Source organism: Fulmarus glacialis, unplaced genomic scaffold (genome assembly GCF_000690835.1).
Source record: "Fulmarus glacialis isolate BGI_N327 unplaced genomic scaffold, ASM69083v1 scaffold16802, whole genome shotgun sequence".
Classification (NCBI taxonomy): Eukaryota; Metazoa; Chordata; class Aves; order Procellariiformes; family Procellariidae; genus Fulmarus; species Fulmarus glacialis.
In genome coordinates, this window is record NW_009200259.1 from 1 (window position 1) to 53,467 (window position 53,467).

At 43.0% G+C, this 53,467-nt stretch overlaps 1 protein-coding gene across 1 annotated transcript; it reads right to left on the bottom strand.

Annotated features, from left to right (window-relative positions):
* Positions 1–3,044: 3,044 nt before the first annotated feature.
* LOC104069627 (neural-cadherin-like) lies at positions 3,045–52,628 on the bottom strand. The gene is made up of 33 exons (XM_009573551.1): positions 52,502–52,628; positions 45,090–45,284; positions 44,402–44,627; positions 42,894–43,098; positions 42,376–42,487; positions 37,832–38,081; positions 36,789–36,931; positions 36,249–36,421; positions 35,735–35,903; positions 34,316–34,486; positions 30,992–31,164; positions 30,709–30,876; positions 29,530–29,779; positions 26,717–26,844; positions 25,365–25,551; positions 25,062–25,205; positions 23,043–23,326; positions 20,482–22,099; positions 18,459–18,552; positions 17,491–17,675; positions 16,656–16,888; positions 15,348–15,625; positions 13,465–13,679; positions 13,043–13,170; positions 12,103–12,230; positions 11,837–11,969; positions 11,574–11,754; positions 8,508–8,674; positions 7,592–7,856; positions 6,614–6,794; positions 5,004–5,257; positions 3,935–4,089; positions 3,045–3,533 (listed from the first exon to the last, which is right to left on the bottom strand). The coding sequence occupies exons 1-33, from the start codon at positions 52,626–52,628 to the stop codon at positions 3,132–3,134; spliced, it is 7,722 nt and encodes a 2,573-aa protein (XP_009571846.1). The 3' UTR covers positions 3,045–3,131.
* Between the last annotated feature and the right edge of the window lie 839 nt (positions 52,629–53,467).

The following is a 53,467-nucleotide window of genomic DNA, read 5'->3' on the forward strand; positions in this document are numbered from 1 at the left end:
GCGCCACTGCAGCCTTGCGTGTCCCCCGTGGCCGTGCCCCCAGTGGCACCCCCTGTGAGCCCTGAGGCCCAGCCCCACCTGAAGAGGTGGCTCTTGCCACCCACCCTCACAGCCACAGCCCGCAGGCCAGGGGCTCGTAAATCCTCCCTTGCCTTACCTCTCCCTCCTTCCCTTCCCCTGCTGCTGCTTAATTAATAATAAATACGTTATTTAATTTGTGGTGACTAGCAGTTACCTAGAGAAGAGGGCAAGAAGGGAGTGCTCAGAGCTGGGCCCTTCAGTGGTCAGAGCAGGCTGCCGCAGCTCTGCCTGGGGTGAAGCGGCTAATACTCCGCCCCGCTCCTGCCCACGCACGCCTTAATGCCTTACGGAAAGGCAGAGAAATTAAGACCTTGATCCATGGAGAAGGGCCGATTCAAATCAAGTGGCAGAAGCAGCTACTTCCTTTCAGCAGTAGCTCCCGCTGTTATCAAGATGTCCACATTCACGTAGTCCATGTCTGTCTATGCCAGGCTCTAAGCTGCAACTAGCCAGGAGCTGGTTCTCCAGCTTTCAGATATCCCTGTTACTAGGATGTCAATGTCTGGGGGAGAAGCAGGATGACTAGCAGAAGCTTTAACTATTTCAGTCATTTGGCTGAATTTCTCAAATATTTTACGAAGAAAAGAGTTTACAAAGGCTGCACAGCAAGTTTTCAATGTAGATATACGATGCACATCTCTTTTGCCCCAGTCATTGCTGTAAGTGACTAGGCCGTTTTTCCTTTCCTACGGGACTGCTACTCATCTACTCAACAGCCACAACTTCTGCAGCAAGCAAAACAGGGAATACTGCATCAAACTAGTACCTGGTGTGGCCCTTTCTCAGTCTCAGTCCATCTAACTATGTAAGCTAGGCAGTGACCTGCCAGCCATAACCATTCTGCATTTTGCTATAAGTGACTCAAGGAGACAGAAGAACTTTCCTCTTTCTCATCTTCCATGATGACAGAAGTCCATTACATGTCCTGACTACAATGCAATTTGTTACCTTCTGTCGTGTGTGTTACTTTGTGTCTTCAGTTATTTGAGGGAAAAAAATTAACTACTGCTTCAGCTTTCCTGAGATATTGTTTAATGCATCCATATGTAAAATGTTCAGTTCCAGAATATGAATTACAAAATAATCCTCTGGGAAATCATAGTTAGCCTGTTAGCATTATTTGTAGCACATTGTTCAAATTAGTCTCTTTTGGAAGAAACAGTTTAACAATAATTATGTTAAGCTTTACTTGATACCAAGTTCAGAAGGGGCAACTTAATAAAGAGCAATAAAAATGGATATGCCCTTCATGAAAATATTCTAAGAGTTCAAGGCTCGGAACAGTCGCCTTACTGAAGTTCTGGGGCTCAGCAGTTTTCATTTGCAGCAACAACATATGTAATATCCCCAGATGGAAGAGATTTTGTAGTTTCTTACCACACCATACATCTTTAGAAAGGCGGAAAAATTTACGTTAAGCAAGATGTGGCTGTATGTTAATATAGCTACAATATTTATTTTTTATGACTTTGTAAAAACAATCAATGCCCAGCCATGTGAGACTTTGGCATGAAGGAGTGGCTCATACTGACTCTTTGCTCCAAATCTCTCTAATAAATATGGCTATTTTAGTACCATTGATATAAATAATTTTATGGAATGAATGCAGATTGTTTTATTCAGTTCACATGGTGTTTTTGTTCAATCAATTTTCAGTGTAAATTATACTTGTTCTAACAGTATCAAAATCTTCCTTCTAGGTACAAAACCAATTTACATTTGCATTTTTTATGCCAAGTAAAATGATGAATAGTGATGAAAGATCTAATTTTAAAACAGTATTTATAAACCAAAGGAAGTGTCAAGACTTCAATAAAAAACAAACGTTGAGTATCATGTTGTACTGGTAATTAAAAAAACACTGAGTAGAAAACAATTAAAAAAACCTTAGCACTTCAGAGCTTTCAAGCACTCCGTAAGCACCTGTTAACATTCACACATCACCCCAGGCATTGGTAGCTGCCCCTATTTCAGAGAGGTAAGAGAGAAAGGGAAAGAACAAGTTGATTTACCCATGGTCACAGAGGTGAGTGCTCAAGTCAATGTCAGATTTCAGAAGCTCCTGACTCCCTTTCCATGCTCAAACCACAGTCCTTTTTTGGGGAGTGGGAGTAGGAGGAGGCAAAGGGGAACAGGGCAGGTTTCCTGTGCTTTCTGTTTTGAGGATCCCAATTTTGACAATGACTGTCCTGACTGAAAGGGTTCAGTTCCAACTTTTGCCTGGATGCCCTCCTAGCTTCTCTTCACACCCGCTATCAGCTCTTCTGTTTTCCAGCTGCAGACTTTGAAGAAGGGTTCCACATGAAAAGCAAAGTTGGAAATAAAAGCTTACTAAATAGAAATTTTTCCAGGTCTTACAACCGCTTTTAAGTGTATAAAATTGTCACACCAGCAAAGTGCTATTCACAGGTAGGATCTTTCCACTCTTTTCCCCTCTTTACAGGTAATTAGAAAAAGGGTCAGACAGAAAAAGTCTCACCCGGGTGGGCAGCCTGTAATAGTGAGTGAGGTGGTGTGTGTGATGTCAAGGGAGATTACAGTTTAGGAGGATAAGACAAAAGCTGACAAGCAAACCAGAAATTTAAAATGTTTTATATTTAACATTTGTAATAATTATTTCACAGCCTAAAATGAATGCAATTTTAAAAAAAAGCCCTACCCATTGTTACCCACCTGATAGGATTCATATTAATACTAGGAAGAAAATAATTCAAGTTCTTGCATCCAGGATAATTCTAGCAAGTCACTGTGGTCTACACAAATAAAAAGGGATATTATAATGCTATTCTATACAAATCCTACATTCCAAAGTTTTCAAGAAAATTTATGCTTTAAAAGTCTTTGCACTTCTACCATTAAATAACTGTTTGCACAGTGCATATAAAAATGCCATTCAGATTATCACTCCTGGGAAAAGTGAGTATATCACACTACTGTAACTAAAAACTTGCATCAAGTAAGTTACTTGATGTACCTCACATATAAAAAAGGGCATTTTTAAAAGTAGTGTCCATATGTCATAGCAATGTATCAAGTTCCTTTAACTCTGGTTACAAATGTTCGTTTGAGACCTTATAGAGTTCTTTAAGCCTGTCAAACTTTGACCCCCACTCTTGGAGGCAACCATAATTTAGATCTTCATCACCACTAATGGAGTCTAAGGAACTAAGGCTCCCTGCTACAGAGCATTGCCCTTCTAAGCAGTAAAAATGAATAGTGTCAGTTGGAAGATTCTGCAGATCGTTGTCTGCATCCCAGATGATTTGAGAAACATATTCCTTGAAGTCTGGGATGCTGGTAACAGCTGATGTTGATTGTTTTTGATGTGCATGTTTTGGGAGTGAGTCTCTTTTTGGGCCAGTGGGTGTCCTGGAGTGTGGAGCAGCTGCCCTCAAGGAGAAGTGGGGAATGGTGTGGAGAGGTTTCTTCAGTTCATCTATATCAAAAGCATTCTGGAAAAAAAAGAATGCAAATATCAGAGAGAAAAAACACAAAAGGAAACAGGTTCCAAAAAATGTTTTAAAACTCAATGCAGCACGAAACTGGATTCTTGAGTTTTCTACAAACTGAAGAAAAGAGAGGGCCTAGTTCAGAGGGCTAAGTTCAGATCATAACAAATCTCTTTGCTTAATGATAGTCTTCAGCTAAAGCAAGAATGCTGTTCCCAGAGCAGCCCCCTCAAAGGTGGCCACAGATGACCACCATCATGAAAGGTACAGATTGGGTTGAAATAGAAGCCTCCCCGTCAAAAGTACTTCAGGTTCAAAAAAAAAAAAAAGTTAAATAAAAGGTCTGGGAAAGGAAGGGGAGGAGAGGTTGGATTTGCAAAGACTGGATTGAAGCTGCATCATACCTGGTCATGTTCTCCACCTCCTTCTTCATTATAATTGAAGACATTTTCTCTAACATCCTCCCAGCTTTCACGCTCTTCAGGAATGTGGTAAATTCCTCCTTTCCGAAACCCTGAACTTCCCCACTGACTCCACACCGTGTAGGAGACCAAGAGTGCTAGAAGAAATAATGACACGTATTTGTTATATGACATATGACAAAGTATGATGCATGATAAACAAGTAGTTATATGACTCCTGAGATAGCAAATCAACTCTTAATTTGACAACCAAATTCCTAGGTAAGAAATGCGTAATTGTTAATACATAAACAACTTATATTCAGGAATGTAAAGAATCATCTATGTATATTACATCATAAACTTCATTAAAAGGGTATTTTACTTACCTAAAGGAATCCATTTAAATAGAAGGCATTTTGGCCAATCTCTGGCCTTTCATCAATCCTGAGTAAATAAGATACCCAAAGTAAGTAAAACACTGTTTTAATGAAGGTTACAAGTGTAATATAATCATGGAGTCTTTACTATTCTGAGATGTGTATGCAGTTTATTAATATGAAAACAGTGTTATTAACTTTTCAGCCAAAGTGCGCCTGAAACTGTACACACTGTAAACATCTCTTTATGTCCCACACCCTTAATGAGGCTTGCCTGTTAAGATCATAAGCTCTCTAAAGGAAGATCTTTTCCTTCCTAACATGTGAATAACAGGTACTAGCTGTAGGTCCTACCTATTACAAATGTAAGGGCTCAGGACAGGTGGAAGTTTCAATTGGATGTGGCTGCACACAGATTTGCACACATAGATGAAAGCTCTTTCTTAAGAAGGATTGAAAATAAGTGATTCTGAAAGACGGAAGTCCTAAATTTGCTTGAATTGGCTTCAAAGCAAGTAAACTGTAACTATGTGCTGATGCCTGTCTCTTAGCATCCTCAAATGAACTCCCAACTGGTGATCTCCAGAAAAATGTGGAAACACTGATCACAACATCAGGGGTAAAGCAGACTCGATTCAATGGAGCAAGGTACAATATTAAAAAGAAAGAAAAAAAGGTACTTGCTTTCCTACCTAGGAAGACAAGGAGGCACATGCTGATTGCCAGAATAGAGCCAGAGCTGAGTCCAACGGGTCTTCCAGCCTTCACCTGGCTAATTTCACACCATCTTCCCTTGTAACCTTCGGGGCACTGGCAGATAGTCTTGTCTTGGGACTGAGCCACACAGGTACCCCCATTCCTACAGGTCCAGTGTCCACAAGGTGATGAGGTACAGTGTCTGAGCCCTGTAAGGTTGTCAGTCACTTCTACTTTCCCAGCTGGACACCTGAACAACAAAAGCAGAAGATATCTTTTAGGGAAGCAAAGTACCTGGAGTTGTATGTTGTTTTGTGCAAAGTTTGTTACTCTTTCTTTAAAGCCAATAATTAAAGTATTTTCAAGCAAACCACAAATCCACACTGAGAGTATGACAAACATGTAAAGTGTAACATAGTGAGCTAGTAGGCTTATGAAAACATGAACATATGTTCTGCTTTCCCTATGCAGAAGATACGCAGAAGAGCTTCACTCCCTCCTTAAAAAAGGGACTCATTAGCTTCTGAACAGACTAACCCTTTTTCTGCAGACGTGTTCAAAACCCCTAGAAGGAAATGGATAGCTGAGATCAATGGGAAAAGGGCTAGCAAGCACTTAGTATAAGCTTTGTAATGTTCATTTGGACCTTTGGGAGAGATGTCATTGACCTCCTCAGAATGACCCATCTTGTCTTTTAGGATTGCAGAGAAAGTGATTTCTTCTGATATGTAATTGGAGAGGCCATGGAGGAATACTGTGAGGGCACAGACCTGCTTTCTGCAATCCAAAGAAGAAATACTAATGAATAAATGGAAGAGCCTTCATATTGTTCTTTCACAAGTAGACTGAAGAAAGGAGTGTCCCCAAGGCACGCTTAAGACCATCTCACAGCCTCTTTAAGCAATGAATCGCCAGGCCTCAGAAGTGCCAAATTTTGGCTGAATTGAAGGAATTCAAGTGGCTCCTTCTCCCAGTCCTGCATTTGGGTTTTTTAAGAGAAATGCCTGTATTTTGATTTGCATATTTTAATATATATTTTGGAAATTTTTTTTAAAGAGCAGATCTTCTCTGAGGAACTAACTGTGTAGGACATCAGCTGGCGGGCTTTGGTTCTGACTGGGCAGCCAGTTTTGTGACAGTCTAATTTTGAAAGTCTCATTGTTTCATACAAAGTATGATTGATTTCAACTTCTTTACAGAAAATATATGTAAATATATATTGTATATGCAATATATATTATATACATATATACACACACACACAATATATATATGCTGTATAAGAATATATATATTTTCACAAAGAGGAGAGATGAAAGCTTTTGCAATCCACCTTTTATCAAAGGGCATTTCACTTCCTCACTGGCCTGTGATCTTCTCACTATGGAAAAAATGGTGCAGTAAATAGGTTCCATGTCAGACTTGCAGGAAAAGGCAAGTTTGGTCCATGATGGGAGATGAGATGGAGAGAAGGATTTGTCCTTGGGATGCCCCTCTCTGGCCAGCAGCAGCAGGGAGTTTCACCGTTAGAAGCAAGTTGCCTGAACTAAGGTGGAAAGAAAGAGCTTCCCAACCACCCCTGGATGAAAACAAAAGCTTAATGTACCGGCATTCATATTTTCTCCACAGGTCTACACAAAGGAAAGGGCTGTAACAGGGCTGGCTGCTGCAGGCACTGGAATGGCATCCCATCGTGACACCTTGCCGTCTCAGAATTAAGCCAAACTCTGTGCTTTTGCCTTCCACGAGAAGCGGCTGACCATTCAGCTGGACATCACGCATACAACCTGCATCAAAGCAGGAGAGTATACAGAGAAATGCATTGAGTTAGCAACTTCCCCACCTCAAGCCTTGCCCCCAACGTATATGCAGGAGACCTTAGAGCATTGTAGAAAACTTAAAACATTTTAAAAAAAGATCCTTATACTGCTTATCGGTTTTATTTTAGACGAAGAGCTACAGGACATGTGCCTATGTGCTCTGGCCAATCTACAGATTGACAATACTTCTCCAGGACAGCTTGGTTGTGCCAATGCAACGATTTAGCAGAACTGTGCTATGAACCAGAACAGCTCCACTAAATTAATCTAGATTTAAAATATAATCTTAAAAGTGGGGCTGAATGAGAAAAAAAAGAATGGAAAAAGCTGTCTTCTTGCTGAGCGACAATCTCCAAGTCCCAGCACCCCACCCCAGGAAATGGAGAAAGGACCACGAATTGCCTTGCAAATCCTTCTCCTCCTACCAGGAGGTGTCGTGTCTGTTCCCTAAACCCTTCCGAGGCAAAAAGGGGTGAAGACTGCAGCATGAGTTCCCTGCTTGGTGCCTTTGACATGGGAAATAAAAATCCGAAGTGCTATTTTTTAATATCTACAGGAAATCTCACATCTTCACTAGGAGCAGATACAATGGCAAACAGGGAGTCGAACATTGGCTCTGAATTCCCTAGTAAAGGAGGTGGGATTTCATGGGCATAGTAGTCTCCATGGGAATTCTTACCTGGGTTTTAGATTCTCCAATACACTCAAAGATGCCCCTTTTAGGTTTTAATTCCCTCCTTTTAGGAACCCGTCATATCATTTACCTTGGAAATCGCTCTCTGAATGATTGGGAAGGTGGTTTCCTAGCACGATGCTTGCCCAATCCATTTCAAACCATCTATTCGTACCCAAGACAGAGGTCACTTCTTGATCACCTCCACCACTGTTAACGCGCAGGGTAAATTCATTGTTGTAGCGCTCCATGGTCAGAAGAACCCACTGGCCATTGTTTATACGTAATGTCCTCATTCTCAGAGAGTGATTTTTGTCCCCCAAGCTGAAGTTAACGCTAAAGAAACCCTCAACCACCTAGAGGAAGAAGATAAAGACCTTTAATAACAGAAATGCACTTCTAAATGTTATTACACAGCCCTGCCTCAAGAAATGGACCTGAGTTTTTAAAAAGAAAATGGCACTCTTGTTTTCAAGTGCTTTATTCCCAGATAAAAGTTACCACAAGAAAACTGCAGGTCCAGGAATTACCAACTTTTTCTTTACAGGCCACTCTTCTAACTCACGTGAACCTTTTTATCAGTCTTCTCCCTTCTGATGTTTACTTCTAAGTCTTCCCAGCTGACCCTCCCGTTACAGTCGGAATAATTAGCCTCTGTCTAGCTAATAGCATCCAGACAGCTTTTTTCAACAGCAACAAAAATGTAGAGACAGATAGAAGCAAAGGGAAAAGGCAAACAGGACAAAACAATCTTCCCCATTCACGTGTATCACATGCACTCACCTGCACATTTTGCAGGCAGTGAAACAACTAGAATCTATGCTATGAAAGGGTAATACTGAAAAGGACAACGCAAATGAGAGTAGTTACTCTCATGTGGAAAATTCTTGTTCTTTATTACATTACAGAATAGGTGTCCTTAATCGGAAACTGCATCTTCTTCTTTTACTAGGGTACTCCATGACAAATTAAGAGCACTGAAACAGAATGGCTTTTGGACTGCTCACCTCCAGTCGGATGTATCCATTCCCATCTGCAGAGGCCAAGCTGAGAAGGGTGCTGTGGGAGATACGGCTGCGCACCATCAGCTGGATCCGAGTGCTGCGAGTGCTGAGGATGCTTCTCGGCTCATAATGGATCCAACTGTCCCTTCCAAAAGCCCATTCTGGAAGAACTAAGCACAACACACAGAAAACCAAAGTGAAAACCTCGGAAATTACTGCTCCCTCAGATCTCTACTGCTTGAGAATTAACCAGTTCTCAATGTCAGAGTTTTAGTTCTTAAGAAACTTTGGCAACGTAATGAAGCATCATGGAAAGCACCCCCTCGCTGCCAAGGGAATGAAGAGAAAAAGAATAAATCAAGGATATAGAATTTAGGCAGGAAAGGGACAGTTAGATACTGCCTTTAACATTCTGCCTGTCACAAGCTACACGTTCTACCCAATCACTCCTACACTGAGCCAAATAACTTTTTTTTTTTTTAAAGATCTGAAACATATCTTCCAGTAAAGTAGTTGGTACTGATCTGAAGACAAAAAAAAAAAAAAAGAGCCTCTAACGTTTCTTTCAGTAGTTTACTCCTATGGTTAATAACCCTCACTGTTAGAAAACATGCATTTTACTTCCCATTCCAGTCGGCACAAGAGAAAGCCTCAGGGCAGCCACAGTCAAAAGTCATGGGTTTTTTTTTAATTACAAAGAGAGATTAAGTCAGTGTTCATTATTTTAACTAGAGAAAATGCACTGAAATTAATTCTTTCCTCATCATCCTGGGGAATCCATCTGAGAGTCATCCAGCAGAGAGTTTGATGAAGTTGCACTGCACACTTCTGTGGAAATCAAAAACCACTAAACCACCCAGACCCTGGTGCTCTTATGCAGCAGGCACCCATTTCAGTCTCACTACCTGACAGGAATCCTAGATCTGCTTGTTCTGGGCACAGCTTAGTTGAAAAAAGAAGTTTCTTCTTACCAAATAAAGACAGAGTCCAAGTTAGTTACTAGACAGGAAGAATGCTGGGTCACCAACAGCTAATCTGAGGTCAGTGTCACGCAAGTAGAAATCCAAAGAGTGCCCAGCTCATCCTGGGGCGTTTCATCTGGTTCCCAGGACATAAAATAGCAAATGATCAAGAGACTTCATTTCTGCACTCTCTTTTCTTCTCACTGTTTCTCCTCTCCCTTTTCTTTCTTGAAGCGTGTTTTCTTTTCTCCTCTAGCTTATTCCCCTCATATTATTCTTCCTAGCCCACTGTTCTCTCTTGTTCACTATCTCTGCAGCTACAGGCTCTAACTGATGAGCAGGGATGGGTTTTCTTGGGACACTACAGTGACTCCTGTCTCCAGCTGTCTGCTCCTTGCTGCAAGCACAGCTCAGCCATTCATAAAAGCACCAGCTGAACACCAGCATTTTGCAGCCCAATATATTAGCAGAAGCTGGAGCCAATCGAAGTTTTCCTATTACATCAGGCTATGACTTACGGATGTTGAATAATTACTTTCTGAGCCCTTGGTTTGTCCCACAGTGGTGAGGGGTAAGAGCCAATACAGCAGTTGTGAGCTGCTGTGGGCTTGTGAGCCAGCATCCCAAGATAATGCAAAACAGAATAAGATTTAAATCTAGGCAGATGTTTATACACCAGTATCATCTGTCTGCAAAACATTAATACAAATAACTGAACTATATTAACCATTTCCGTGGTCATTATAAACACTTTAAACAGTGAAGGCTCCAGGCCTAGAGTGTGCCGATTACTATTCCAGTCCTCACCCCGTTGGACAGACAGAGCTTCCGCTGAGTACTTTACTGTCACACCTTATAAGTCCTGTGTGGCAGACGGAGAAAGGACGAGAGGGTCTGGCTGCCTGCATAGGGTATTATTGTTCCGTATACAAGAAGGAAAAGTAAGTGCGTTGAGCTGAAAGGATACGTGTAATACACCGCCAGTCCTGTCTATTAATCACAACACATTGATTCAACGCTAGCTTGCATGTGCCCCTTTCCAGCTGCTCACTGCTGCTCATCCTCACCCATAGCTCATTCAAACTACAGGACTGAGGGGGCTAATTCTCCTCCCACACTACACAAAGCTCCCAAAGTTATGGGGCACTGGTGCTCATTATGAACCGTTATGATCAACCCCATCGTTTGTACCTTGTACCTACAGGGAGAAGGCAGACACAGGGCAGGTAAAGTCTCAATAAACTCCTGTAACTCACTTCTGATTTCTGCTTCAGAGCAATGGCTGCTGAAGGTATTAAGATAGGGAGGACAGAGCCACCTTCAAGTGTGTGTCCCCTGTACCCTGAACACGGCTGTGGGCTACTAAGAGTTAAATAATTTATTTCCTAAATTTTTAAATTGTGCTAAAATTTTGCACTTTCTCACAATGTCTCTGAGGTTTTCATTACCCACCCTTGCATGCTTTTGTTCTCTACACATATTTCATGCTAATTTTGTATAGGATAACACGTTTGCTGGAGCCAGCCTGATATTATGTCCCCACATGCACCCACTGCTGTGGTCTAGGGGCATTGCACACCCTTCAATTCATTCCAGTGACAGACACAAATGCAATTATCCCTGTTTTATAGATGGAAAATTGGGCCTGAGGATAACTTGAGGGTCATGCCCCCAGGTTTCACAGAGAGAACATGCTAAGCTGGCAACTTCATTACTCTTATAACCACTGCAAGGTGACAAACAGTACCATGTTCCTTAAACTACATTTTGTGATCAGTATGATCAGAGGAAGAAGGCACAACGCAGAATGTTTCATCTTTCACCACTGAGAAATAAGATGCTGTGATGAAAAGGACAAAACAACCCATCTGACCGCTTGCCTCCCCTGCAAAGTAAAGCAGGTCTCAACAAGACCCTCATCTGTGACATTATCTTTATTCAACAAGAGTCAGAGGATCTTTACATCACTGCAGATCTAAATCATTCCCAGAGTACAGCATGGTCTTATCACACTACTCAGTTCAAAGTCATGGCAAATTTAGAGTAGTATGTTTGATGCTGTTCCCACAGATCCTCACCACGAATTTCTCCCTAGAACTTGCAGTACCTTTTTCACACGCTGGTCCAGCATATCCTGGGGAACAGTCACAGCGGAAGAAATCCCAACCACCAACACACTTGCCGTGGGCACCACAGGAGGCCATCCCACCGCTCTGACACATTTCATCCATAAGGACACAGCCAGGAGCGCTGTTCAGGGACTCTGCAGGGTGCTCTAAATCATAGACCTGGAAAAGGACAAAGAGAAGCATCACATCAGGTGTCTACAGTTAACAGCAGTAAACCCAAGACTGCTCTTAGTAGCCCTACCTTACTATCAACAATGACATTGCGTATGCAGCCAACAAACCCTCTGAAGTGCCTTTGTGAATCGTGGTAGGGCAAAGTCTTCTTAACTCCACCCAGCTGCAGGGGCTGATGGCCACTGTAGAGCCCACCCATGCTGAAGGGAAAGAAAGAATTAGTGGCATGCAAAATACAGCAACTTAGCTGATTTCCCCCCTCGCCCCCTTTTTCCTTTGCTCTTTTGAGTAATTATGTTTCCAGTTCTTGTTGTTGTTTGTTTTTTTTTTTACCTTTGAGATCCCACAGTCTCTCCAGAGGCTTCACAGGCAGACAGATCCATTTGGGAGATCTTCTTAATGACACTGTCATTGTCTCTAACTGAGACATTTATGCAGTGGTCAAGAATCAGCTTCACTTTCTAGAGAAAGGCATTATTTAAAACAATTGCATCCAGAGATATGCATACATTTTAATTACAAATTTTCTTTCACTTAGCAGAAGGGGAAATCGTAACTATCAATTACAGTGCAGGAAACTTTATTAAAATAATAAAACATTTCCACATACTAATCTGGAATGTTATTGCACATGGCGTATAACTAAGAAGCCACACAAAAGAAAGATCTGACTCTACCATGACCGTGCCAAGTCACTGACACGGTAGAGGGAAGATGGGATTTTCTTGGAGTTTTCTGCCAAATCAGAACCCAGAGAGACAATCTAGTAGAGCAGACGGCTCCCCATCCCAGATCCTGACAGGCCCCCCAGCTTGTCTTATGTGGGAGAGGAAGGGGGAGCCTAGCAGATGCCTTCACCAGTGTTTTATCAGCAAGATGTGTGCTGCATGTCCTTTGTGCTGCATGTCTAAAGTCACTTGGTTGGGCAGGGTTTCCTGCTCAGAGGAATTAAGGATATTTCACTCCATCAGTTCAGGAAGCATTTAGTCCCTGGATTATCACAGCTGTGTAGTCCAAGCAATAGATAGGATCATTAAACAAAGAAAATAGCAGGGCCAGTTTCAAAATTGGATCGGACTTCTCCAGGCCTTATTCTGCTTCACTCCTTCAAGACTAAGGGGACGTCTGAGCTAACAAACTTCAATCCCTGCTGTGGCAGAGATGATGAAAGACTGATTGATAAAAGAGCTCTACAGAAGGGAGGAAGGATTTGGAAGGAATAAGTAGGTACACGAATTAGTGCTTCCACAGGGTTGTCCATATTTATACTTGCCTTTCCATCATTTATAATTTTAATATTGTGCCAGCGGTGATCTGCAACATTAACTTTTCGTGACAGCTGCAGGAAAAGCTCACCAGAGCTGTGGCTGACGGTCAGCGACGGGACGCCACCAGAGAGCTCTGCAAAAGAAAGACTCTTATAGGATACACACTAACCATGTTCCCACTCAAACTCAGTTGAAACGACTATTGCAGTTAGATTTTAGTTGGAGGAGTTCTTTAGACAACTTAAAAAAATTCAACTTCTAACACAGTGACACAGGGTACAAACTGGGCATACTGGCAAATTGTTCTGCATCCTCCTTGTTCTCCAAAAGTAACTTCTAAACCTTTTTTCTAAAAAACCCTATCAACTGTAAGTAGAATCTCACCTTCACACAAACACAAAGAACAAATACTCTTTAAGGTGCTAACCTAAAGCAAGGAAATCTTCCCGTTCTCCAGGCTGCCCTCGCGCCACTGGTCCGTGGTACAACAGAAGGCCGTCGGCGACTTCAGTGATAAACTCTAAGGAGATGCGGCTCTCAAAGCAAGGCTTAAGAGGAGGGAACCAGGCATAACCGTGGCCTCTGAAGCTGTGTTTTGTCTGCTGGCAGTCTGGTCCGTGGAAATTTGCAGAACATTTGCATCTATTAAAAAAATAAATAAAAGCAAAAGTCTGCCATCCAAGCAGAAGTCGCAAAGGGCTCTTCCCACAGCAGGACTCCCCACTTTAAACACAGGAGCCCATGTTGCCTAGGCCATAGCGCGGGTTAAGCACTAGCAAAACTCCCGTCAAAAAACGTTCCCTATTGACTTGTTTGTACAAACACAATTTAGCTTTAGTTCTAAATGATAGTATGGCTACGCAAGAACATTCTGTGAATAAACAACGGAGCCGTTGTAATACACAAAGCACATGAAAACCTCTAATCTCTTCAGCAAAAAAAAAAGAAACCCACTTTTCACTAGGCTTAGTTATCAGCTTGTTCAAAGACTTCATAATGTTGACAGGGGAAGCAAAGGAATCATAGAATACCAGGTTGGAAGGGACCTCAAGGATCATCTGGTCCAACATGTCTTGGCAAAAGCACGGTCTAGACAAGATGGCCCAGCACCCTGTCCAGCTGAATCTTAAAAGTGTCCTAAGTTGGGGAATCCACCACTTCCCTGAGGAGATTATTCCAATGGCTGATTGTTCTCATTGTGACAAACTTTCCTCTTGTGTCCAATTGGAATCTCCCCAGGAAGGGTGGGGGAAGGTAATATCACCCAGAAAAAGTGAGAAGAGGTGTGACAGTCGTAAATCTTGATATCTTCACTTTTATTGCAAGCTACTTGCTGGTTTATTTCCTTTACGCTATCAAAAATAGATGCTTGGGGTTCTTTCCTTAATACTCTGGGGATTCTGTAGAAAAGAATAATCACAGCAGGACAATAACAAAACTTGTAAGGGGGAAATCAAAGGAGCAACAGAAGGCAGGAGGACAGGGAGGGAGACCAGGTGGGCCCCTATTTCTTAGTTTCTGCTTCCCATAAATCACTAGTACTACTGAGAGCAGAATTACAAGGGTAGGATGCAGAAAAAGATCACTCACAAAACTACTGAAAATGGAGCAGAAGCAAAGAAACCTCAGAGCTGAGCAAATGACAGGCAGCAGAGCTTACCAAGGGTTTCTGGGCAGCAAAATTTCCCTGGTTGATTACATGTGAGCAGCAATGTCCAACTCAGATCTTTACCATGACCAGGGCTTCTGCAGCTTCAGTCTGTCCTGTCACCCCATCAAGGGTGCTCAGAAGAGGCTGGCCAGTTGTTTCTGCTTTCCTATGTTGGGATGACCATTTTTAAGCAAACATGCTTAAAGCTTGCTTTCTGGAAGGGGACCAGGCTCATTCTAAGCCAGTATAGTCCCATGATTTTTTTCATCTTTATACTATTTTATCTACGAGATGTCATTTTTGGAGAAAAAATGAGGCAAGAAACATGGGGAAGAGGTTATTAAGTGACATAAGTGATGTGATTAAAATGTTTCACAGCATTAAGGTAGGCTGCACAAAATAAGAGCATTTTGCAGGGTGGCATTAATGGAACCGGTGCAGCCTGCAAACTTCCCGAGGTTTTCCCGGAGACTATGACAAACCTAAGTAGCTACCTGAAAATAGAGGTTTGTTTGCAAGACCTGTGCGTGAGGTATAACAAAACTCAGATCTGCCACAGTGAGAAGACACGCAATGATGCCTCCCCAAGCTTCCAGTCATCCTCCTTACAGACTGAACTAGAAGCATTTCGTTTGCACACCAGACAACGCTTTACCAACCTGTAGCCCAAATCAGTATCCACACATGTGCCACCATTGAGACAAGGGTTTGTCTGGTATGAGGAGCAGGAGAGATGAGAACTCTCCCGAGCTGCACAGCCACACAGGGCACGACTCAGGACTGTCACAGACACCAGTGAAACACCTCCAGCTGTGGTTATTGTTGGCACATGACTCTGTTCATGCTTGCTCACGCATCCGCTGCTATGAGTGCAGTTTGCAGTCACGCATTCATCAATGCCAATCTGGGTGATATTTATATCCAAGATGTTTTCCAGCTGTGGAGAACAATTGGTTGCATTCATCTGACTTTTCCACAGAAAGGAAACTCACAAATGACAGCAATGAAAAGCCCAAGTCTTACTTATTTTCAAAACTGGTTGCTATGCCACTTCCTTCCAACACCTACCTCACCCTATCCAGCCAAAGGCAGTTCAGCCTGGCATCTGTTAAGGCCAAAGCCTTGGTATAAGTCAATTATAGCATGATCAAACACTTGGAGGACAACAATATCGTCATATTTATCATAAGCTGAGTGGATATATTTTAATCACTGATGGTTCTGATGGATTATTTACATAGCATCTGAGCTGTATTTTTAATTTGTACTTCTGTCTTAAAAATACTGGGAAGGGTAGACAGGCATTGGGCAATGAAGGAATACCTTTGCTGGCAAGAGTGAGTTGGTACTGCAGCACTGATTCGAAACATAACTTTTATTTCAGCCTCTGTGTACCAACAGACACATTTCCAACAGAGCGAGTCATTTAACTCTTATTGATACTTTTTTTGCAAGAGGGGCATGAACTTTACTAAGTTGTCAATGCACATTTCCAACCTGGTTTTCTACTGGAGAGTGGTTATTTTACTGCTTTGCCCTCTTAACTCAGAAAGTTGGAATTTTTGACTGGTTTGTGAGTTTCAGCTACAGAACATTTCTGTGTAGAGGACTAAAAACTGAAATATTAAGACACCATGTAGAAAGGGAACAGTCAACACATCCTTTATAGAGTTTTACAGTCTTTTCAATAGGAAAAATGTTCAATGGGAAAAATGTTCACATTCCTAAAAGCTCATTGTGTTTGGGTGACTTAATATGTATTTATAGGCCGGCTTTTAAAACATTCATATTTGAAACTTAACCTAAGTGCTAAAGGGCTGTTTGACTTTACTGATTAAAACTATCCATTTTTCTCACACGTTAGTCCCTCAGTCATTCTAAGTATGCGCATTCACTAGGCAATGGATATTATCTGAATAGACACAATAAGAGGATGCTGTGGTTTCTTATGTAGTATGGATACTTACCCACGCTCTGGAGGCTGCTACATTGCCATTAAGTTTTTCTGCTTTATAATAAGGTGGACCATAAACTGCAAACCAAACATCAACCCCTCGGATTTGACCTGGGCTATTTAATACACTGAAAATGTGCACGTTTTCCAGTTGGACTGATATAATTTCTGAAAGCAGCTTCTTCATCTGGTAGTATTTACTCTGTTTTTCAGGGGATTGGGATATGAACTCCTCTGGAGTGATATCTGTAACAGAAGTTAAAAACCTGACAAACACGTATCTTGCAACTGTTGTAGCGTAAAAGAGAGGAGCACCACAGAATAAATGTTAAGGTTGCAGAAAATGGACTCAACCACAAATTCAGGAGTATTTTCATTTTTAGGCTCTGAAATTTTCAATGCTGGCTTCTGCTCAGGGTTTGTGTTCTGAAGCTTTTTGACTCTTATTAATTTCTTTTTTTTTTATTCTTTTAAATCAGAAACATGTTTAAGAAGATGTTACTTTTCCACAAAGATTGAAACAATTTGGTGAATTTCAGGCAGACACTTGTTCAAATAAAGTTTTTTACTGCAATATAAATTGCTGTTTTGTTAAAAAGTTGGTGTAGAAATCTTTCATCTTTGTCTTCCGCATCAGACATGCATTTCTTGCTGTCTTTTTTCTCTATAGATGCTCCTTCACATGCAGTGTCAGAGGACCATGCAAATAAAGATGCATTTTCAAACCCTTACCCAGAAAACTACTAACTCTCATCCCATGTCTAAGAGCACTAGAAGTAACACAGCAGTAACATTAAAGAGGTAGATTTCAGTATTATGATCCTAACGTACTTCATCACATTGCTTACCTTTTATTCGCATAGAACCAGCATTATTGAGGGCATCATCTTTGATTTCCTTCACTATAACCTTTACAGTTGAGACAACATCTGGCCAGACTCCGTCAATGACTCTAACTCTTATGTTGTATGTTCCTGGTGGGGTTCCTTCTTTAATAGTCAGCAAACCTGAGTTATCATTAAGGATAAAGTACCTGTAATAAGAGTTAAGCCAAGGAACAAGCTATGAGAAGTTCAAAAGCTAGGCAGTAATTATCATCACTGATGGTTTTTCTGATCCGCTTTATTTTGGGAAAGCTATCAAAGAAAGCAGATGTGTTCCCTCATGAAGGGACAGAGCAGAACAGAACTTTTTTACATTGCCTTCTGTTGGCTCCTAATTATTCTTCACCAGTATATCAAGAAGGTTTCTTCCTGCTTCTATGCCATATTAACTGTGTAGGAAGACTCAGGCTACTAGAGCCGTAACTTTGCAAAGAGTGCAAACTGCTAGTTTAGATACATTCATTGAGAGTGACAGAGTGACCTCTGTCAAAAATGGCACATGTACATCGCAACCCTGGTCACAATCCAGACACTTTGGTGTGAATACATCCAATACAAATAAGGTCTTAAACCCAGTGGTGACGTGGAAACACCAACTCTCCAGGAGCTTGGATGAAGGAGAATGGAAGTTAGCGGGTATTTTTTCTGTAGTGGCTCACTGATACTGATTATGGGTATGACTCTGAACAGGATTTTAGAGTGGTGTTTTAGCTCATTAGGCAATGGGAAGCAGACTGGTTTGGCATGCAGCATTATTTACTGCAGCCTCACACTCAGAAGGGCTTTTTGAGAGCTACACACAAGTGTCTAACCAACAAAATGTTTTTGCACACTTGTTTTCAAAAAAAGGCAGTTTAAATACTTTTTATGGTTTTGTGTGTGGGCAAGGTTTCCATACATTTTACCCAACTCCCATTTTTCTCTCCAAATACCTTGATGTTTTCCCTTCAAATTGGTAGATTTTGTGATCCCAGTCATCATCATCAGGGGCACGGACCTGGCCCAGTACAGTCGTGGGGAGGATACCTAAAACAACATAGCATATAAGTGGCACAGTCGGGCCCCTCACACGTACACAAACAGGTTGGCCATTCAAGTTTTACTGGTTTGTCTTAAGTCTAAAACCTCTACAAAAACAGTTGTGATAGTTCCCGAGAGAAGATGTGCACCAGTTTGCAAATACCACATACTGTCCTGCTTATTGGGTGTTCGCTGTATGGCTGCGCAGATTTAATTCAACAGGTGGCTGCAATGAAAAGCAACGGGAAGGAAAAAAGAAAAGCCACCTCTGAGGAAAATGTAAGAGATATTCAGAATTACTCATTTTTCACTATTTTGGCTGCAGTATCCAACCAACTTACAGAGTGGTTTAGACAGGGATTCAGGTTTGGCAGGATAAACAACCAAAATGCTGACTGGGTTTTAAAGGGCAAAAAACAATAGCAATTTGGAGGAAATTACAGCAAGATCGAGAGGATGTCCAAAATACAGTAACCAGGCCTATTTTGAGTAGATGGTGACTTTGGGGTGAGATGGAAAGCAGCATGTATTCTGCTGGTTTTGCATCCTCTCAGCAAGGCTCACAAATTAGTATTTTTTTGTTTTACAAAAGCTATTTCTGAAGGAAAGGTCCACAGGTATCTGAATTCATAGATCTACCGAGTAAAGAATCAAGGATACACAAAGAAGAGCAAAAAACGTGGGACTTTACCTTGTGAAAGGGAACAGCACAAACCCTGACAACTGAGGGACTGCGTGCAAAAAGGAGACAAAACTGTACCTCTCCTGCAACTGTGGCAACATTCATCGGCTAGTTTGCAGGAGACAGTATACAGGATGCCCTGGTGTTGACTCCCACATTATATGAATGTAACATGCAACATAATAGTAGCCTTTTGATTCTGTCTCTCCTTAATGTTTCAAATAACCAAAGATCTGAAGACTTGAATAGTTCCTCCCAGAAATTAACAGTACATATGAGTTTAACCATTAAAGAGGCAACTAAAAGGGAATTCAGGCTTAATGAAAAGATCTGGTACTTAGGCTACAAGCAGAGTTTCTCAGCAAATAGCAACCAGACTTGGTTTCAACTTTACAATAAGCTGAACTTGAGAGTGAGCATACAACAGGCAGAACAACATTTCAGTACAGATAAATGTCAACAGCATCTACACAGAAGTAGTTTCTAGTGTGCCCACAGTAGACAATCTATTTAATGTGCTATTGAACCACAGGATACACAGCAGAGTAGAAGAGGAAGGAATGACCTGAGCCTACATGGATGCAAGCATCCCAAAATCTTTTTACCTGTGTGGTTTTATTTTGCTGTTGGGCTTATTATGTGGGGACACTGGATCACAAGAGAACTGCTAACTAATTGCCAGAGCAAGAAGGGAAAGGTGGCTTCTCTCGCACTGCCTGCAGCCAACGTTCACAGAAAATTCCCCCACAACAGCATTTGTCAGCTGAAGGCTTAAATGAATGTCTCAGGCAGTTTACACATGAGTTCAGCTTAAGTGTATTCACTAAAACTGAATTCAGTCTGGAGAAGGAAAAAAGTTTAAGGAGAAGGAAGAAGGTTCTCAGCATTCACTCATCACTTCTCAGCAACCTTATGAATTTTGTTAATTTTTTTCCCCCTGAAATGTTAATGCTGCTGGAGAACTGCATCTGAAAACAAGAGGCCATTACTCAAGTTTTATAGAAACATGCACAGAATAGCAGCCAGCTATGCTCTTCCTTCAAGGCTGGCTCAATTTCTTCCACAAACCAAGTGGCCCGGAGTCCTGTGCACCACACACCTACTGCTCTCTGGTGGGACTTTAGCAAACTTCAGTAGCACCTCTACTAAGATCTTAGCTTATGTGGAACAGGATAGCGTCCTCCTGTGAATCTCACAGCTGCTCCTTTGACCTTACTGTCACACTTGGAAGCAAGCATCAAGGAGTGATTTACCATCATAGCTGTAAATGAGACATTCCATGTAGCCAGCAGAATGTGGGTGGTCATTCTGGTCCCCGATATTCACGGTCAGCGTGTTGGTGGAGCTCATTGGCGGGATCCCGCTGTCTGTGATCAGGATGGGCAGGTAGAACACCTTGTGCACTTCCCTGTCAAAGGTACGCAGTGCAGTGAGCGAGGCGCTTCCATTGTGGAAGTCCTGCAAGTTGAAGTTAGTCAGACTATTGAAATCACTGAGAAGGTGAAAGGAGAAAGGTGCTCCATTAGCAGCAGTGTCTCGGTCCTTAGCGTACAGCAACGTAGAGGTCTCGTTCACTTGGACGACCTGTGGAGAAGCTGTGTTTTCCCAGACCACTGGGTTATAATGAGCCTCAAACTCTGGCCCGTTGTCATTTACGTCCTGCAGAGTCACTAGAACGGTGGCACTGCCAGTCAGAGGGGGCTGCCCCATATCAGTGGCAATGACAATGAGTTGGTACTGTGTCACTGTCTCATGATCCAGCAGTTCTGCAACCATCACCCACCCATCACTAGTCACAGAGAACTGGCCAGCTGGGTCAGACTTGTTTAGCAGGTGGAAAGAAAACCTTCCGTTCAGGCCAGAATCCAAGTCAACAGCAGAAACCTGAACAACTTTGGTGCCAACTGGCGCGTCTTCCCCCAGTGCAGCCACTTCATAGAACTGAGGGTAGAAGACAGGAGCATGGTCATTGGAGTCCTCCACATAGATCACACAGTGAGCGATGCTGAAGAAATCCATGTCCTCTACTTTCACAGTCAAATTGAACACCCTCTCATGAGGCTTCTCAAAGTCAATCCGCTTTCGTAGCCGGATAAACCCACAGCTGTTGACTTCATCTGTCTCTATGGAGAACTTGTGGTCGTTGTCCCCATCAAGGATGCTGAACGTCACCATGGCATTTTCTCCCTCATCTCTGTCTGCAGCAGACACCACTGCCACCTCAGTGTTAATACTTGCATTCTCAGAGACAAACGCCGTATAGACCCTTTGCAGGAAGACTGGAGCATGATCATTTACATCGGTCACCAAAATAGTGGCGGTGCCTGTCCCAGTGAGCCCTCCTCCATCTCTGGCCTCAACCACTACTAGGTACTTGTCTTCCTTCTCCCGATCCAGGGATCCGAGCACTGTATAGACGGTGCCGCTAACCGAGTCAATTGAGAACAAGTTCAGATTAATTTCATTTTGGACGTTCTGAATGATGCTGTATGTTAGTACAGCATTCATACCAGCCTTTGGGTCATCGAGGTCCACTGCTGTCATTTCCATGACAGGAGTGTCTGCTGGAGAATCCTCAGGGACGTGGCCCATGAAACAGCCATCCAACACACAGAGGAAAAGGGGTGCGTTGTCGTTCACATCCCTCACTTCTATGATCACATCTGCAAATCCAGTCAGTCCCTCTCCGCTCTCATCCGTTGCGAGAACAAGAAAGCGCCATGTTGATCGCTTCTCACGGTCTAACCTTTTATTTGCGCTGATCTCGCCTGTGTTCTCATTGATACTGAATTCGCTACTGGCCCCCTGTCCGTGCAGGGAATAGTTAATGGCATTTTCATCAGTCGCTTGGTCGGGGTCTGTTGCAGAAACCTGGAACAAACCACAGCAGGTAAGTGTTTATGTAAAAGAAAAGGGGAAATCACGGTTCTTTTATTGATGGCAGTTGGTATTGTGCAGGCTAAAAAAATAGCATGCATTTTAACAGCAAACATCTATTGGTTTGAGTCATTCAGGTCAAGTACTCTTTCAATAAACATCATGCACAGCCTAAAGAAACAAAAAGATCACATTTAGACAGACTAATATATTTTGGAAAGAGGAAATAACTGCAGGAAGAACCAAGTGGAAGTAATAACAGATCTGCTGAGCAAATGTTCCTTGTGAAACTCTTTGGAGCTGGAATACGCAGGCAAACAGGGGCTGTTTCTCTCTGAGTGAACAGAAGGCTGTGAAAACAGGGTGGCCATACATCCAAGCTGATTATCAGCACAGACCAGAGAGAACTCCCAGCTCCTGATTTGCATCCAGGGACTGTTTGGGAGACTGCTAGTTGGGCCAACCAAGCAGTCCTCATGCCAGGGACTGCTCTACCAACAAAACAATGAAGATGATCGAGTTCCAGAGTCAAAGAACAATCCCTGGTAATGTTTATTTGGTAGTACACATGTAGCCAACCACGCTATGCTTATACAGTTACTCAAAATACGCTAACTCTGCCTTGTAAAGGAAAGCCATCACATTTTTCAACATTTAGAATCATAGAATCATAGAATCATTTAGGATGGAAAAGATCCTTAAGATCATTGAGTCCAACCGTTATTTATGCTGGTCAAGGGAGCAAGTCCATCACGCAAATTCAGCCAGGCTTTCTTTATTCTCTTCTTTACAGAAAGTTGCTAGCTAAATCCTAATACCAGGGCTAACCCACACTAAAGAAACTATCTTTAAACTATTTGTGTGAATCGATAGGATTGAGGTGAACAAAAAGTCAGGTTTTGCCTGACTTTCGTTTGCTTTGTGCAAACTGCTTTACCTTTAGGACAAGTACAGGCAGATCTGTGAGCTCCTCCAAGACACTGCCCTGGTATTCGTTCTGAGTGAAGAGTGGTGCTTCGTCATTCTTATTGACAACATTGATGATGATAAGAGTCTGGTTTTCCCATTTTCCATCAGAAGCTACAAGCCGGAGCTCATAACGTTGTTCTTTTTCATAATCCAGAGGCTGAGCAATGAAGACAGTTCCAACCTCAGGTTCCACATCAAAAACTCCTTTCACGTTTCCTGATGTGATCTGATACCTTAGTTTGGCATTTACACCTACAAGAGAAAGCAAATGACCACTGCCTGTCCATTCTCTGAATGCTCAATCCAGCTATACACAGTGGACGTGTATCCAAGAGAAACCTTATCTGCCAGACTGTTACAGTGTGTGTGGGAGATAAAATGCAGATGCAGACACAGCCACAAACAGTATGATCCATGTATGTAATTCAAAGGGTTTGTGTATGGTAGATTGGGAGTTAGGTCTGCATTTATATTTACAAATATAATTTACAGTCACAGACAAGCACCTGTTTATTGATAATGAAGGAATTGTGTGCCTCTAATTTATCGTGCATTCATTTGCCAATAATAAAAAAGTAACATACTATTGAAATAATAGAAGCTATTTTTGCTCAATCTTTCCTAAGCCTCCCATTTCAAATGCCAATATTCCTTAACTTTTTTATTTTTTTAACCACTGGATGGTGCTAAAATATAACAGAAGTCTTCTATTTTCAGCAAGAATTCATCTCAGAAGAACATTCCACCTGTAAAACAGCAGTTGTTCGATTGCTGCAAAACGTTTAGGAACAAAAAAAAAAAGTGTTTGGTGCTTCATGTTTACTTATTTGAAAAGGAAAAAAATACATGACATTGCATTCCAGGATAGAAAGTAATTTCCCTAATTAAACAGGTGAACTGCTAGGAGTAGAAAGAACATTCAGCATTTTAAGTTGTGAGTCAACTGTGGTTGAAAAGACTAGAGCAACATGGATGGCAAGAGAGTGAAAAGGCTTTGCTCAACATTAGTGCTTGGAAGAGCTTGGCTGCCTTTGCAGCATGAGTTTGAGCATCACTTGCTAGTCACTTTTGCCAAATTCTCTCAAGTGCAGCAGATGGTTTTAAATGGCCTCTTTACTCCTCCATCATGGGCACTAAGAAGCACAGGCATTACAGCACTGCCACCAAAAGGAATGGTCAACTCCCACCTGCTCCCAGCAACACATTCCTCTGGGGCTCATTTGGGCTCTGTCACAACACACCAGCTTGCCTTCTTTTTTTCAACGGGTTTGTTTTTCTCCGGCAAGTTGAGCTGGACCAACTCACGAAAGGAGCAAAAAAGCCGCAGCAGAAGCAAAGACAGGAACTGCCTGGTGGTGCATGCTGTCGGACTGGCTCAGCCCGTCTGGTCTCACCACACTGTAAGGGCAGTTTCACACCATCAGAGCTGATGTAAGCGTGAGCCCAAAAAGAAGGTCTGGCTTTCCCTTTTTTCCTGCCTTATTCCTGCCTTCTCCCTGCCTTCATTTCTGGCCATGTCATCCCATGTTTTCCACTGTTCGTCAGATTCTTCCACAAGCACGTTCAACCCACTAACTCAGCAAAAAGCACGCAGATTTGGTTTTCTTGCAATAGTAAAGGAAAACTGACTCCCAGGGAGATCTGGAAAGCACAGGAGTCAGCACAAAGCAAGCACATGCTCAGGAGTGAGTGAGTTTTTATGTTACCTCTTGTGATGTTACAGCAGGGTTGTGACTCCAGGTGATTTCATTCTGCCCCAAAGAGATTGCCAGCTAGCTTAACCTTTGCACTGCGAACCTGAGCACCTAATAAAAGAAAATGCTCCCGTGTGCCCAGAACTTCTCTCCTCACTTTTACAAATGCTTGAAATGCTTAATCATCTCCTGAATGCAGAGATTTGCCCACGTTTGCCCATGAAGGAAGTAGCCCTACACACAACACACAGTAATACTAAGAGGACTTAGAAAGACATGCAAGGTCCACTCACCCTCATCTTCATCATCTGCTGTTGCTGTCACAACAGGACTTCCAACATCCCTGTCCTCATCTATGCTGACCTCATACACTGACCGAGGAAACGCCGGAGCGTTGTCATTCACATCACTGACAAAAATCCTTACGTAGGCTGTGTCTAAGAAGGAGATGCAAGAGGAACATGCAGACTAGAAACGGCAGAGGTGGAATACCTTGTCGTATTCCAGACAGCTCACACACCCCCCAAGCCTAGAAAAGTTAAGGAACCCAATCTCTGATATCTTTTACCCAATATGTAATTCCTTACTAGTTTTACCTGTATTGGGCTGCCCATGAACACCAGGTCTAGCAGATTCTGAAGAGTCCTGAGACTGAACTTCAATCAAGTAAGAGGCTCTTTTCTCTCTGTCAAAAGATGCATGGGTGGAAATAATTCCTGTCTCAGGCTCAATGGTGAAGAATTGGTAATCCTCACTAGCATCTTTCAATATTAAGTAGTGAACCTAAAAAGGAAATAGTTAAGAGAGGTTGCATTTTCCACTTTCATTTGTGGTGCTAAGTGCTGTGGCCTCCCCCTTCCCCAGTAGTCTCCTGGGTCTGTCTGCAACATAGCAACACTCTGAGGAAAGACAGTTCATCTGGACATAATTTTTCTAAGTCTTTTGCCCATTTTGATATAAAAAAACAGAATTCTCAAAAGAACAACATTGGTACCAGTGATATCAAGGCCCTTCAAGCCCAGTATCTAATCTCCAACAGTGGCCAGTAGGAGCAGTTAAGAAAGGTCATGAATAACAGGACAGAGAATGTATGGAATGACACCTTCCCTGGTGTCTCCCCAGCTTCTAGCAACCCACTGTGCTTCTGATCTCAAAAAAACTGGGACTAGCCGAGAGTTTGGGTCCCATTCAACAGCACTGAAAAAATGAAAACCTTCACTGATGAAAGCTATCCACATTTTTCCCTTTAACAAAGGTTTGGCTTCCTCCTCTGAAAAAAACATTTCCACCCCCACCCCCGAGTCATGCCCAGAGGACCGCCAGGCAGTTCTACCACACAGGTCGCTCTTTAGAAGTTGCAAAATGACAGCTGCAGAACAGCAGATCTCTACTAGTCAGAGTTCCCTCCCAGAAGAGCTAGTAGGATTTTTGGAAAAGGCTCAGGAAAATGCACAGAAAATGAGCAGTTTCCTTCATAACACTGCTTTTTCCTAGGGTTGGGTCATTATGACAATGATGGTCAAATGCTGGTTTGACCAACCATTTGACCAATGATGGTGAAATGAAATGTTATTTAATTGACCATACCATAATCACTGATGGTCAATTAAATAATGAGCTGAAGAAGCAAGTGTTTGGAAACACGTTCTGCAGCCACCTCCACTTGTCTTGCCATGGGAGCAACCCTGAGAATCATGCAGCAGTGCTTTGTCACGGTTGCTGGATCAGGATGAGCTGCTGTGATGCAGGATCCCAAGATCGTGAACAGCATCTTTTCTGCCTGCATCCCACATTATGCACATCGGGCATATGCTAGACAAATGCTTGACAAGTGCCGTAAGAAGTGTTTGTGGCTCATTACCCTGTCATCTGCTGTCTGAGCACTCTCACTAATTACTATACTAAAACTTGCCTATTGGGAGCAAAAGAATTGGATGTAAGGTCAAACCTCTCCATGTAGGCCAGAATCCAAGTCCATAGCCAACACCTGAACCACAGATTTGCCAACATCAGCTCCTTCTGGCACAGACACCTCATAGTTAGAAGACACGAAGAATGGAACGTTATCATTGACATCTGCAAAAGGAGGTGATGGGGATCACAGTGAGAAAATGTTTGAAGACTTTTTTTTACTGTTTTTTTTTCCACAGTCATAATTTTGCTTGGAGAAAGAACTCACATTGTTCACAGTAAGAAGCAATCCTGCTTTTGGTGTTCCCATTTTCTTGGCAACTGTCAGGAGGCCTTTTATAGACATTGAGCAGTTTCTGGGAGACAGTGGCCTAATCTCAGCTAAGATACTAGCTAATGATTTGACCAGCAATCTTCTTACACTAAGTCCGTGAATGCCAGGACCAAGAGGCCTTTCATCCACAGTCTGTAAAGAGCTGGTTAACTACAGCAGTAGTTAATTTCAGCATTTTATTAAGGGCTGTTTAACATACAAAGGAAATTAAAATTGCAGAGTCTATAGCGCTGACAAAGAACGTGTGTAAAACAGTCTTTCCTGGCCTTTGCAGCGCTGTATAGCCAGAGTTATGCTAGGCTGTAGGACCTAATGATTATTTAGGGTGCAGTTTCATATTAGCCTCCCCTCATCTAACTACTGGCCAATGTCCAAAGGAAGCATGCTGATCTTCCCACTCTTGTCATCCTGCTCTAAGCCACGGGATCCCCCTTCCCACGAGCTGGATCACGTGGCTCCATGTCGACGGTCCTCATTTTATTGCTCTGAGAGAGACTGACTTTCTGGAGAGAAAAGGGCTAGCTGTGATCTGAGACGCTCTGCAGCTGTGTAATCGCCAGATCCAACGCAAGGGACATGGTGGGACTGTGGAGGTGAAGAAAGGAAGGCCTGCCCCGGCAGCGGCCATCTGCCGTCGGGTCAGATTAGGCACAAGGCAAAGGCACGTTAAGCCTATATCAGTGCTGGTCTTGCTTGTCTTCCTCGCCTGACCCCTGTAGAGACCTAAACTGGAAAACATATGTCCAGTGTTTTGAAGGGCCAGTTTCTGACACGTTTTCTCCCTAAAACTGCTGTGTAGGACCAGGTGAGCACAAGGGACAGGCAGGAGAACTACGGCAGCACTGACTCGGATCCATTTAAACTGCTCTGGAATCACGTCCTCCTGCTCAACCCACGACAAATCAGTCTGGTGTTCCTCTTTATCTGTAAGATGACTAAACTCAGAAATGCTGCATAGTCCCCTACATCTTTTTGCACTTTTCACAGTTTAACAGCCACATTTTAAGAAAGTCATTTTCCTGTGTGTGGCACAGTGCCAAAGCAGAGGAGCTGTAATGACAGTTCCTCGGATCCATCTGTCTTTATGAAGAGCAGACAAAATTCTTAATATCTCATTCTGCAAACCCTTAAGCACACATTTAGTTTTACTACTGCCACATGACTCCATTGATTCCGACACACAACTATTTGCAGGACCCATGTCTTAATTTTTTTTTTTTTTTAAGTTGTCAGTGTGGGCTCCCGTAAATCCCAATTTTCTTTCTTTCTTATATGCACAATCATCTGTGAAAACTTCCTTTCTAATAGGCTTTTTTTTTCATATTTTATAGAAGAGAATGTCTTGTTAGAGATAAGTTTCAGCAAATTCACTGAGCAAGGTAAGGAAAACAAGATGCTATAAAAGACTTCCTTTGCTGTGTGCTTGTGCATAAATAAAGGACAACTCTGCATATGAAACTTTCTGGTGGTTATTTCTCTCTTAAAGGTGTTTAACTCGCTTTTTTCTCCCACTAATGCATACACACGTGTGTAAAACTTTTTTCGTATGAAATACTAAGTTATTGAAGAAGGATTTTTGCTTGTGTGAGCAAAATGAAGTTTCTGCCAAATCCTGATACCAATAACTGCACTATAAAAAAAATCTTTTAGCACAGGGTCCATAACCTACAATGAGGCTCAGACCCTGCTTGAATGACTCTTGCTCTACAAATCTGAAGGGTTTTTGCATTGGTGGACTGCGGAAGACAGGACAATGCTGTGATAGAGTGAAGCAGGAAAGTTGGATTCCCATTCAAATTACCACTTAGGTGTCTCATTTCCATGGTGGTGAGCGAGACAAATGTTTTTGCTGGAGACTTCACTTATTCATATTTTCATCTAAATGACTACATATCAAAAGTAACTCCACTGATGCTTCAAAAAGCAGGGATTAAAATCGGATTTATAGTTTTATGTGGATTTATAGCAAAGCTTTACAAAAAGATCCCACTGTAAGAAGGGTTAGATCAAATCTTTGAAAACTGTACCTATTGTCAGGACCCTTGCATTTTCATTTCTACAGTTTCAACCTCAATGTTAAATAGCAAATTCTGAATGTTACAACAACCCCTAAACAGATTGAGTTTCTGTTTGATATCTGTCTGAGCTGTTTCTCTTTCTATAGCACAGAACATTTCTAGTAATACTCACCTCCTTTCAATAGCTTGGGGACATTTACTAGATTTTTCCTCCTATCAAAAGAAAATCTTTGCAATTACACTTATAAAAGCAGGCACTAGTGTTGCATAAACATTCACACAGCCCATTTTTGCATTACCACATTTTCACATTTTATAGTTGCACTTAGAAATTGTCTCAAACAGACCTTTTTAATGACTGCACAACTTCCTTTTACAGTACAGAAACGTACAAAGCATTCTTAGGTGGCTTGGCATTTCATGGATGTTACCTTAATTCATGGTATTATACTAAAAATAACAAGAATATTGAGCTGCTTTAACAGCAGCAAAGCTTACCTGTTACATTCACACAAACAGTGGTAAAGGAAGCTAAAGGGGTCATTGCTACGTTTTGCGCCCGGACTGTCAGGGTGAAAAACTTAGTTGTCTCAAAGTCGAGTGGTTCAGCGACTAGAAGAGAAGCAGATCCATCAGCTCTGTTTGGCTTCAGATAGAAACGAACTGGCATGTTAGTCTCTGGAACTTGGCCCTCCTCCAGATTATACGTAACCCTGGGATCACCAAGAGGGGATGTGGCTTTGATGGTCTGAAGAAGAAAAGAGCCACCACATACGTTCATGAAGCGCAGGGTTGCAAGTGTTAAATGTTCAGTTTGATGGCAAGAACATACATGCATGTATGTTCACCAAGAACATACACGCCTGTATGAATTGGATAACAGGCAAAAGAGAAACAGTTTACAGAGCTGAGTTTCATTTTACAACATTTAGGTTTGATGCAGATCTTTAATCAGCAGTAAATTTACCTGCTTGTAAATGTGTCAAGCAAGAACTGCATCACTGGCTAAAGGAAATCCCTCCTCTCTCCTCCTTCCAAAACAAAAGCAACCCAAAAAGAGACCATTTCCCCACTGAGTGGTACATTTTACCAGGCAAGGTATGGACAAAACCTAAATAGTTTGCATGTGCTTGGATATTACACGCAGGAGGAGGAAGGCAGGAATTACCTGGCAATTTACGGAAGAGACTATCCTTAAAGAGTAAGTCTGTACAGGTTAAAAAGGAATTGGTTTGGGTTAGAAGAGCCCAAAGCAAACTACAGCCATTCCATGCTGTAGTGCGAAACTGAGAAAAGCTGTAGGAAAGATGCCGGCAGGCAGCACAGTCCACTGAAGATGGAGGAGTGAGGAGCTGGCCTTTTTGGTGGGAACACTCAAGGATTTCCCACACAGGCAGGGCATAGGTCTTGCTTCGGCGGGAGCACACCCTGACAGCCACTGGTTTAAAAATTCACTGGGAAAACTGCTGCCAGCTGAAATGCCAGCCTGTTCTACAACAGGTCGTCCTGACAGACGCTAACGGGGCACACAGCTGTGAAGGCTAATGAGGACACAGCACAACGCAGTAAGGTTGCAGAGTGGGCATCCACGTACTTTTGACATGGAGACAGAGCACAACAGAGGAAGAAGTTGAAATGAAAAGAAGAGGGAGGGAAGTAATTGCACTTTTAACATACCACTATCTTGGTGTCCCGAATGGTGTTTTCGGGGATGGTTACCCAGTATCTGCTCTGCTCCCACCGGGGCGGCTGGCTGAGCGCATTAGTGACAGTTACCGTCAGCTCCACAGTGCTGCTTCTGTTCCCTCCATCTGTCGCTACAACATAGCGACTAATGCGCGTTGTCTGTGAAACAAAGAAGATCAAGGATATTTGCAAACCATTTTGTACAAACCAAGAGATTGCAATTAACCCTCTGCAATGGATTTGCAGGGTCAGAGGTTGCTTTCTTCCACGTTACCTGCGGTAGCAGGCGGTTCACGTATACCCAGCCCGTGCTGGGGTTGATCTGGAAGTACTCCAGCTGATGCTCTAACATTGAGTACGTGACAGCAGCATTCACACCTTGGTCACTGTCATGAGCTGCAACACGGAGGAAACTCGTCCCCACTGGAGTGTCTTCGCTGAGGAAGTCTTTGAAAAGACAAAGGTATTGTCAGCAGGTCTTGCTCTGGTTTACCAGGCTGTGTGTAATAGAAACACTCCTGTAAAACCTCACAGTCCCCTTCATGGGAGACTAAATGTTTCTGTAATGAGGCAGGTTATAAATTATGGTCACTAACAGTGTCTATAGTCCTCTTGTAGCCTCCCCTTCCCTTTCCCCTGACACGCTGTTGTTAAGCAAGCTGCTGGTGAAGCAGGTTTACTCGTCCCTCTCCACGGCGGTGCTGGCAAACCCGCGGCCGCCCGCACACCCGTTGCTTCAGATCACAGCCCAGGCTGCTGGGCTCAGCTGCTGATAAAAGCAGGTTGGCATCAAAAGGAATTCTGTGTGAATTGAATTAATCCTGAATGTGAGTGGCAGCAGCAGCATCGCCAGCGGCAGGCAGTAGGTAATCGCAAAGCATGAAGACTCAGGTCATAGTGAAGATGTCCCCAACATCCCAGTGTTTTGGAGAAGCTGCCCAGGGCAAGGGCAATTATCATTTTATACACGCCCCTTTCCTTAGGTCACTCCCTGTTCCCAGCAATCCATATGAGACAAAGGTCGTGTCTTTGTGCCCATAGTCCTAGACAGACCAATCCTTCTTTGAACCTGCCTTTATAATCACCATCTAAAAATCTGGTGGCAGAGTGTCACAAGCAGTCATTTCCTACTCCCCTCCTCTTTGTGAGGCACAATTTTGTACAAAGCTATCGCATCCCTGCCGACTGCCTCTCTTCCACGCCCCTGACTTTGGCCCTGCTCTTCCCTCCATCCTCAGCCACCCAGCCCCAATTCCTCCTCCAAGTAGCCATGGGTGCTTGCCTGATCGTGTTTTTGAGCCACTTCCATGCACTAAGACTCCATCAGCTCAGTGTATTGAAATGGCCCTGGCAGTGGGAAGGCTGTCGCAGTTAGGTTTAGACAACCCAGTCAGTCTATTTAATCACTTCTTGTTTCATATCTTTGATCTCCCTTGTATGCGTCTCCTTTAGAATTTTTGAGGTGGGACAATCAGAATTGCATACTATTTATAAAGCGGAGTGGCCATTTTTCTCTTTTGGTTTTTGCCCTTAATATCTACAGTCTGTGGCAGTGGGGCAGTGAAACCTTAAACCATCACAACCACTTGCTTCATGAACAATTTGAGCTTTAATTAGCTTCCCTCATTCCCCAGGACATTTAATTGGCCTAGGATTCATGTCCCTGGTATGTCAGTAACAGCCAAAGCTACTCTCAGAAGAGATTTACTGGCACTAAAATAGATCAATGAAAATGGAATTTATTGCTAAGAAACACTGTAAAATATCCTTTTTTGTGTTTAAATCTATGCTTTTATAGTCAAATCCTGTTAAATTGCATTGTAAGAAAAAATACAAAATTACTTGGAAGGGCTGTACTCTCTCATTTCACGTACTTCTGTTTGCTGCTGGCATAACTCTAACACTTACTATACCATCCAAACTGCATAGAGTTAAGCATTTCTTTAATGTCTGTTTTGCAGGCAGATCATAAGATGCATGGCTTAAATCAGGGATTTGACCAACATCCTAGTGCAGAGGAATAAAGAACCAGCAGTTTCCAGGAAGAATAGAAACCTATGACTAATGGCATTTGATCTTGTTAGAGAAGAAGCTATTTTTAATTCTGTGACGTACAAACATTGATTACTTATGTATAGATGCTGGAAAAGTGCTATGCATAAAGTGACCTCATTATCTGCAGTTTCCCCATCCCAAAGGGCTGCCTTTGCTTCAGGACCTTTGCTGGTACCCTGTGTTTGTGAAAAAAGAAAAAAATCTGCCCGTTCCTCGGAAGTGCCGAAGTCACCATAATTACCAAATGCAACCTCTCAGCTTCACTACTTCTGAAGAAAATAATCCTGGGCAGTTTCACCTGAAGGACATGTTTGAAGGTAGAGTAGAAAGGTTCATCTTTGCACAAACATTACCTTTACCTCAAGGACTTCTCTGCTCTGTCTGGAAATATTTCTCTCCAGTGAGACCACTCCCACCTGACTTCTCAGTGCTGCTTTGGCCAGGTTTGCAGAAACCACTGGTAGGAATGCACAAATGGCTATTCCCAATCTGCACATTTTAACCAATTTGGCACTTGGAGTTAGTCGCTGTAAGATACTCTAAAAGGTGCAACACAATTTTCTTTCTGTCCTTGTCTGAGGTGTGGATGTATATCTAGACTATTTCCTAGCAGGTCACTTCTCCTCCTTGTTAAAATCCTGCTGTGCAAGCATTCAACCTCTTTTTGAATCCTGCTAAAAGCTGTGATGCTAAGGATGACTTATGAGCCATCTTATGAGCCATTTTAATAAGGCATTGGTCACTGCTTGGCCCTACGTGACATTTCCAGAGAACTGGCAAAACAGCTCCAAAACTGAGTTGTCGTCACATGCATCATCAATCATTTTTTGCCATTTTGAGGCAATTATGCAAGAAAGGGCCAGTTCTACTCCAGCAACGAGTGAGTACGCTCCTCACTGGTGGGTGACATCAGATGTACAGGGTCCAAGTGTACTGAAGTGCAGGATTCTACTGGAGAAGCATCAAGTAAAATTAAATGAAAGACTGATGAAAAGCACGTCATGTGGGGATGAAAAAGGGAATGGCACCAGGGCAAACTGGAAAAGCTAGCTCAGCAGCACAGTTACAGGGCATTGGGGCTCCCAGCCAAATGCAGGCTAGAAGCCAAGGATTTTGGGCTGTTTGACAAAAGATGAATACCACTCCAGCCTATTCGAACAGAGGTGTTGTGTTAAAGAGACACAAGTGACAATTGCTCTTCTAGACAGGGTTGATGAATTCCCAGTTAGGATGTCATGTTTTGGTTTGGGACATCAAATAAAAATTCAGTGTGCAGAAAAACTGGGCAGGGAAAAGCCGCAAAGGGAAGGGATCAGATCTGTCTCATCTGTGGGAGTGAAGACTGTCAATGTTTTTAAGAGTGTTGCAATGAATAAAGAGGGCTGATCAATTCTGCATATTTCCACTCATGATGGATTAAGTGGTAACTGGCTTAGTGGGCAGCAAAGGAAGACTGGTCACCTAAAAAACTGACCACCGTTGTAAGGAACTACTAACCAGGTTCATACTGCAGTACTGGGACAGGTAGTTAAGAAACACTCACACTGATAGCGACTGTTCTCAAACTTGGGATCGTTGTCATTGACGTCAGCAATAAGGACGGTGATCTGACAGACGCCGATCAGCGGTTCCTGTGCCTGGTCGGTAGCAGTAACAGACAGCATGTACTCCCTCTGCTTCTCCCGATCAAAACTCTGCGTGGTTGTGACGACTCCTGGGAACACAGACACCTCCTGTTCTGCATGTCACAGCCTCAGGACTGAATGTGCAGAAAGGGACCTGCACATCTCCTGCACGAGAGGAAGCTCTGACCGCACGCAGTACAACTGTCAAGCTTAATCCACACCAATCCTGCAACGTGTATCTTGGACGAGACCAACTCCAATTCCCCTGTCTCTCCTCTCCTCACATGTCACACGCTGCCAGCAGTCAACAGCTTTCTCTCCTGCTGCCCTGATAAGGAGCTTCAGTGCAAATACCTTGTTATCTCACTTCTCAGGGAGCACAGAGGGACTTTCTCCTCCTCATCGAGAGGCCTCTCTTAGGTTTACCCCAGTGATAGTCCAAGTAGCTGAATATTTCAAAGGTAGCTCATTATTACTTTGAGGAAGAGTCACACCACAGAAGGCACAAGTGATGTGACCAAAGTCATGTCTACTACAGGAGCTGGAGGCTGCCTCATTGAACAGATTAAAATTGGGTAGAATCACATAGCTCAGTTAATAAATCGAACAATTTTCTCCAAATCTTCAGTTTTTCCTCTCTACTAACCAAGTCTCTCCCTGTCTCAGCTCTTTTTTTCTGGTTGGGAGACTTTAAACTGGCCTTCTTGAGGCCACTTCCAGACCTATGTCTCTACCATGCTGGGGATCAGGATTCTGCTGCTCTGTTGTAGGCCGTTCCAGTCTCCTGCACAGTCCTGGACATGCAAATATCCCACTTTACTGTTTTGACTATAGAAACATCAACAACTTTTATAACTTCATCTGAAATGCATCAAGACTGTCTGTCACTGCCCTGTTCTGGTACGAGGGTTTTGACTCTATACGCACTGCACTGGACCTCCTATTTGTGCATGAGATGAGAAATAAACCATGGCCACACTGAAGGGAAGAACAAACTGAAGCTGTTAGAGTCACACTTTCTGCTCTGCATTTTTATAGCTACACTTGATCCAATAGGAAGATAACTGATACAGAATAGCTTTTTGTCTTCTTACTGAACTGGGGTTTGTTTCCCTACTTAATTTGTCATTTAAATCACTATAATCTTAATTTAATCTATGTGCATGGCTATCCATATACCCTGAACTTTTTCCAGTGTTTATTCTATAAGCTGTTACAGCTAACCCTGCAGTTACACTGTTAAAGCATGAGCCCACGTGGACACACTCATACAGTGGCATTCTCATTACAATACAACGGCATTTTCATTTTATCTCAGTAACCTGAAAGCTACTGACCTGTGTCTGGGTCAACGTTGAAGCCTAGGGAAGCTCCGTCTCGGTGCATAAGCCCATACTTCACCTCTCCGTTGACGCCAAGGTCTGCATCGTAGGCTTCTACCTGTAGCACATACGTGCCTGGAGGCTGATTCTCCAGAACCCAGGTGCTGTCGCTGTAGTAAGTGCACTAAAAATACACCCAAACATCCAACCCTATATATTACACAGAGCCACATGAATTTGCTGCACAGTGTCAATATTTTTTCCAGCACGTCTGAGAAGAACTCAGAAGAAAATCACTTCTATTACTTATGCTCACAAAGAAATCAAGCTCTAAGGGAGAGGAAGGAAAAAAAGAGAATGAAGACTTTACACTTTAAGTATGAAGAAAGCTAGCTGCGTGTTCACTTACAGATTCATTCTGCTCTGCAAACACAGTCCCTTCAGCCCGCCGGCAATCACCAGTAGCCAAGAGGAGTCTAACAACCCCAATTACCGATGGGAAAAGAATATCTGCAGAAAGACATCTTACCTCTCTGAAGACAGGCTTGTTGTTATTAATGTCGTTAACTCCTACAATAACCTCAGCAAAACTGCTGAGAGGGGTGGGTCCCCCGGAGGCATTGTCATCTATCGCAGTGATGTTCAGTGTGTATTGTGGCCCTTTCAAGTTGGGTGGTGGGCTTCTGCGGAGTTTGATGATACCTAAATTTGGAAGCATAAAGTGTCACTTTATTTTACCGTGTAAACAAACAAACAAAATCAAGTGAGCATCACATTTCTCTGCCACTGTATTGTTGGTTCAGTTTGTATTTTGGTTGCAAAGCATAGGAATCAGTCATCTTAGACTGCACAGTCCTTGGACCAGGATCCCAAGTTTTGGTTGATACTTGGAGAAAGGATATTTGGAGAAAGGCCATCATATCAAAGAGCTAATTCTCATTGATACAAAGCATCCCCATTTGCAGATTATAAAAATATGGTGCTTTCTTATGATTTTTGACACTGAGGTGAAGCAGAGTCAATGCAGATTAGACAGTAAATAACTGTGTTCTAAAACCTCTTTCCTTACCTTTCTGACTATCCAGTTCAAAGTTGCCCTCCTCATTGCCTCCTGTAATTAGATATAGCAGCCCATCTCCATCAGGGTCCTTTGCCCGAACAGTAGCCACTAAGGTGCTGGGACCAGCATCTTCCGAAAGGAAAGTTCTGTAACTGATGCACATAAGGGAGCAGTGGCAGCACATTCAGTACCAGAATAACCACCACCATGTTAATAATCAGCCAAGGATTTTAAATTCATTACGAATGTAATTTTTTTTAAGCTTTGGGCATGCAGTCATAGAATCTTTAATCAGCTTAAGACGAGACTTGATCATCTTTGTATGTATTTTAGGTTTGTAACCCTGCATTTTTGGTATATGTAATTTCCAAGGATCTTTTGGAAGATATCAATATGCACCATATTACTTTCGCACTGCAAACCAGGATCACTTGTCTCCTAAAGACGAGAAAAAGGACTAGTATCTGTCATGCAGTGTTTCTTATGTTCCTATATACTAATGGAAAGCATCAGATACTACAGAGATGAATGTAAAACAGTATTTCATTTTGTAAATAAATGTAAGATTTGTATTTAAAACATGTCCATACTTTAAACTTGTGCAAAAAATAGAAATTGTATTCATTCAGGAAAGGAAAGAAGGCATTATAAACAAGCAGGGCCTCATGAAATTAGCTTATAATACAATCTGCTGATCATAAAATTAAGTTTTAATGTTTGCTAACTACCATCTTTATCTGTCATATAGTTATACTTGGACAATCACTTTGAGACCTAGAAGTCAACACAGTCAAAATCATTCCCTATAGAGTTAGGTTCTCTCTCTATAAATATAAAGTCAGTATGCTGGTATCACAACTGGTGTAGTTTTTGGATACAATCTAGAAATGAAAGGGCAACTTCTAAAGCCTTTCTTCATACAAATTACCCCTCGATTTTACTGATACTTATAGTTGCACAAAACAACAAGTTACCGTGTAGCCAAGTGTTATTAAGGTTACATATATGAACAGCATCTGTGGAAACCAAAGCAGGCATTCAAGCTGGCTTACACGGACTGGGAGAAGACAGGAGCCTCATCATTCACGTTGGCCATTCGAATCCGCACAGATGCCGTCCCTGTCCGAGGGGGATGTCCTTTATCGACAGCTATCACCACAAACTCATACATATGGTTTGCTCGCTCAAAGTTCAGCCTCTGGTTAGAATTGATGACCCCGGAACGTGTGATGGAAAAATCAGTGCTCTGGATGAAGTAAGTGATCTCAGAGTTGGAGCCAGAGTCGCAGTCTGTTGCAAGCACTATCAGAGAACACATTTAACAGAACGGTCATGCTGCAGAAGAGGTTTGGTTATGCTATTTCCTACCAAGTCAACTTCAGATACTTTTTTTTTTTTTGAGAACAGACGTCACCTAAATCTGCTTTATCCATAAAGCCCTTATTTTTGTGGTAAGAGTCTGGGAAGTCAGCAGGAGGCTGGGAGTAAAAAAGCAAAACAACTCTTCCCCTCCTCCAACCCAGCCTGAGTGATCGCAGCAAGGCGGGTTTGCAAGAGAGCTGTGATCCCAATACTATACAACATGCTTTGTACAAATAGCAGTCAACACTGGTAATTACCGCACAATCAATATGCATGTTGGTAGAACATTATCAGTCATAAACTGTGTCCTCATTCTCTCCAGGGATGCCGTTCAAATTTAATTAGCTCCCAGTTATGTTATAGCTAAAGTACTTTTTAATTACCTGGCGCTTCAAGGTACAAAGAGTGATTAAACATTCCTCCCCAGCAAGTGTTTATTCAGTGCGTTGGGTGTCCCATCTGCTCAGAAGCAGCAAATCAGCAGAACAAAGAGCTAGAGCTCACAACTTAGTATCAAAAGTGATTTTTAAGAGCAGGAGCTCACCTCTTTAATTACCCTGCCATTTTTCTAGCCAAACAATAAGGCTTGTACTCGTACCCACGCTGGTATTAAACAAACTCCTTATTCTACCAGGAGGACACAGATGCAGCCACCGCGGTAGCACACAGCCTTTTTGAAGCAGAACAGTGATTGCAGTGCATGGACACCATGGCAGAGAGTTACAGCGTCATCCAAAAATGAGACAAAGAAACAAGGACCCATCACTATCAGAACATTAACTCAAAGGGGTTAATTCCCCTTAAAGGGGAAGAGAAAGATTTCAAAAAGCACACTGAAACGCTGTGCCACTTAGTTGCAAAAAACTCAACCACCTCTGCCTGTGGAAAGTTACTCATCTCAGTTTAAAAGGACATTTAAGGTTGTTGTAACATTTTGTTTAATATCTCCCAAAATCCTACTGTGACTAAATGTTTGGGTGTGTAACACACTACAAAAGCAAGGGCTTCAGAGTCAATCACTCTCTTGCTGTACTGAAAACCTAAATATATTAAAAACTCAAGAAAGATTGAAATGAAAGTGACTTAAAACTGTTAAATTTAGTGATCAAGTATTGTTTTTAGAAAGTGTCCTGGTTTCGGCTGGGATAGAGTTAATTTTCTTCCTAGTAGTCGGTATAGTGCTGTGTTTTGGATTTAGTACGAGAATAATGTTGATAACACACTGATGTTTTGGTATTGCTAAGTATTGCTAAGTATTGCTAGTCAAGGACTTTTCAGCTTCTCGTGCTCTGCCAGGTGCACGAGAAGCTGGGAGGGAGCAGAGTCAGGGCAGCTGACCCAACTGACCAATGGGGTATTCCATACCATATGACGTCATGCTCAGTATATAAAGCTGAGGGAATAAGAAGGAAGGGGAGGACGTTCGGAGTGATGGCGTTTGTCTGCCCAACTAACCGTTATGCGTGATAGAGCCCTGCTTTCCTGGAGATGGCTGAACACCTGCCTGCCGACGGGAAGCAGTGAACGAATTCCTTGCTCTGCTTTGCTTGCGCACGCGGCTTTTGCCTTACCTATTAAACTGTCTTTATCTCAACCCACGAGTTTTCTCACTTTTACCCTTCCAATTCTCTCCCCCATCCCATCAGGGGGGAGTGAGCGAGCGGCTGTGTGGGGCTTAGTTGCCGACTGGGGTTAAACCACGACAGAAAGATATGCAGAAAGTGAAAACATATTTGATTTGAAAAGTTCTGATTTAATTTGCAGAGTCATTAGCAAGATATTGTAACCATTCACAAAAATACATTTTATGTGCTTAACGATCACACTTTTTTTTCCCCAGATGTTTCTGGCAAATAGGGAGCATGACACTTACTTGTACATGACAAAGACGTGCCTTACTTCTCAATAGCAACTGGGAATTCCATTCCCCTTCCATTTTGTTCCATCCTGCAAACTGATCTGCACTGCAAAGGTATTTCGAGGGTCATATAGCAACCACGAACAGGTCTGTGCTACCTCTACCCATGCTCTAAGCTAGCTCAGTGCAAGCTAACTCCAGCTCAAAGCCTGGTATGTTAGCACAAAGTTGCCAGCTACAACTCTAAGCCTCGCTCTACTGGCACAGTGGTGCAGCTGAAGGAGTACGCTAACCCCTGCTGAGAGCATCCCTCCATGCTTTTCAGATCATAGCTTGTTTGCATCCAAACATCTTAAAGCACATGCAGTGAGCATAAACCTGCCCGTAATGACTAAGCAGACAGACTGACTCAGCTAGCGTAGCATCAGCTCTACAAACATGATAAAAGCCAGACTTCGAATGTGTTAAAATAAAAATGGTTGATGAACTAAAACCTACATTTACATCATCCACAGTTTTAACAAATGGCCTATCTTTTATCACACTACCTTTTTCACTGCCATCGATAGCAAAGCCCATCTCGAATTTGCATTTATTTTTGTTTGTGGGACATTCTGAGGTTGCAACATCCCACCCCTCAAGGAACTATAGCTGGTTTTTTTTTTTTTACTCACATGACACTTGCTTTGGCAGTCAGGGTTAGTGGCACAGCACTCATCCTGCACAGAGTACAGGGTGACAGGCACATACAGCTTCCTTGCAGCCACTACCAATGCTGCTCAGCCCTTCAACACCAAGTGAGTGTTCACCCACTCGTTTTCACTGACTGTCACTATACTTCCACCTCGCATTTTCTTTTCTAAGAAAGCTCTTTCTCTTAAAATGTACCCCATCCCAACCAAATGGGATGCAATTGCACAGATTTGCCGTTCTGCTTGCTTTGGACACGGGGCATACATTTTTTCCCCACAACTGGGTGACTTTTGATCAGCTTTACAATTCTCCTGGAGAGAAGAGCATTTATGTCTTTAAGGAAAATCACATGCTTAGGAATTTTAGGAGTTGACCATTCCGATCAACTTACTTCTTCCCAAGAGCCATTAAACCAAAAAGTGAGCGACAGCAAGCTCTGAACTCTCTTGGTAAGTGTTTAGAGAAAGCAGCCCCTGCGGCTCCCTTATCAGCATGTGGCTATGCAAGGGAAGCTAAGCTTCTTATCACCACTGCAACCTGCACGTGTTCAGCTTCAAATTCAGGAAAATTTACATCGTTGTCTTCAAAAGTCACATCTTAGACATGTAAATTTTTGCTAGGTCTTGCCTTACCCAATGGGCATTTACCCATTTCTCACACAGTTCATAACCCTCCTGAGGTCTCAGCCCGTGTTCCCGTACTACCCCAGCACCTGCCCCTACTTTCAGTTTGAATACTGACAGTGAGCCTGAAAGCGTTCTCCCAGTTTTAGGCAGAACACACCTCGGCATGTATCACATCACGACAGACTACGTCAGATCTCAAGACATCTTTGAAGGCATTTAACTGACTCCAGTGAAACAGGTTGGAGAATGGACTTCTGTTCCTTGTCTGTTGGACTCCGAAGACTGAGACAAGTGGTGCAGCATCATCCAAGTTCACTCCTTATTTGTGTAACCACAGTATTTCAAGAGTGACCTTGAAGTTTTGGTTGAACCTGGGACTTAAAATTATTTCCAACAGCTCTAATCTTTCAACAGGATACTATTCTAGCCTCTAAAAATGTTGTCTGTGCATGCAGGGTTTATGTGCAAGTGATATATGGCCATGTTAAACACAACAAACTTGGAATGATGACTGGTAGGCCACAATCATAAATATAAACGTTCACAGGCTTTCCAAAGGTTTCTCCTTTAACACTTTGTAAGTCAATTGTACAGCATTAATACCTATTTGATAAAACTAGCGGCCCATTTAAAAAACTCCTTTTTTTCCTTAACATATTAAGAAAACAAAAACTAGTTGCAGCTGCTTCCAGGACACAAAAAGATGACCAAGCTGAGTCAAAAAACAGCACAAGATTTAAAGGAAACAAGCTATGGCAATCCACTAAGTCACTGCCTGTCAGCTGCCTTAACTGCTCTTGGGATACCACAGGATCCCTCCCTGGGCACAGCTGTGTGACACAGCACAGTGGTCCTCAGCTGAAGACACTCACAACTCTACTTCGAGGATACCTAAAAGCCACCTACAGCTCTCCAGGAAGGCTACTGTCCACATCTTACAGAGGCAGTGCTCGCTGTGGAAGGGACAGCATTTCCTCACGGTGACAACAGGAACATGTAATGCAAACTAGCAGCTCTGTGGCAAGACTGAAACAAAAGGTACTGGGATGGTCCTCACCTTGCAGTAGAGACGTGCCAACAGGAATGGTTTCGGGAATGTTGTCTCTGCTGTAAATGAAGTGCTGGAATTCAGGAGAACAGTCATTTTCGTCGGTGATATGGACCATGACCTGAGACAAAAAGACATGCTGAGAGGAGATTTTACTTTCTACACTTAGGAAAACGGGCACCTCGTTCTGGACACTGCCTGGGCAGTCACTGTTTTTGCTGCTGTCCTGTCCTTATGCCTCCGATGCTAAACTGTTTTCTCAGACTACTCCTGTAACACACAGAAGTATCATCTCCTCTGCTTCCAAGCAGATGGGAGGCAAAACTAAAGAGAAATAACAAGAGGTATTTCGCAGAGCCTAGATCTGAGCCCAGATCAGAGCCCAGCCTTCTGCCTGCACCATAAGGCCTCCTCCCTCCCAAGCATCTTCACGAGCTCTCTCGGCTATCCCTGTGTGTAACTGGTCCTGCTAACGAGGTAACGAAGATGGCAGAGACAGTGGGTAGGAAGCGAAGTGATCCACGTACCTCAGTCACGCTGCTAAGAGTGCTCTCAACTTCCATGGCCTTCAGTAAGAGGTGATAGAGGTGGTGCTCGCTCTCGTAGTCCACGGGGTGGGTCAGGCTGAGCTCTCCGCTCTCCTGCCTCACCCTGAAGAGCCCGCTGGGGTTTGTCAGCAGAGTGTACGAAAGAGGCTGGCTCTGGAAAGAAACAGCCTCAACAACTGCTACTCTGTAAAGAATGAGAGAATAACCCTTTGCTTCAAAACAACAACAACAAAAGCTGTCTCCTGAGCACCTAGAAGAGGAAGATGAGGATGACGAAAGGTGAATTGCTCACTCTGTCAATGCTGGGCTCAGCTTTGTATTCAGACTGGAAATCCCTGTGCTACAGGGAGCCCACCTACCCTCTCTTCTCTCACCAAACTGATCCCCTGACACAGAAGGGCTGGGATAACAACCCGTTTCAACACCCTACTAACATGAAAACATCTTTTTCTTCCTTTTTGTACCCTTCCAAATATTTGACAGCAGTTGCTGGGTTAACTTCAGTTACAGAGATAACTGAGCTACTGTACTTTTGACTTTCTTTGAAGCTGTATATTCAGCAGAGGAACTGGTTCAGAGATGGATGGGAAACCCATGAAGCACAGGGCCTTTCCAGACCCTGCTGTCCGCCTTGGCAGGACATGAAATGAATGTTTGCCTCCCTACCATGACTTATGCTTTGAAGCTCCATCTCTCACAGCAGTCTCTGGCCAGCGTGACAATATACTTTAAGCCCATCTCAGTGAAAGCTCCAGGGAAGGAGACAAATTTCCCTCCATTCAGTCTCTTTTAAGGAGTAAGTAGCACATCTCCAGTAGTTTTTCCTACTTCATCAGCTTATTTTGAGGTTTCTTACTCCTCCAAGGCCCTATGGCACGGCTCCACCTGCTACGTGGTGCCTTAAAAGCCCACGCTGCTCTCAAGCAGCTGAACAGTGACAATAAAACCAGAGCCAGCTCAGCAGCATCTCCCCTCTGTGGGTTGGCTTAGCTACTCTTCACGCGACGGCAGAGCCCCTCGGAGACTTAGCTGTATCTATTTGCGCTTCACACGGGCGTTGCTATCTCAAGAGTCTGGCAATGACTTGCCTTTCTAAAAATGTAAATACAAGTCAAATGGGATACAAACAACTACAAATCTGGTTAATTAAAAGACAGTATTTTTCAAGCACTCATTTATATCTGAAGTGCTGCAGGAGATGCACAGCCAGGAGTTTGGCTGTTTTAATTCACGATGCAATGCAATAAGACCCCAAGAGAATAATAATTTCAGCATCCCAGACTACACCATGTGCCACACTGGAGACTCTCAAACACCAGAAAAGGCATCATTTCTTTTAGAAAACACAATGCTGTTTTTGAAATGTAATAGGCAAACACATATGCATAGTCCTGAGAAGCAACAACACAAAAATTTCACTTTATTGTGCTCTGTGAAGTTCCTCTCGGACTGCAGGGGGGAAGCTCACCTAACAAAGTACAACTTACTTTTCTCCTGCTGGAGTATTTTCAGGGACAAACACACTGTAGGACATGTTAGTGAACTGCGGAGGTCGGGAGCCTGCCAGGATGGAAATGGAGGCGTAGGGGCTTTTGTTGCCGTACTCATCAGTGGCTTCCACAGTAACCATGTACTCCTTGTTCCATGTCAAAGGCAAGCCAGTCGTCATGATAATGCCAGTATCCTTATCTACTCGGAATCGCTCTTCACCACCTATCAATATATGCACAAAGCTGGTCTGAAAAATGCCCCACAGCAAGAACGTTTGCATCTTCACTATTTTAAGGTAAGCTATCCCCAAATCATCTACCTACGTCCTTGCCTGCACTTCTTTGTTTCTCTCCAGTTCTGCACCTTATCTTCCACTTACACCATGCTCTGTTGACGGGTGCAGCATAAAAGAGACGAGAACAGGCAAGAAATGGAGCCTTAACCTAACAGTAAGGCCGCAATCGATTTCAAAATAGAAGTAAAGCAAAGAAAGCGGCAGCAAGCAAGATTCCCATCCACATAACTGTTTCACTTAAAGCACCTCCAGCTTCTACTTGCTGTGCCTGCTGTATGTTTAAGGATTCCCCAAGGGAAAAATCTATCAATGAAATGATAAAATGGGAAATTGTTAAGAAAAATCTGCAACTTAACAGAATTTTACCATTTTTTTCAGAACACACCTACCTGCAATGAGTGTGTAAGTTATCCCAGCGCTGGTGTTTTCATTGTTACTGTAATACGCGACAAGCTGGTAGATGAGAGTGCCTTTTCGGGCGTCTGGATCGACACGTGCCAGGTAGGGATATGGGTACATGCCCCAGGACAAAAGTTCCTCTTCTGGGGCAAGGAGTGTCACGTGGCAGAGGTACCAGTCGTTATCTGCAAAAGAGGCACGGATTTCTAGACAGCTTGTTCACAAACTTTAGTCAGGAATGTTTAAGATCTTATCCGTTAGTATCTGTAAACAAACTGAATTGCCCATCACACTCATCATATTGCATGCACAAAAAATTGAGTATACATACGGACTTTGGCAGCTGTATGTGCATTAAGTGCAGTTAACAACTAATTAAAAATACTTTCAATAATAGCTTTTAATTAGTTAGATATGCATATTAAATACTATGTCAGTTACACACTTGCCATGACACAGTTTTAAGTGCGTACTTATCCAGACTTGGGTGAAATTTGGCCTTTTTCTTTTCAACAAATTCAGAAATTTTCAACAAAATTTCTTTCAACAAATTCAGCATAAACGTTGCCAGTTTTACCAAATCAAGTTTAGGGCTTATTGAAATATTTCTCTTAAAAATCAGTGGAAGTGTAAGCAATCAAAACTCCCTATAATTCTTCCCGCTCCAACACCAATTTGTTTAGTTTTCTCAAACCACTGGAAATTCAAGGAAAGGCAGACGTGCCTTCCCCTTCTGCCCCCAGCATCCCATCTGGTTGCATCTTAGGTGAGTGAAACATGGGCTTTGAAATGGAACCCCCCCAAGGCAAAGCCTTGGGCTTTGCTGCTGCAGGGCGAGGCAAGCGAAGGGGCAGGTCAGCCAGCAGCTGCAGGCAGAGAGCAAGCCCTACGTACTGGCAGGGGCAGCACAGCACAAGCTGCTCTCTACTGGGCATAGAGGATCTGGAGTTGGGAGCAAGCACCTCTACCTGAATCCCTGGAGAAAAATGGCACATACATTAACTGCGCCTGTATTGTTTTCTGGCTAAGAAGTGAACTCCGATACCTAAAACAACGGGTGCAGATGATTGCATCTGCCCTTGGACTGTCAGACTTGGGAGCAGCCTGGAAGGACCCACCCCACTGTGTGTCTGACCCAGCTCGCCTCTGATCTCCAACCAGTAGCACGATCTGAGGGTGTTCAGGTAGCAGGGTTGACTGTCAGTGCGACAACTCCTGGGATCACCCCAGATCTGCTCCCAGGGTGGTGTGCCACCGCTAGTGCCAGCCCAAGAAAAGGGGTGAATCCCTGACGTGCAGAAGGGCTGTCCACAGAGAAGAAAGAGAAGGAACTTTCTACTGCAAAGAACCCGTAGAATTATAGAATCACAGAATCATTAAGGTTGGAAAAGACCTCTAAGATCATCGAGTCCAACCGTCAACCCAACACCACCATGCCCACTAAACCATGTCCCTAAGCACCACATCTACATGTCTTTTAAATACTTCCAGATCACAGTATTTTACCTCTTGGGAGACCTAAATTCAAGCCTTTTGAACTCACAGCAACTTGCTAACAGATGCTAAAGGTACTGTGAGCTTCTTGAAGAAATTTTCCTAAGCTCATTTGTGTTCCAGAGGTGGTCTTGAGATTTGACTTCAAATCAAAATGAATATATTATTGAATATATAAAATAAGTTCAAATTAAAAAAAAAAAGAAACTAAATGTAGAAAGGAGGGGAAGTAGAAAAGTACATATGAGAAATGCACATTGTCTGCCTGATAAAACATGATCGCTTACTTGAACAAACTGCACTGAGGTTGCAGGTCTGTAAGTGCTACACCACCATCAAAAGAAACACCCACCCGGGTGTACGTATGTCTCGTACAGAAAACCCTTGACCTCTGCCTTCAGGAAGGCCACATTTCACATAGGATGGAAGAAGACAGCAGCATGTGAAAAAAAACAGCACCAAAGGCAAGAAGCAAGCTAGAAATTCCAAACAAATTTTAACTGTAGACCTCAGGGATCCGATACTAAATAAAAGACTACCCACAGATAGAGACATCCGCTGACACGCAAAACCTGTATTTACGAGCAGCCTTACCCCACAGTAAAAATACGTGCTGGACAAATTTACCAGAGGTAATCATTCTCAGGAGAGAAAAGACTTCATTGAAGTTTTGTGGGTTTTTTAAAGTATTTAAAATAATTTAAGACATGGTTTCTTTAGTTAGAGAAAATTCTTAGATTACATGGTTTCTGGTTTTCTAATGTACCGACATTGGATACATGGGAACATTTGTTAAACATGTTCCTCTAAGAATTTTTTCCTCTGTATTGCTTGGTGTAACACAAGGCACAACCCTCAGCACGAGCTAGTGGCTCACAAGAGCAGCTGTAGCGGTCAGTATTTTATCCATAGCCAAGAGGGAGAGTGACCTGGTTTTGGCTGGGATAGAGTTAAATTTCTTCCTAGTGCTGTGTTTTGGATTTAGTATGAGAAGAATGTTGATAACACACTGATGTTTTTAGTTGTTGCTAAGTACCCTGCTAGTCAAGGACTTTCAGCTTCCATGCTCTGCCACGTGCACAAGAGGCTGGGAGGGAGCATAGCCAAGACAGCTGGCCCAGCTGGCCAATGGGGTATTCCATACCAAGTGATGTCATACTCAGTATATGAAAGGTAGGCGTGTCCAGGACGTAGCGATCACTGTTTTTTGGGCATTGCTCGGCGGGTGGTGAGCAATTGCATTGTGCATCACTCATTTTGTATATTCTATCATCATCATCATCATCATTATTATTATTATTATTCCCTTCCTTTTCTGTTCTATTAAACTGTCTTTATCTCAACCCACGAGTTTTCTCACTCTTACCCTTCCAATTCTCTCCCCGTCCCCCTGGTGGGGGGGGAGTGAGTGAGTGGCTGCGTGGTGTTTGGCTGCCTGCTGCGTTAAACCATGACAGAGGGCTGAGAAACACACGTCTTAATTAATCCAGCTATAGACAGTGTCATTTTGCTAGGGCCAAGTAACAGAATGAAAACTTGTAGGCACATGGCATTAAAAAATATTTTTGTTCATTCATTGGTCTAATTCAGACAGTTCTAATTTCTGCGGAGATGAATATCTAGTCGAGCATTTTTTCCATTTAGTTAAACCTGGAGAATGATTTCAAAGAATTAAAATTATATGGCTTATTCCTTAATATTGTCCCATGTAGGTGATCCAAGTGTTAAGCATCAATCAATAACGAAGTCCTAATCCTGCTGTAAGAACTGTAAAAACCACCACCACGTCAAAATGTCAGCCCTAAACCAGAGCTTTATGCTTTAAAAAAGACAGACAAGGGAATAAATTTCACTGAGTTCAGGACACCGTGTCAGGGGAAATATTCGTGTTGTTCAAATTAATGACAATTTTCTGGACTTTTACAAAAACTTCACCTCCCCCCTCTCTGAAATGTGTATTTAAATAGACTCATAGAATCAGAATCATTTAGGTTGGAAAAGACCTCTAAGATCATCGAGTCCAACCATTAACCTAACACTGCCAAACCATGTCTCTAAGCGGCTCATCTACACGTCTTTTAAATACCTCCAGGGATGGTGACTCTACCACTTCCCTGGGCAGCCTGTTCCAAGGCCTGACAACCCTTTCGGTGAAGAAATTTTTCCTCATATCCAACCTAAACCTCCCCTGGCTCAACTTGAGGCCATTTCCTCTCGTCCTATCGCTAGTTACTTGGGAGAAGAGACCAACCCCCACCTCACTACAACCTCCTTTCAGGTGGTTGTAGAGCGCGATGAGGTCTCCCCTCAGCCTCCTCTTCTCCAGGCTAAACAGTCCCAGTTCCCTCAGCCGCTCCTCATAAGACTTGCTCTTTAGACCCTTCACCAGCTTCGTTGCCCTTCTCTGGACACGCTCCAGCACCTCAATGTCCTTCTTGTAGTGAGGGACCCAAAACTGAACACAGTATTCGAGGTGCGGCCTCACCAGGGCCGAGTACAGGGGCACGATCACCTCCCTACTCCTGCTGGCCACACTATTTCTGATACAGGCCAGGATGCTGTTGGCTTTCTTGGCCACCTGGGCACACTGCTGGCTCATATTCAGCCTTCACGGAACCTTGGTAAAATTGTGACACTAGCAAAGCCTCAGATCACAGACTCACGGGATGGTTGAAGTTGGCAGGGACCTCTGGAGGTCATCTGGTCCAACCGCCCTGCTCAAGCAGGGCTACCTAGAGCTGGTTGCTCAGGACCGTATCCCCATGGCTGTGTCCCCATATCTCCAGGGAGGGAGACTCCACAACCTCCCTGGGTAACCTGTTCCAGTGAACTAAAGTTCTGGGGACTGGATTTCAAGAAAGATGTGGACCAGCTGGCAAGTGTCCAGAGAAGAGCAAAAAACACAGCCAGAAAACACGGCCTGTCAAGAAAGGTGGAAAGTCCTGGAGATTTTCAGGAGACTGCAAGGGATGTGCTAACAGTTCTATGAGATACCAAAGGACTGATGTATGAAGTCAGTCAGCTGTTCCCTACCCCACGAAACAAAAAGTGACAAACTCTCATTCCCAAGGAAAAGATTTGTGTTAGATGTTGGGGCAGGGGGTGGAAATTCCCCAGCAATTTTTTAATTATAAGGATAATGGAGCACTTGATAGTGGCTGGAGAGGTGAGAGATCATCCATCAATGAGATCTTTAAGACCTGACTAGACAAATATCTGCCAGCAATCACTTTGTTATAGCAAAGCCTGCTGGGCACCGTACCAGCAAGACTGTTAAATCCCTTCCATTACACTTTAATCCCCCTGCCCTTCAGCTTTTGCATCTCATTGATTTCTGAAGCTTACATGTTCACGTGTCACTTGTTCCCCAGCAGCCTGAGGGAACTTCTGGCATAAACACTCTTTGGACCTTCTGTTTTTCTTTGCTGTTCGCTTAAAGGTAAAAAGTGAGGGAAGGAATGAAAGCCACTCTAGAAACAGAGAGCACCACACATGAAAGGAAAAACACAGGATGAGGCCAAACCTGGAGGGCCGTGGTACAGCAGCAGGTGGTAATATATTTCAGATATCAGGTGGAATGACTTTCTGCAGCTGAGACCTGGCTCACTCCCTCAGCCCCTCAGCATTTATTTCTGCTTTTAAGGCTTGAAGGAGCAGAGCTGTTCTCTCTGTGCAAGTAAACAAAACTTAAATTGAAGCAACCGCCAAGCATGCTGACAGAACAGCCCAGGTTATCTGCATACAGACATCAGAGCTCTAATTCTGGCAGGGAGGGAATGGAAGTAGCGAGGTGGGGGTTGGTCTCTTCTCCCAAGTAACAAGCGATAGGACGAGAGGAAATGGCCTCAGGTTGCGCCAAGGGAGGTTTAGATTGGATACGAGGAAAAAATTCTTCACCGAAAGGGTTATCAAGCATTGGAACAGGCTGCCCAGGGAAGTGGTGGAGTCACCACCCCTGGAGGTATTTAAAAGACGTGTAGATGTGGTGGTTAGGGACTTGGTTTAGCGGTGGACTTGGCAGTGTTAGGTTAATGGTTGGACTCGATGATCTTAGAGGTCTTTTCCAACCTAAATGATTCTATGATTCTATGAAGAAAAGATGGTTACAAAGGTCAGGTCTAAGTTGAAGCAAGTCCCAAACTCTAAAAAAAGCAGTGTTGAACATGCACCAGAGACTAACCGGAGGCCAGCCAAACAGCACTATTCTGCACTATCATTCAGAAAAAGATGTTCAGAAGCAGCACTTTGAGCCTTCGCTACTCGGGAGTATGAACATTTCTGTTCTAGTAGCTGTCTCCTCTTTGCACAGACAACAGGCGTGAGAAACTCAAGGATTTTAAGGTGTTGCAGACACATGGCAATCAAATACTCTGGAAAATTATTACATTGACTTGAAACAAGTCAGTGAAACAAAAACAGTCTTGATAAAGTAGGGTTTTTTCCCAGCAATGCATCAGTTTTTCAACTGTCATAACTGCAAAGGCATTAACAGATTAGGTCTCTGAAATCAATAGTGTTTTATTTTGTTCCACTGACACAACCACAGCATCCCATTAAATCAAAATGCAACATCACCCAGTGATGTTACAGCTCACCCATTTTGTCAGTATGAATCGTCCACTGAAAGGAAGGAAATAATTAGGAAACCAGGCTCGATAGCCTGTGAAACAAGACTATCAACAGGATAAAACACTTGCCCTCCACACCATGCATTTGAAAAAGAGTCTTGTTATGATCAATCCAGAAGACAACATTAAGAGGCTGGTTTTGCTTGAGATACCAGTATATCCCCAAGGCTTCAGCTCTACCCCTTGTTTACATATAAGAAAAGCATGTCAGAGATGGCATGAAAGAGATGTCAACCAACCACCAGCCTAGAGGTACCTAAGTAAAAGGGTTAGGGTGTAGCAAGTGCAAGGATGGGGGAACTCACCACCTGGCCATCCATGCAATGAAGAGCTGCTAACCTTCTGTCTTTGAGGGCTAAACACTCTTCAGCAGATCAGAGCAGACATACCTGCACCATCCTTGGACAAGAGGATGAAAGCAAAGAAAGAATTGGAAAAGGATTTTAAACTGCAAGTGGCCATTCTTGCAAGCTTGTATCAATTCCGTGTTCCTTCAATCATTTATTTTCCTCCCTTAATGGAAGGAGGAAACGTGACAGAAGTAATTTTCTTTTCCCGAGATGACGATTAGAGCTGCACTGACTGATGCGGGTTTCACAGGACTAATGTTGGGAAGCTGAGAAGTAAAAAACGTGCATAAAAAATGGTAGTTTATGTTTTGCTTATATCCCCTCTGGCAAAATGAATCATTTGAATGTAAAAGAGACAGCATGGTATGTGAAGACATTTCTGAAGTACCCAGCTTGAAATAAGACAGGCGGGATGCCTACACAGCCCCTCATAGTGCTGTCAGGCCACACTGTTACCCCGCAGTGGCAGGGACAGACAACAGGAGCTTTGGCTTGCTATTGAACCCTCACCAGAAAATCCAGCCCTGAGAAATGGTTACTATCACGGCTAAGAAACCCTTGTCATCTTCAGGACTGAAACACAAAATTAGTTTCAAATGACCTGTATTTCCTCAAATTAAAAAGAATGTAATTGCCAGAAAACACCTGACACACTGAATAAGTTAATAAACTTCCACCTCAAATATCATACAAAATTATATTTGAGATAGAAAATATCTTGTGTGTACATATACCTATAAATATAACTTGTCCTAGAAGTCCTATAAATGCTTGTCCCATAAATTTGCAATTTTCCGTATAAATTACAATTTTCAAGAGTAATTTTTTTCAAATGTAATCGGATATACTGGAGACTATGAAAAGATCAGTGTGTTTCGGTAGAAGCAAAAAGAAAAAAAAAAAGGACTCATTTATTTAGGCTTAAGTTGCCTTCAGGCTCCAGACCCCCCTGCAGACAGGGCAGGTATGGAGGCAGTAGGGTAAAACGCTTTGCAGGCAGCAGCTTGCACAAAACGTGACGGCAGGCAGCAGCCATCCCAACGAACACGGCCGACATGACGCGTTCCCACGTTAACACGGCTCTTCAGCGTGAAGATGGGGGAACCACCCCCTATTTCCAAGATCTATAGCAGAGACCAGACAATCTGCTTGCCACAAGAAATGTTTTTCATTTTTTTGTTACGTTTAATGTTACAGTCACCAGGGGTTACAACGTGCAGCTCATGCTCCAGTCTCCCAAACATATGACAGATCTGAGGAGCCTCAGGAAAGATCAAGGGAAGGAAAACAAAGGGGATTTGTGCAGGAAGACAGAAGAAAACACAAGACTAATCAGAAACTGTTATCCTTAGAGTTTAAGGGTACCACACTTCACACCCCTCCCCAACAAGAGGGGTGTCAACAACACTCCCCTACAGAGTGATTTAAAGATAAGCCACTGACAATGATGAATACTTCCCTTCCCTTAGCTAGCAGCCCCATCCCCTTGATGAGGCTCCAGAGAAGAGGACAGGGAGACAAGGCCTCCTGCTCTTCTGGGGGAGCAGAGGAAAAGCCCCGGCTGTCATCGCTGACATCTGTGCATGTCAACAGGGCTAGAACTGGGGTGAAACCCCCCAGCAGAGTTACTTAAACCACAGGCATGATGGCTGAAGAACTGAGAAGCAGCTTTTATGCCCCTCAAAAGCTACAGACAACCAATTCCCCCTACTGTCATTTAATACTGGCATGATATTAGATGACAATGTCTCCTTGGTTTGGTTGTTTTTTCTTGGGTTTTTGGTTTTGTTTTGTTCTTTCAAGCACTGTTCATTTCTCTCACTCAGATTTTGTAAGACAGCTTCACATAAACCACCTCACAAACCATAAATGCCAGTTCCAGTTGGCGGCCGGTCA

What these genes read in the sequence shown, in the direction of transcription:
- LOC104069627 (XM_009573551.1), bottom strand. Translation starts at nt 52,628, where the DNA reads ATGTCGGCCGTGTTCGTTGGGATGGCTGCTGCCTGCCGTCACGTTTTG. An exon ending in CTCTTAGCAGCGTGACTGAG is followed by an intron (nt 42,488 to 42,893) that starts GTACGTGGATCA and finishes TTTTTGTCTCAG; the next exon opens with GTCATGGTCCATATCACCGA. An exon ending in TGGACCAGCGTGTGAAAAAG is followed by an intron (nt 8,675 to 11,573) that starts GTACTGCAAGTT and finishes TGTTGTGCTTAG; the next exon opens with TTCTTCCAGAATGGGCTTTT.